The sequence below is a fragment of the Rhyacophila brunnea genome, unplaced genomic scaffold (assembly GCF_057557595.1).
Source record: "Rhyacophila brunnea isolate RB1 unplaced genomic scaffold, BYU_Rbru_1.0 scaffold_8, whole genome shotgun sequence".
Lineage (NCBI taxonomy): Eukaryota > Metazoa > Arthropoda > Insecta > Trichoptera > Rhyacophilidae > Rhyacophila > Rhyacophila brunnea.
This window is the reverse complement of record NW_028233350.1, coordinates 17,042,099-17,114,187: the sequence shown is the minus strand read 5'-3', so window position 1 is coordinate 17,114,187 and position 72,089 is coordinate 17,042,099. Positions and strand designations below refer to the sequence as shown.

The following is a 72,089-nucleotide window of genomic DNA, read 5'->3' as shown; positions in this document are numbered from 1 at the left end:
GGAGAGGGAGGGGGGTTAAATATCCAAAATCGTGTGATGTCATATCTGGACGACCCCTAATATATACCGAAATAGATAAATAGATGTAAGTAAAATTGAAAAAAATATGAATTGCTTGACTCTGTAGAGTGTAGAACCATGAATACTCACAGTGATCGAGCGGATATGTTTTGTTCTCTTGTTTCTGTAAGTTGCTCCAACATTTACAACTAATTGTATCTGGATGACTGCTTTTAGATTGTCTTTTTTTATCGTATTTTTCTTTTCTTATATTGAATGTCTTCACTACCTACACTTTTTTATGTTTTCTGAATTTTTCTATTTTTCTTACGATTACTACTTTTCAGTTTTTCTTTTTAAACATTTTCAACAACTCTCCAATATATTTTTTTGTGTCTGTATTTAAAATTTGATTTAATTTAATTTGATTTATTCTTCTATTATTCTATATTCTTTTATTCTATATCCTCATTATATTATTCTCTGTGATTGATTCTGTTCGTTGACTAAATAAATAAAATGAAGATAATAATGATAAATGAAACAATAATATCCAAAACTTATCAGTGTGGCAAGCCTGAAAGGCGTTTTTTTAATATTATTTTATTTATTCACTTTGATTGCGTTGAAATAGTGTTTAATTTTTTCAAGAGTTTGATGTGTTTAAAAATTAAACTATCTATTATGAACAAAGTAATGCTGAGAATGTACCAGAGACATTTCCTAATTTGAGCATTAAAAGTTAAATTCCTTGAAATAGTGTTCCATCTGGTAATTTTCACAATAAAATTGAATTAAAATATCAGAAGAATATTATAATATTAAGGCCACCATAAAAACTACAAATGATGTAAAAATTTAACACGCATAATGATAGTTATATGTTATATTTAGGTAAAATTTGAATTTAAATCTAGGTAGGTATACCATAACCTTAAATTTAAAAAAATATAATGTTATTTTCAATATTGTTCTACATTCAAAAATTAAAATAAATTTTAGAAAATGCATTTAATAAATTATTATACTTATATTAAAAAAAATAAGAAATCTTTGTAATCTTGATTTTAATGATAAGAATACTTATGTAGATAAATGTTATAGTTTAATATTTAACTGACTTCATAAATTCTAACAAGTAAATCAGAAACCGAAATAGATTTTTTATATTATTACATACTAAAGGTAAAATTATATTTTTTGAAAAATAAATAAGATTATCACGTAACAAAAAGTTATAGGTATTAAAAGTATATTTTTATACATTATATATCAGTCTTTAAAATATTGCCTATATTTTGGCCTCAAAATCACGCCACTAATTTTCAGATGTTCATCAAATGTCAAACTACTTTACTTATTTGAGTTACCACAAAATTGATAAAATCTGACTGATTGAAATTTTGGTTCAATGATTTTGATTCGAAAAAATATCTAGCTGTATATAAATATAAGCTTTATCTTCATATTTAATCATATTGCACGCACTTCGATTAGTAAAATTATTGATGTTATAAAAAACCATATTATGAAATGATTTTATAGAAAATTCGTTAACTTAACAAAATTTCTGATTATGAAATAAAAATGTTTATATTGGAGGGAATAAAAATCAATTCAGGAAACATGAATATTTTTCATTCTTCCTCAGTAAGAAAATGTTGTATGAAGGCACTAAAGTAATTTGATAATAACGTTATGATTGAAAAAGAAATATTACTTTTTATTATATTAAATATCATTTGAAAAAAATGTTTTATTTCAGGAAGAACTTTCTTCGACAGCGGATAAACAAACGTTCAATTTTAAGACGACAGAAGCTTTCGATTATCACAATAGCATTGTAGTCAAAACAAAACATGTTTGTTGCTCAATAGAAAGCAAAACGAATAAAAAACCTCAGGTATTTCACTATCGGCAGCCGACTTGCTTTGGCCATGGTCCAACAAGTGCAGCGTAGAGCTGATGCCCCTGATTCCTGCGGCAATAATAGCCCAGGAGTCTGGTGATTTGCCAGGTGGAACATCCAGGACAAAACAGCTGATGACCTATCATTCTTCGGCGTGACTTCTGTCCAGACCGAACAACAATTCAATTGAGAATGCGATCATCAATCAAAGTCCACGTAATTACTGTGGACAGAGGTTGGTTTTATTATTATAATAATATTATATGCTTGCTAAACTTTATCGGTAGCTGATAAACAAACAATTTTACATCACACATATCTTGTGGGTATGATTGCTATTTGCTACATAATAAATATTATGTATGTATAATTCTGGTAGGTATTAATAACGTTGTAAACTTTACTGTTAACATTCACAATTAATAACCGTAACTACCACAAACTAGTCACTACTGAATATGTTTTTTTTGTTGTTATTACCTATTATCATCAGTCGGGGTAATTCTACTGGTGGATAAAGGCCGTCCCCAGCTCCTTATATTCTTGGTCCCTAGTTCATCGCCGTCACATACATCATCCGAACTTTATGAGCTCATAGATTTAGCGGGTTTAAGGGTGTCCCTGTAGTCCATTTAGTGCCTCTCAGGTAGAACTGTGTGACGGAAGCTGTCAAGCGGCTATCCACTCACTGACCAATATGTCCAGTCCATTGCCATTTTATATACTTATCAACTATTATCATATCGCATACTCTTTTTTGTCTCCTTATCCTTTGGTTTATTTTGTGGTCTTTTCGCCTTATGCCCAAAATGTACCTTATCACTTTACTCGTAATGTTTTGATTTCACTTACATTAAGGGTCCATGTTTCACATAATATGCGAGCACTGGTAACACACATAGATTAAACATTTTTTAGAATTATTAATAACCACGTCCTTGCTTTTTCCTCCTTTGTCCTCGTACTACTGTGCGAAAACATCCTTTTGGCTACGCTTCTAGGTGCTGTTGTCTAACTGAATGGGAGGAGCTTGTTAGTTTATAATGAAAGTGCGTGAAGTTAGTTCACAGTTTTAACACGTAGCCAAGAAGATGTTTTTGCACTATAAGTGGCTGTTAGTAATTTTGAACAATCACAAATACCCAGACTTTGAGAAAAACACATAAATATTGTGTCCTCACCAGGAATTGAACCCAGAACTCTCGGGTGGAAGGCCAGCGCCTTACGCACTGTATCACGAGAGCCCTCCAGGTTAAACACTTTACGTCTAACCTTTTCACTGACAACCAAATTTTACGACAGCTATTTTTGGAATAAAATAAATATTGTCAATTGAGTCAGAATTTATATTATCCTAAATACACGAATAGACAGAAAATATAGGTACGTGATGTTGACAATGAAGTCACAAGTTATCTCGTTTGTGGCTTTACAGTGCATACAAACTTTGACAAGTTAACTTGTTCACGGCACTTTCCAGGTTGAAACGATGAAAGATCACATTTGAAAATAATGATAATAATAATATAAATATCACCTTTATATGGGTCTTTAGGCAATCATTTTCTGTTGTTTTACATACGACACGTACTTAAATTATTGAAAATTTTAATAAATTCTTTACTAGTGGCGAAAAGTGTCTGTTGGCTGAAGGGGAGTGATGGGTAACCCCAATAATCTTACACATTTGGACAGTCATACTTACTGCAGTTAAAAATATAATAATAATTATTCATATATTAGTACTGAGAATAAGAATAACCTAATGGTAACGGCAAACGAAATCGTAGATGTAGAGTGTGCAGTTTTAATGAGTGGGTATTGTAACTTTTTGATTATTATTATTAAACTGGCGCTAGGGGCCGTTCAGGTCCATGGCCGACTGCACAACGTTTCTCCAGGCATCTCTGTCCAGCGCTCTCTCTTCCCAGTTGATTATCCCCAGCCTTTCCGCATCCCTTTGAATGTTGTCCGCCCATCTCCGTCGAGGGCGGCCAAGAGGTCGAGTGCCAGCTGGTGTGCCTTTGTAAATACTATAGAGAGTTCTAGATCTTTCAGATCGTACAACGTGGCCCGCCCATCTGAGCCTTCTTGGCCTCAGAATATTAGTAATTCTAGGTTGGTATTATTCGAAGAGCTCAGCGTTTGTGCGGATGCGCCACCGGTGGTTCTCATTGACGGGTCCAAGTATTCTCCGGAGGATTCTGTTTTCAAACACTTGGAGCGCCTTTTTTTGTTTTTCCGTTAAACCCCACGTTTCACATCCATACATGACGATCGGTTTGATGACTACGTTATACACCCGGAATTTCGTTTTGATGGACAGCATTTTGGACCTGAACAGACGACTCAGTGAGAAGTACGCTGCATTTCCACTTCTCAGTCGGTCAGCGAGCTCTAGGGACATTTCATTTTTAGAGGTAATGTTGGAGCCCAAGTAATTGAAGAGAGAGGTTCTCTCGAACGAGGAGTTTCTTATTCCAATGTTTCCAGAGGGTTCAGTGCCTCTTGTCATTTTCAAATACTTGGTCTTTCCCACATTTACTCGTAGGTTCAACCTTTTCGCTGTGTCTTCCAGAGGAGTAAAAATATCTCTGACTTCTTCTTCAGATTCTCCGAGCACCACCAAATCAACCGTAGCCCAATATTTTATGGGACCCATTCAGGGTAACTCCACCTTCTGCTTTCAGAGCTTCTCTAACGGCTTTCTCTAAAGCTAAGTTGAACAGCATTGGTGATAGGGAGTCGCCTTGTTTTAGTCCTGCTGTCACCTCAAAAGATTCTGATACACTACCCTGCATATGAATTCTACTTCTGGATCCGTCCATGCATACTTTTATTATATTTATAAGTTTTGACGGTATTTCAAATTCTTTCAATATATTCCAGAGAGCTTCTCTATCAATAGAGTCATATGCAAAACCGCATATAACTTTTTGATAGAAAAAATTTAAAAGAAAATTCATATTGTTAGGTATTTACCAGTTGCGAAGGGTAGAGGCAGGCCCGCCAGCAAGATCCGCCGTAAAAAGTTCACATTAAAGTTTGTTAGTCATATGTATTTATTTGTGCTTGTCCTGATCCAGATTTCCCTCTGATTAGCGACGGACAAAACATCGAGAGCGTCGACAGCTTCAAGTACCTGGGGGTACACATCACGGGAGATGGCATTTTGCAGAAAGAGCTCGCTATCCGAATGGGAATGGCTGGAGCAACATTCAACTCGATGCGGAATGTCTGGGACTCACGATTGTACTCGGTCAAAACCAAATGCCGCCTATTCGATGCTTGCATTCTGACGGTGCTGCTTTACGGTAGCGAATCATGGCACCTTACGAAGGCTCAGAGCAACCGCATACTGAGCTTCGAAAACAGATGTTTGCGATGAATACTGGGTGTGCGGTGGTATGACTTTAGGAGCAACGAGGAGATAAGAGAACGCACCAAGCAGCCTCTCATCATGCTGAAAGTGAAGAGGCGACGTTGGACCTGGCTCGGCCACGTGCTGCGGATGCCAGATGAGAACTTCAACCTGGCTTGCCTGTTCTTCAAGCCGACCGGATTCCGGCGTCCTGGAAGGCCGCTAAATACAATCTACAGAGTGTATACGGCGGAGCTACGGGATGCTGGTTTCACCTGGAACGAAGCAAGAAGACTGGCGAGCTCCGCGTGGTGTCCATATGCTCCAGTTAAGGGGCGGATATGGCAAAAGAAGAAAGAAGAAGACGTATTTATTTTTATTCAACTAAATCTACAAACAGATGGTATTGGTTAGTTTTTAAAATTCAATTAAGCCCCACCTAAACCAAACCTTAATAGTTTAGGCGATACGCCAAATTTTGCACACTTTTTCATTCATACTTATTTGTTTTCGTTGGATTAAGAATACATATTACACATATTGTTGGTTAATTTTTTAAAATTCATTAAGGCTTTTCTAATATATGGATAATAATGTTATTCTATCTATAAAATATTCAAAGTTATGTATGATTAAATTGCATAATTTTAGATCAGATTTTTTTGACTACTATCTATTAATTATGACTTGGTTTTCGCAGGGTTTAATTGAATTTTATAAACTAACCAACACCATCTATAAATTGTAGTCTTATTTTAATGAAAACAAATACTTATGACTGACAAAGTTTACTGCCCACCATTTATGAAGGATCTAAACAGACTACCTCCACACTTCGCCACTGGTATTTACTATCGTTATTTTTAATTTTCCATGACATGCATTGCGCGTTTTAAATGTATAACTGCAAAGTCTGGCGACCCTCGTGGTGCAGTGCGTTAGGCGCTTGCCGTCCACCCAGGAGTTCTGGGTTCGATTCCCGGTCAGGACACAATATTTATGTATATTTCTCAAAGCCTGGGTGTTTGTGATTGTTCAAAATTACTAACAACCAGCAAGGACATGGTTATTAAGAATTCAAAAAAAATGTCTTGCTTAATTAAATAAAATTTAATATATATATATATAGAATAGGAATGTTTATTTGAATATTGAACTCGATAATTGATATGGATTCAAAGGCGTATAATGTTTCACGACCGTTTCTTTTAGTTTCTTGACCTGATTTATACTTGTTGGCTTTGAGTCTAACATTAGGATATTGTTTAAGAATCCGATTAAAAGCCTCATTCCAGTCACTCATTCCAGCTATATTTCAGACCGGGCCAAACGGGATTGTCGTTTCTGGAATCTGAAATAATCCGATACTCGCCGTTTGGCTACTTTATTGTATTCTTAGATGTTCGGGGAGGAGGGGAAGTCCCTCTCGCCTGGAGTCTTTTAGAGAAGAACTTTCACTAGGTTTTTGGAGACATTCTGAAAATAACTTTGCAGAATTAGGGTTACCGAACCATAAAATGAAAAACAACACACGTCTAAATCACTGTTGTCGAAGAATTTAATTTTATCTCCATTCTGTTTTTCAAATATAATAAAATCAGTTTGCATTTACCACATAATATAAATAAAATTTTACGACACGTCGTATTCATTAAATTATTTATTCAGAAATATTAATCTGGCATAACGGTTATTGGTCAATGAACTAAAATACACTGTAAAAATGCGCATGTAGATAATAATATATACTAATTTAAACAAAACAGACTAAAGCACATAATATATTTAATAAATATATAATATTAAAGAGAAAATGGGAAATGTACATGTAAAACAACAGAAAAATTGTATTAATAATTAAAATGTAGCGAGCAACAACCTCGGGCCATGTCAGCGTTATTACAACAATGCAATAGTCAGCGAGTCATTCAATTATCACACAATAACCGAATCTTCAATTAGCATATTCTACAGGCGTGACTTCGAAACGCCACGAAGTTGCAAAGATGCGACGGATGCCAGCAGATTTATACTCGAAATTTACCAAATACCTATTCATATTAGTATATAAATAGCGAGTCATAATTGATAGGTAGTCGCAGACAGAGCTCACCTCAGATCATATTAAGTCTCAGTATCACACCACACAGTACTCACTTCCACCAAGCCTCGGAACAGGGCACTCTCTCGACGCGCCTTACTCGAAAGCATTCTCTTACAGTACTTGGGACCCAAGCATCACTTCCACTGAGCCTCGGATCGCTAACATAACTCCTGTATCATTTACTCTAGTTCCAACTCTATACCGTTACGCAGTAATAAACCCTCGCTCCTACATTCATATGAGTAACCTCCAGCCAGTCTCTTTTAATCACACCTTCACCACGCCAAAAAATATAACTATATCTGATCCTCACCATAATTAAATAATTTTAGAAAAATAGATCAATTTTAGTTGTACTATCAAATATGCTAACCTCACAAAATGTAGCTTCATGAAATAATCTAATAGGATATATTATAAACTATCAGAATGATATTATAATCGTCATCATCATCAGTATGAATTAATCTACTGATGGATGACGGTTTCTCCAAGTTCAATTCGTTTCACTCATGTGTATTGGGTTGCTAAGTACATACATTTGCACAAAGTATTATATTAAGCATGCCTAAATCGTTAATACAGATGATAACCAAGTATAAACTGAATCTGCGCATTATTATAGTATACAGTTCGAACCTTATAAAGTTCTCTTGCGACTCTCCGAGTAAAACTTGAAACGAAGGATGTAAAATCGTGAAGGTGGTCAACGGAAAATCTTGACTGTATTGAAAAATATTCAGTTTGATAAAGGTAGTAAATAAAAAGTAATATTAAAATCCTTATCGGAGTGTATAGTTGTTAGCCATTCGTCTAACCCAGTGCTCCGTAACCTTTTCCCACCCACGGCACACCAAAGGTCTTCCCAGAATTCCGCGGCACACAACACGTAAAAAAATTTATACACCAAAACATGGACCCCACATCCTGAAGGGGGACCCCAAGTCAAGATCCTCTCAAGGGCCCAAGTCGGCCTGAAAATCCCGAAATCCAGAAAATAGCCAATGGAACATCGGCGAAGTTTAGTTTTAGCATCCCGTCGTTAATCAATTCAACAAATTCCTCTCGAATTTATAGGAAAAGCGCTTCTATAGAATTTTCGGCATTGGTTGCAAAAGGGTTTCGTATCCAGTCGCATTGATTGTGTGAAAGTACTGATGAAATTTCTTTTGCAGCAAAGTTAAATGTCTTTGAGACGGATCCAAAATTGATTGCTTATTTTCAATTGTGGTCTGGTAGGTCCTTTGGAACATTTGTAGAGATCCTTGTCTTAACTCCTTCTGCAAAAGTTCGAGTTTATTTTTGAATTCTTCTAATTTATCAGAGTACGTCAATATATTTTCATTCTGACCTTGCATTATATTATTAAGTTCATGCAGGTGCTCAAATATATTACCAGCCATGTACGCAAAGTTGGCTATTGCACCGCGGCACACCGGTTGCGGAGCACTGGTCTAACCTACTGGGTTCTTTTCTGGACCAAATTCATATTGAAAAATAATTTGCATTTTTTGACGAGTCACACTTTGTGCGCAAAGATACTAAGACGACTGCTCTACGTACTAGGCCAACGTGGGTTCTTTAAACACGATGATGATAATATTTAATAATAATATTATGTAGATATTACTTATAATGCGGTATACACCATAAACCTATGTAACCAATCATTTAAATACACATATTATATACCTACATATCATTTTTCTATTCAAAGTACCACAATTTCTTATAAGATCATAAGATTTAAGAAGTAGTTCGCAAAATAACTAAGAATACATAATTCCATAATAAGCAATACTACTATAACAATACAAACAAGCTCTAAGGTCGAGTCCACACCTCTGAAACTGACGAATAACTAATAACCATTCAGTAGGAAAAAGCTCAGATTTCTAACGCAAATGCCAATAATTGCCTTTCTTTACTATCATTCATTTAATTGTAAGTAGGAAACAAATTTCAGGTGAGTTTGCATAAGTCTAGAATCACCTACACATTGGTTCTAATAACTTAATAACCTTATATGGTTCACTGTACCCAATGATGTTATATTCAATGACTGTACCATAATATGATGCATTCTTATGTTCAATTGGCGAGGGGTGGAAGTAAGCTGTTAAGATTCGACATAAATAGTCCACACTAAACTTTGTCAGTCATGATTATTTGTTTTTATTGAACTAAGAATACAGTTTGTAGATGGTGCTGGTTAGTTTTTAAAATTCAATTAAACCGTGCCTAAACCAAACCATAATAGTTTAGGTATGCTATGGGCGATCCGAAAAAAAAGCGCACACCTTTTCGGTCATATTTATTTGTTTACACATTAAAACTATAATACATATAGTTTTGTTTTAAATTCATTATGCCCCTACACCAAAATATCTATAGAATGTTTTGAATTATGATTGGTTTAATGACATAATTTTAGTTATTTTATAGATAAACGAATATTTTTTGACTGCTATCTACTATGGCTTGGATTAGACAGGGTTTAATTGAATTTTGAAAACTAAAAAATACTATTGGCACACTATAGTTTTTCTTAGTTCAATACTCAAGTGGAACAGTGCAAAACTTAAATCCATTAGAATTTAAATTCAAATTCCATCAAGTACCTTCGGTCGATAGTATTACCTAACATGAAAACAAATACGTTTGACTGACAACGTTTAATGTAGGTATACTATCTATGTCGGATGTTAACAGTCTATATCCATTCTTCATACTCATAGAGTATGTTGCCTGTAAAGGAAAGACGTTTGACATGACGTAAAGGTGATCACCGACTAAATTATTATTAAAAATGACACACTGAATATCTTACATTCTGGCATCTATTACGAAGGTTCATTCAAAGAATAGTTTAGAATTTCCGATGTCAGTTGAAAACAGCATCGCGGAATTTTCCCAATATAGAATGAGTGTGAAAATGATTATTATGGAAAACCCTGGACATGTGGTTGGTATTCCTGGGCAGAAGGAATGCCGGGAAGCCGAGCGGAGCTTTCGTGAGCTTTTGAAAGCTGCGGAAAGAACCACATCACGGCGCGATGAACCCAAACGGCTATTTCGAGATTATTAAATACAAAAGGGTTCCGATACGATTGTTAATAATACGATCATAAACTTTTGGGTGGCACAATAAAGTGAAATATTGTATTCGCTTATTTAATATTTAGAATTTTAATATTTTCATAAAAAATACTGTTTTATCACTTTAAATTATAATATTCATTTAAAATTCAACGATACATCACTATTTATTTTCCTTCTGTCTTAAAATTTAAATGGTGATTTACTTCCACAGTATGTTATTATGGGTTAACACTTGGAACTATGTCCTGGATTCAAATATTCACATTCTCATTGTTCGGTAGGGGGATTACTGTATACTTCAGTGGCGAAGGGTGGAGGCAGGCTGTTAAGATCCGACATAAACAGTTCACACTAAACTTTGTTAGTCAAACATATTTGTTATCATTGAACTAAGCCTACAATTTTCAGATGGTGATAGGCAAAAACATTCGTCTATCTATAAAATATTTAAAAGTATGCCATTAAATCATACACCATTTTCGATATTTAATAGATAGAAGAATAATTTTTATCTATTATGGTTTGGTTTAGGCAGGGCTTAATGATTTTAAAAAAACTATATAAAACCACTTGTAACATGTATTCTTAATTCCACGAAAAAAATAGGTATGACTGAAAAATTGTGCAATATTTTTGTCAGATCGCCCATAGCATACTTAAACTATAATGGGCCGGATAGAGAGGGTGTAAATGAATTTTAAAAACTAACCAGCACCATCTGCAAGTTCATCTACATCTGAAAACGAATAAGTATTACTGATAATGTTTAGTGTGCACTATTTATGTCGGATCTTAACAGCCTACCTCCGCCCTTCCCCACTGGCATACTTAATGGATATACCTTCCTCGCCAGAAGATTTCTCTTAATATCTTTCTTCAAAAAATGTTCAGCTTCATATATATTTTTTAAATATATTACAAAGTTAAGTCAAATAAAACCATCAGTGTTTATAAATAAGATAAATATGTTCCAGCGTTTCTGTTTCTATCTGCCACAATATCGTGGTGCTATGCAGGTTTTGAACGATATTCTATATTTAAAGCTCCAGAAACAATAAAATGCTAATCAGAACGTTAAACTGATGGGCATCAGCAGTATAATGAAAGAATGCTTGCTACATGTAGTTAAATGAAATCATTAAAAACACATAACATTTATAGTCTTTAACTGAATAATCAATTGAGATTGTTTATTAGTCTCTTGTTAAGCTTAATTGGTAAAGAACATGACTAGTATGCGATAATTGTAGGATTGAATCCCACTTGATTTAAGTTTTAGAACTTCTTCAAGGACTTAAAAAATATGTATGTTTGGGAAGCTATTCCAGGTTATATATTATAGCTCTCATTTGTTAATAGAGTGGGACAATTTTTTGTATAATCTGTCAATATTAAAAATAATTGGATACGCATTTATTTGTAACGATAACCTAATAAATTTTAATGTTTTTTTAACGTTTCAATCAAAATTTCTAGGAAAATGAGCAAAGTTATTTGTATAAGAATTTTGGTTGGGCCAAATATGCTAGCCCCCATTTCTTTCTTCCCGCCTACTTCCAAATCTCTTATTTATTATTGTCACAAGACCAGAGGACGAGAAATTACGGGTCATCAGTCGACCGTGATTGAATAAAATGGAGTTAGCTCGAGTGACATCAAGAAAACGGTCGTGTGCGGACTTGTTATAGCTTAGCCGTCGTTAACTACCGAGTGACTCAAAACGCATATTTATTTGACCTTCGTTGCACGAAATCTGATACGGTTTGAGCGAACGTCGCGTCTATCATCTATTCTGAACTTGCCATCACCATTCATCCCAAAACAAGTGAAACCATTAGAGTGACATTCCGAACCGTCCGTTTACCAGTGCGTGAGTGCGCGAACACCGAACCGGCTTCACCGCGCGCCAGCCCTCGCAACATAAAAAGGTCAGTGTCTGGCATCCTGTGTAAGCCCCTCTAGATCTGTAACCCAACAGCATCCTTATAATTACAGTCCACTACTAAAAGCGCCACCAAATTTAATTTTAGATTTTTTTGAATTAATCAAATGTTATGTAAAATGCCTATAAACATGAGGGAAACAACGATAATAATATGCAATATTATGTTGTATCAATGCAATTCATTCAAATATAATGTACTTGTAATATTTGATTCTTTCTCATGCACAACAAGGCCAGAACACTCACGTCTTGACCCATGAGTCATGGAGTCGAATTCCACGGTTAGCAAAATTTACATGCTATTATGTTAATGACATATGAGGCATCACATAATAATATGTGTATTTAGTTTCAACAGCTGATGTATACAATATTATGTTGAGCGAATGGAAATCACCGACATCTGTAAAAAGTCTGCTCCGTCGTGGATTTAAAGGATGGGATTTTTTTAAACATACGTAACGTAATAACGATAAAGTGACCGATTATTCTTCAGTTGTATCGCGTAGGTAAGCTTTTAGCTAAACTTTACAAATTGATCGGCCAACATAAACGATTATAGATTCGGTCACGTCTTATAAGCTTTACCACTGATTTCCAGCTAGCTAATGAAATTGGTAAACAACTTAGTCTTCCAAGTAAAATAAACACATTATCGTAATAAAGGTGCAGCATTTACGAAAATGTTTGTTAACCCAAACAAACTCTTGAATAAATTTGTACTAATTATGATGATAGCGAATACATTGATTAATTCATTTAATACCTAAAAATCAGTATTGTTTTAATATCTATTTTTTACGCATTCTACATGTGTACGCAGACTATCAGGCACCATTAGCGAGGGGTGCAAGATTAGTAAATGCGCTCCCTATAGACATGGACATTTTCAGGGATGTACTTATGCATTTTGTTTTTGAAACTTTATTTTTTGTATAAAATTGTATGTTTTTTGTTTTCAAAATTTTTATTTTTGTGTATTAACTTAAGTATGTTTTGATTTTATTTTATTTTTTGTTATTATTATTATTGTTATTATATATTTTTTCTTCTATATTCTCTTCTCTCTTGTGAGGGTAATAATATTTGACTTATAATGTAAATCTCATATTGTGTACGTCTTGAATTTAGATTTGTTATGTCCACAATGTTTTGTATTCTTAAATAAATAAATGTTACGTGTTTATTTTTTCTACTTCTTTCTGTCCTGGTAGAATAGATATGATGGATAATTTCCCGAAAGCTGATCTGAAAAGCGTTATTAAACCACAGTTATACTACCCAAGGAGATGAAATACTTACATCTATTCCAAGGCATATATTATTTAAATTATACCCATTTAAATATACGCTTTCTTATTAGTAATATAATTAATTTATTTATCTGAAAAATACTATAGTGTAGATTAAAGTGTCACAAAATATGTTTTTTTATTCACGTTAGTTGATTAATAATTATGTTAGAATTAATAAGCCTTATTTGACGGTGCTGCTCAGTGACGTCCCTAGAAAAAAAGGCCGCCTCTGGACAGCGCCAAAATGCCGCCCCATTTTTGTATACAGTATTTTTTATCATTCGTGCATGTGTCGTTTCATATGAATATATGTCGGTCACCAAGGACGTCGAAGGGCAACGGAAGTAAACTAGACATCGCGAACTCGACAAAAAATTACATTCCTGTTAAACCTTTTATGTCAATTAATACACTTTGTTTCCAACCGGTGAGCTGATTTTTTTTTAATGGAAAGATATTTTCGTTATTAATAAGTTTAGGTTGCTATTTCTATATTATATACCAAACGATTCTCATCGACTTGCCGCCCTTCGAGTAACTGCCGCTCCAAGCGACGCTCAATCTGCCTACCCCCACGGGACGTCACTGGTGCTGCTTTCCAGTATCGAGTCATGGTATCTCATAAAAGCTCAAAGGCAACAGTATATTACGTATATTCAAAACTTCGATAACTTATACGAGTACTACGTGCGGTGGATACTGTATGTGTGGTATGACCTCTCACCACATATAAGGTTTTGGTGTTTGTCGGCTGATTTGGCTACTTACTACAAGATACCTCGACAGAGTGAGAGCTCAAAAATAATACGAGGGTGGGTCAATAAGTCCTTAGAAAAGCCGACAGGTGGCGCGACTAGTACTGTAAGCGGTTTGTTTTCATGCAGCGGCACTACCGATTCAGTATGCTGCGAAGTTTCAATCAGATTGGTCGGGTTGTTGTGTGTTTCTCGTACATTTAAAAAAAAAAATTGCTTGTGGAAAATGGAAAAATGGAAAATGGAGAAAATTGAGTTTAGAGCTGTTATTAAACATTTTAATATAAAAGGGTTAACAGCAAAGGAAATAAAAAATGAGTTGGATTTAGTTCACGGCATATCTGCTCCGCCACTTGCAACTATTTATAACTGGTTAAATGAATTTAAACGTGGTCGTACATCAACAAAGGATGAACCACGCTCAGGACGTCCTGTAGAGGTGACTACACCAGAAATGATCAATAAAATCCACGATATGGTGTTAAGTGACCGAAAATTAAAGTTGAGTGAGATAATTGAGGTTACAGGGATCTCAAAAGGTAGAGTCATTTCTATTTTACATGACAAATTGGGCATGAAAAAAATTTCTGCAAGATGGGTGCCGCGTTTGCTCACAGTCGACAATAAACGCAATAGGGTGGTGGCCTCTAAAGCCCTGTTGTCGCTCATGCAACGCAATCCGGATGAATTTTTTCGTTGCTTTGTGACTGTAGATGAAACATGGATACACCACTATACTCCCGAGACGAAAGAACAGTCAAAGCAGTGGATTGCGAAAGGCGAACCATGTCCAAAGAAGGCGAAAACCGTAAAATCAGCTGGTAAGGTTATGGCTACTGTATTTTGGGATGCACGTGGAATTATTTTCGTTGACTATTTGGAAAAAGGAAAAACAATAACAGGGGATTATTATGCATCTTTATTGTACCAGCTAAAAAACAAAATTGAAGAAAAACGGCCTCATTTAAACAGGAAAAAAAATCCTCTTTCATCAGGACAATGCCCGTGTTCACACATGTTTACGATCAATGGCTAAAATTGAAGAATTGAAGTTCGAATTGGTCGACCACCCACCGTATTCGCCAGATTTAGCCCCCAGTGACTTTTTCCTTTTCCCAAACTTAAAAAAATGGCTAAGTGGACAACGTTTTTTTTCAAATGAAGAAGTCATCGATCGGACAAATGCTTATTTTGAGGACCTTCCGAAAACTTATTTTTCTGACGGTTTAAAAAAAATTGAGAAACGTCTAACCAAGTGTATTGAGCTCCAAGGAGATTATGTTGAGAAATAAAAAAAAAATACAAAAATAAAAACTGTTTTAATGCTTTTTTTCTAAGGAATTATTGACCCACCCTCGTATATAAAAAATAATAACATCATAAATTATAAATCATGGCGAATACAGATGGCAAAATGTTTTAATTTAAAACATAAGTCAATTGCACACTCAAATCGAAATAATTTAAACCAAGACAAGAACATATAATATAATTTCCTACGCAATCTGACATTCTTCAGATTTACCTCCCAGCAGACCACAATATATTCTTAATTTTATACATTATCTAGGTTATACCTTTCAACACCTTTCAATCGATGTGTTTTGAATCCAATTAAAATTACCTAACATAATAATAGTTCTTAGCTTTCCATTATAAACTTACAACTCTAAAAATACAACTATTTGAAACAACCTTCAGTATACCTACACGAAATTCTCGTAAGTAACGATAATAATAAATACTTAATTTATATATTTGCCAGACATTGAATTCTCCTCCCACATTAAAAATATATAAATGATGAACTTGGGCAAAATAAATTGTCACATCAAATGAATTACTTCGTACATTATTTTTTTTAATATACGAAATTATATCAGGCGGCATCAATAACAAGAAGTTTTTGAAAGCTTCCATGAAAGCTTTGACATATCAGGGGTGAGGGCGTTCATAATTACCAGAATAAAAAAGCTAAAAATTTACGAGTAGGTGTGAAAATGCTATTACTATTTAGGCAATATTACATTGAAATGTAAATTTTTATTTACTACCATAATAATTAAAAACATATAATATTATGTACGGTAGGTATCTTACATATAAATAAAGAGAAAATGAACAATACTGATAATTGGGATACATTTACATTTATTATTAAAACGTAAAATTTTTACATTAACACTGAAACTCACTCAATTACTTAATGAATTTTAATACCATCATCATCAGAACCCGTGTACTGACGCGTGGAAATGTCCAAAGAACTTCGCTGTCATGTATTTACATCAAATATCATATGGATTACTTTGTTTTTCATATAGAAAATTTTATATCTTTTCACGTCAAGTTGTAAACATAATAATAAATTCACTAATTTACTTTTTAATAGCTAAACCGATTACATAATAATATGCAATGTGTAATATAGTTACTGTTAGACTATATGTACTAATACCTATTGTTGCAAATGTTTTAAATAAAATACCCAACGGAAAAAGGAATAGAGCTTTTTGACACGGTTTTAAATATTATGCATCATTGTTGTTTTCGAATTGTATATATTTTCACTACATTTACTGCAGTCTCTAAATTGGAGTTCATTCATCTTCCAGTCGAGTTTACTTCAGTCGGGTAGGTACTCCGCTGTAATATAGACATTTGAAAAAAAGCTCGACAACACTTCAGGATGATATTTTTCATATGATTCACCTGAGGTGGAACGAAACATTTGAGTGTCACGTAATCTATTTGTGAACGACATGTGGTTTTCTTTGTCACTGCCTACGCCCCCTTCTCCCTTTCCGATCGGGTGGTCACCGTAGTTATCACGTTGTGATATTGTAATGTTGTTATAATTTAAAATGGAAGGTTTTATTGATGACTTAGAATATCTGAAGATCTTCAATAACTTTTGATTTTTTTTGTTTTTGAATTGTCCGCAATAATTCTAAATATTTGCCTCCGTTTAAATGATATGTTAAAAATGGTCTAATATTATTGAATATACAAAAACATTTCCTTAGTTAATTATTATTGCTCCTTGCTATATAGATTAAACACATTTTTGATGATTTTTCAGGAAAATGAAAATTTTACTAATGAATGAAAATTTATTTAATTTGAGATTCGGATTCAAATTACCGTTGGGCTTCGAACTCAATAAGATTCTAACTAGGTACTGTTGATTTATTAAACGAAGCTATCTATCTACTAGTCTCAAAGTAAGTAAATCGCAAATGGAATATTTCGTTTTAAAAAAAAATATTATTATGATTATTTAAAAATGGTAATAGAAAAAATATATAGTGATCTATACTTTAAAGCACACTCTAATTGTTACATACACCATATTATTTTGCACTTGGTCAAAAAAAATATAATATTAATATCGGCTGATGTTCGCTAGGCCCTATTTTGACCCACTTTTAATCGGTAAAGGAGAAAGTAAAGTATGGTAGAAAAATACTTAATAACAAAACTGAAATAAAATTAAAGTAGAATTCATAAAAATAGCTTTGTTTTAAAACCATTATAATGGCGTGCTACTACGTAAACGCCAGTTCAATAAATAAACCAAATTTACTGAAGGTTTGAAAGGAAGGAAGGAAGCTTTGAAACAAATGCCCTCAAATATATTATATTACATAGGTACATGACTTTGCAGTAAATATGTACATTTATTACATTTATATTGCGAAGTATTGGTTTCATTTGCAGAGATTTTTTATAAAGTTATTAAAAATATTAGAATACTATAGTTTATTAAAACATGTGTTTGCCACTATATTAGTACACCATACATTAACCCTATATTATTATATGGTTCCCTATTCAGCCATAATAATATTCCTACGTTTTTAAACATAATTAATTATTAAACTATTATGAATTTGTTTACCTAAAGAGAACTTAGTTATATTTTTGTTGAATAAGCCATTAATCGCAAGAACCGCAACTCATAGGTACCAGGTGAATGTATGTAAACAATAACAAAATGTCCTATTGTTTACATTTTAACCCAAAAGACAAAAACGCTTCTATGTGAAATTCATTGTATATTTGAGAATATATTATAATAATTGTGTAGACCCTTTCATCATTGTCAATCAATATCATTAACAACTAGATTGATTAATTTATAATATACCAATGTAATGTGTAATGCAATTTCAGTTTCATTTCTTTTAAAAAATATTATCAAGAGATTGTGTAGAATAGATTCATAGATGTTTGTAATATTTTAAGATACTAGTTGGGAAATTGACTAAAGAATTATATATTTTTTATTATATTTGGTGATTATTTAAGTATTAATTACAATTATTGAGTTTCACTATCTAGTCATTGAATTCTAAGTATTTAAAAATTGAAAATAGTATATTGTTCTGTAGATTCATTTATATTTGAATTCAGTAATAAATATCTTCATAATGAATGAATAGATTTTTGTATCCGTATGTTTTATGTTGTTCTGTTTTCAAACGATATATTATATTATTTTGTTTTAGAGATGTATTTTATTCGTTGTTATGAACAGTAAGTAAACTTAATTGTAAGCTGGACAAAATGAACATGTCGTGTTAGAGGAAGTTTATGTTTCCGTGTTTTCCGAGTGTTGCCACCTAATCAACACGCCCGTCGTCCGTCCGCAGATCTTCATCCGTCCCGTCCAGGAGGATTAATCAAGTCTGGCGACGGTGTTTGCAATGTCATCGGATGGACTGCCCCTTCTTCGAATGTTCTTCCACCTGTCCGGAGTCCGGACTCTCCTCGTCCCACGGCTGCAGGCGGCACCATTTACCTGCAGCGCGGGCGGACAAGCCGCGGAGGGCGGCAAACGGAGCGGGCGGGCGGTGGGCGGGGATCCTCCCGGGCCGTGTGCATCGCGACCCATAGACTAGCCGCCGCTCGCCTTCCCGACCGCCATTCGAACTGTAGTCAGTGACGGTCGACAACCAAACAACTCACTCCAGTAACTTCTTCATCAGGAGAAATCGTCCGTACACAGCTACATACTACGACCGACCAGGTACGGCTCTACAGTGAACAGTGCTATCACAAATGTGAACGAAACTTCCAAATAAAACTAGTGCATCCATTTCGCGCTTTCGGCATCTTAAAATTCCGAACTTTTTGAATTGCAATTAATTCATTTGACAAGTGTTTTTTTTTTTTGCATATTATCTTTCGAAAGAAAGTGCGCGCTTGTATTTGAAAATTGAGTGCAACACATCCGATTTGTTTGTGGTATATAAATTTGAAATCGATATCTTTGGAACGTTATCAAAATTTTGATAAACGAATCGTTTATGTGTTTTGACAGCATAAAATGTTTAAGTGCTTGGTGTATTCATGCGGTTATCATCACTTCATCAGTGTTGTGACAAGCAAATGAAAATGGGAGGAATTGGCGTCATAGTACGGTGTGCTTTTACACTATGGGATACTTTAACATGGGTGCATTGAAAAAAATATGTCACCTATCTTTTAATTCTGCAGCGATAGAAAAAAAAATATTTCAAGACAAGAACAATTTTTTTACAATTCCAAATGGAGTTTTGTTTCTGAAATTGGATGCATTTTTTTATTGATTGTAACTACAATAATATTTATAAAACAGAATCATTGAAATAATTCCGAAGATTTTTTTTAAATATGCAAACATTTTATATTAATGCCTTTTCTACTCTTATAACTATCATTTTTTTTTAAATATTTATATTTTTTTATAAAATCTGAAAATATTAATAATATAAAATTTTATTTTTGATATTCGAATGAATACAAAAAAAATGAAAAAAAAATATAAGATGCTGAAATTTGAACCTTCTTGAATAGCGGAAAATTAAATTCATTTTACAATTTAATCTATTCAATAAAAAATATTTTTTAAAGTTTTTTTCATAAAGAAAATAATAATGTTTTTAATAATTATTATCAATAAATATAATAATAATTATTTTAGCCGATAATTTATTAAAAATATTTTTCTGAAGAGATACCTACCTATCAGGATCGCATAACAATTTCGGAAATCGCGGAGTGGGGTGGGGTGCCTTGCAAGCCGGCCTGGGGGAGGGAGGTGTCTTAAGCAACAGCTCCAAATTTGGCGCGTGCCTCGAAATAGCCGTCTGGCCTACTTATAAATACCGCGTTAAATAATATTCTCCATCGGCAAACTTCAGCTAATCAGTTACCTCCTCACATTGCTTGCACTCCTGATAAAGGTCCACTCGCAAAGCAACTTGTGATCGTGCTCCAAATCGTCAGCATATCTGCCCGGTTTGTAGTAATCGTTTTGACTTACGGACGTTTCGCGTTTTGACATCGATACGAATTATTTTTTGGCACGGGACTCGACTGAACTTTCGCTTTTTTTATAATCCCAAGTAAAACTTTTTGGCACGCTGCTAGGACAACATTGTATAACATGTTTATCATCCGCTATAACCATTCTATCGGAATTTCGTTTTATTTTATGAAATATGACACTAAGAAAAACAAACAAACATCGAACAACACCTTAAATTTATTCAATTACAATATTTTATGCCATCAAATATAAACAAAGAATCGTAGTATTTTAGATATAATTCCGGACTACTTAGAAATGGTTTCATAATAATTTCTGTTAATGTCTCTTAGACTATATTAATAATGAGATATGATCAATAAGTAATATAATGCAGCATGACACTACAAAACAATGATAACTATAATATATTGTTATTATGTCATCGGAATACACAGTTTCCATTTAATACTATAGGAACACAATAAGAAGAAAAATAAGCCCGGTTAATTACGTTCAAATAGATTTTCGAATATTTAAAAAAAATTGATCACATGTTTATATATAAGAAAATATTAGAAAGCGAAACCAGAATTAATACTAAATATTGAAAGCTTCAACTGAACCAAAACCATAAAATAAATAAACATTATTAAACAGCTTCAACTGTTACTCAAAAACTACTTACTTACTACTTACTTACTTCAAAAGTTACTTACGATAAAAAAGATGAAAGCTCATATCGTTTTTGGTAGTAAATAATTATTGTACTAATTGATTTGTTTTGTTATTTCTAGGCCAAAACAATAATCAAATATGCCTTTCAAGCCCGCTGATAACCCCAAGTGCCCCAAGTGCGGAAAGTCCGTGTACGCCGCTGAAGAGCGCGTCGCCGGAGGACTGAAATGGCACAAAATGTGCTTCAAATGCGGTAAGGACAATTCCATTATTATGTTCAACTATTTTGCGACCCTCGTGGTCCAATGTACAACCCATTAATTTCACATACAAGAGATTTCGGGTATTCCCAGTGACGTCACAAATCAGTTTCACTATAGTAATTTTACAGGACGATTTATTCTTGCATTAAAAAAATCGCCTACTTATATTATACAAGCTAACAAAATAATGACTTATGAGGTTGAAAATAAATATACTGACAAACTGCAGAATATAATATCTTCACAATACATAGAAAATTGAACATGCGTATGGATTTAATTAAAAAAAAACAATTTGAAGAAACGGATTCAGCTGTACGAAAAATATATCAATATTTTCCAATAGTACTTAGGTACCTATAGTAAATAGTTTCACTAAAAATATAATTAATATAGATATGTACCAGAACAATTAACTTGTATGGAATATGATTGTAAATAAAATCATAATTTTGTATGAAGAATTCAAAGTTATTCCGACCGTAGCAGGATGTCGTAGCAGCTCTACGCCGTAGACTTCGCTTACTAAGATATAGAATTATTACTCTACAAATTAAAATTAAGCAATAATTAATATACGAATCTTTATTAAGACTTATTACAATCATTTGAATGATGCATTATGGAGGCATTCATTGGAACTGTTGTAAGTTTGAGCATTAAAGTGCTAATGAATTAATTTTGAGAGCAATGGCACTAAAAGTGTTATTTTTTGTACTTTCAGGTCTCTGCAGCAAATTCCTCGACTCCACCAACTGCACAGAACATGAAGGAGAACTCTTCTGCAAAAATTGCCACGCACGCAAGTACGGACCTAAGGGATACGGATCCGGCGGTGGTGGAGCCCTCATCGGAGTTGAGATCGGAGCTGAAGTTGAGGGACCGTAAGTCATAACTATGTACCTTAATACTGTGTGCTGCCCCCCTTTGTCACTATACCTATTCTTACTGTAAGGGGTCGGTGGGATGCGAGAGAATCATAATGTCCCAATAAATATTATGTAACATCCAATATGGAATCAAAATCTCTTAGGATACTATATTATTAATTATTATCCCTGCCCATTTTAAACTTATTTATATTTATTACATATTAGTGGAAATTTTGAAAGATTAAAACTATTTATCCCATTTTAATACCAGACGCCCAAACCGGCTTATCTACTGGTTTTTCTATTGTATTTATTTCATAACATTTATAAATCATATTATTCAAAATGTTAAGGGTTTTTTAGATATGTAAAAAATTAACTTTTTCTTGTCACAAAAGAACAAAATTAATATTTCAAAAAGCATGATAAATTAAGAAAAATATTGTAGTATTATATCTATTAAGAAAATGCTGATTTGAAGACAGTATTTAATTTATGAAAACTATTGATACAAATTGGAATAAAATTAATTTATATTAATATTATTAATGATTATAATAAGTAAAAGCTCGCCACGCTTTCTGTAAATATTTTATCATAAATGTTTTTTTTGGGTAAATGCTTTAATCGTTCATAACAAAACTTCCTTTTATAGAGGTCTATGAGGTTTACTATTTTGTAAATATTTTTGTAAATAACAATCGAATCCCACCGCCCCGTATCGAAATATATATATTACATGAGCGAATATATATTTTCGTTTCGCGCTAGACCTTCTGGTACTTTCCTTATCTCGGTCGATCAGATTGGAGGCTAATATTATTTGTGTTTCGCAAATATCTTGACATAATATTATATGCCGCTTTGATCCATTTATGCATCGGTTTAAGATTCATCATATCGATTAAAAGCGCTATTTGATTTTAATATAGAGACACACCAACACGCGAACACTATCTTTTTTTATAAAATAATATAATTATTAGCATTAACCTTGTTTGATTAACACCCCCTGCCGAACGGGAAGTGTAAATATTTAATCGGGCTGCCGAGGAGTCGCAGTATTGATGCAGCATGACCTTTAGATTCCTTTTATCTCGCAACAGGGCACAATAAGTTGCGGCCGGCGGCCAACAACTCGGAGTGTGCGGCCCACCCTTCGACCCCACTGACGGTTTCAGGCCATTCCGCTAGCCACCAAAACCAAAAACCAATACTTGATGACTAGCTCTATCCCGCCCGAACGCGCATCGCAACCCGCGCGCAACCGACCCAATTTTTTTTTTATTATTATTATGATTAACTAATTAGTTTTTTACACAATTCTTAATTTATACATTTTTTAAACGTTATATCATTGGTAATTAAAAAAACACACCGACCTATTTTATTATAGATCAAGCCAGAATTGCTATATTTATATTTTGTTATACGATTTTTATATTTTACCATCATTTTTATTACCAAAGAAAATCTATAGACCATTTGCTATAATTATGTGAAATTTAAAATATTTAAAATAAAAACCAAAAATACCAAACAATGAGCATTATTAGTCGGACGTGAGGTGTGTGTAAAGGCGCGCGTCCACGCGCGGGCGTCGACGGGCGAGTAGCGGAGCGGAGAATCCGCGGGGGTCTTGGGCTAACGCTTTTCAGTGTCGACTTTGTGATTCTCCGCTTTGTTGTTCCCCGGGCGGCGGCGGCCGCGGACCGCGCTTTAGGGCGGGGCGAGGCCAGAGAAACGGAAACGCTCGTCCCGCCCGCTATTTTACCCCGACCCCTCCCCTTCCTCGAATGCTGCGACAGAGGCGACACCACCACAGCGGACACGGTGAGAACAATTCTTACAGCGGCTGGCATGGCTTCAGGCTTCCGGCGACTCTCGCCTCCTTCTTTGACTGTTCTAACATCACCGGCCACTCACAGCATGAATGACAACCACTTAACCCGCTTTTCACAAGGGACTCGCGTTGTTCCGTTCGCACTAATACATCTCATATCGGCGTGATGGGATAAGGAAAGTGCCCGAGGGTTAGAAGGGCGACGGGCGACGGGCGGTGGGCGGGGGACACTATCTCTCACCTTCTCCCATTACCCATTTCTCTCTATCTCTTTTTCATCGCCATTAATTTTTCTCATTTCAGTTCTGATATCTCCGTAACACAATAAAAAAAACGCCCCTTAATAAACTACATCCGCCGCTTCGCAGCTGAAAATTATATATATTGGATTTTTCACAGTAAGGTCTCGACGAGCCTAGTTCCATTGACCGGTGGAAATGAGTAAAACCTTTACATACAATTTTGCTCAATTTCTCTGCGCCAATCTTTACACCAGTCTATATATTATTTTATGTACGATGTTGTCTTGTAAAATTTGGCTAATCAAAATCCAGTAATAATTAGTAGTTTCACCACTTCTTATTTAGTGGAATTTTATTGTCGTAAACTAAAAATTTAATTCACAATATAAGATAGTGAAGAGCAGACGTTACTGTCTTTAAATGTTGCATGTTTTTAATGGATATCGCGATACTGCCCAAGCGAAAAAAAGCTTGGGGCAAAAATGTGTGGGCAGATTCGCCGAGACCGTACTGTGGTCGTATATCTATTGAGTTGACGACTCGCTTGTTTTAATAACTCTTGAGGCTATTGGGGGCTGGTTGATGGAAGGTGGCATAATATTATACATTAACTTAGAAGCTGTAACCACAGTGCTTATTAGTTGATTGCGATGTTCGGCGGTCGCGGATTATGGACTGGTGTACAGAATCGTTTGTTTCAGGCGCATGAATGGAGCGTGCTTGGAGTCAAGGTCGATTGCCCAGGCTCCTCCTGGCCAAGGGTGCCCTCGCTGCGGTGGATGCGTATACGCCGCCGAACAGATGCTGGCTAGAGGACGTGTAAGCATACACATCATATCTTATCTAACATACAATTAAAGTCTTACAGTTAGACACTACTCCATGTTCAATGTTAACATACATATTATTATGATATGATTATTAAATGATAAGTCACGAAATTCATAAGACATACAATGAAAACTTAACAAAAGCTAGCAAGATTATAACAAATACAAATCACTGGAAAGTATAACTGAAGAAAAGCAAAATGATTATTAAACTTATTCATTAATGTCATAATCATAAAATAAATCAGTCATAATTAGAATTGAATATAGCTAAACGTCAATAAGTAATTGAAGTTAAAGAATAATCTGATCACGCGAGCCTAGTGTTTTTTGGATGATTTATAATAATAAATATATATATATATATATATATTATGTTTAATTAAGAAAAGATAACAATTATCTATATTCTATAGGTTTGTGGGTCATTGTAGGTTCATGATAATATTTAAACCGCAGGGTTATCACACGCGCTGCTTCAAGTGCTTGAATTGCAACAGAACTCTAGACTCTACAATGCATTGCGATGGACCAGATTTGAATATATACTGCCGAGGTATAATACCGAATATGTAATGAGTTCTATTTGTGTTCTTGTTACCAAGAAATACCAATGTCTACTGATTAAAAAGCACGCGACCCAACATTTGTGCTCACAACAAAACATTTGTATTGTCCTTTATGTCTCCTCGTGTCATGGATTATTGTCCCGATTTAAAGACGCCTTGCTAGTAAATCAAAAAACATCTTCCATATTATGTAATTTGTATTACCACCAATTCTTTGATAATCTTAATTCGATTTGTTCTATTAATTTAAGTGTGGTGTCTTTAAATTGGGGAATTTTCTACACCATTTGCCCTGTGCACGAACGTGTTTATTTGTTATTGATAAATTTGATTAGGCAAATGAATCGATGATGTTAGAACAGTAGGATGGTTATCATGTATCGGAGGATTCAGATGGAACTGAATTTGCTTGTTAAAGGGATGGCATAAGGAGTGTTTCAAGTGCGGCGAATGTACCAAAAGTCTGGACTCGATGAACTGTTGCGAAGGACCCGACAAGAACATCTACTGCAAAGGTAGGGATTCACCTTACTCATTCGAATTTTGTCCCGATTGACCTTTTCAATTCCTTGCTGCATCACTTCTGAGGTCGATGATTGTCAATAATTATTGTTCATAATTATTTGTACCTATTACATTCTTACACATTATGAAAATAAACTTTAAATAATATATAAAATTAATAATTAGATTTTTGCAACATACTTAAATTATATTGCAAAATAAAACTATACAACATTAATATTCAAACTGGAGACATGGTAAAGGAGTAACTTGGAATAGTATTGGACATTTTTAGAATAATTTATGTTATGAAATTGTTTGGACCAAACGAGCTACAAGGAAATTATTAACTAAACCAGAACAAAAAAATCGATTATGTTAAAATAAGTTATCACATAAATATTGGAAATACATCTCAAATGATATTAAATTGAAAATGACGATTTGCTCCTTGCTGTGTCACTGGTATCACCAAGATGTGATGCAGCCCAGTAAAGCCATTTCAATCATTTGTTCGTTCTCGATTCGTCCACCTTTTCCAACCGTCCTGATGTTTTGTTTTTGGAATGCTTTCATGTTTGACCTTTGTCGTTCTTTCCCCGTAGTGTGTTACGGAAAGAAGTTCGGGCCCAGGGGTTATGGGTACGGCCAGGGCGCCGGCGCTCTGCAGAGCGACTGCTACGCCAATGGGTGAGTCCCTCTGGCCGCGCGCCTTCTGCGACTGTCACCGTTTACAAATCCATCGCAAGAACTCATCATTTATACATAATATTACGCCTTTACCAATACGTGATCATGTAATGTTCATATTGAGTACTGCTAAGAATAACATGCACAGTCAAAAATACTTATGTAATTCAGCTAAAAAAATAATATAGACACTGACAGTCTTTCAGAAATGTCTGAATTTGGATCAAAATATCAACTTTCTTTCGATAAGACGGATTTTAATAACTTCTTTACTTTTTAAAAACATTTTCTAAAACTTATTTAATGAAAACAGTTGGTGTTTTATTGTTGTTGAGGTACCTGCGTCGGGATATGTAAATGATCTGGCAGTTAGCAGAAGTCGCCGGGTTTTTTTCTTGGCTTCATTGTATATTTACGCTTATTTGCTTGGCTATGCAGGGTGCTACGCTCAGAGGTTTGGACCGCGGGGCATCGGCCATGCTGGGATATCTTCCCTCGGGCTCATGTGCGATATAAAAGATATCGAATGGCAGAGGTATAAATATTCAAATCAAACACGCATGCATCTCGATGGGATCGAGTTTGTCATCTTGTATGTGTTTGAAGTTGTCACATTGTCCAGTAGTCGATTTTCCCGGTATCATATGAATATTATAGTTACCTAATGTCCAATTAGCCTGAAAATCCAAATCCACGATAGAAATTAATCTAATTGAAGTGATCTCCACAAATAAGACATACAATAATTATTATCAATTTAGCTTTAGCACACTGTCATACAGTAATGACAAAGGATTGATAATATAATCGTAATTTTCTTCAGAACCTTTCCTACAATTTAGATACTTAAATAATTTGATGAACTAGTTAAAATCGACCTATTTAATTTTTGTTGGACCTGTATAATGTCATTGTTGAGAATGCTGGATCCTCTTGTTTGTAACGGTGGCAACCTTTGTGAAAGTCAATTTTGGAAATGATTGTTCGTTTCGTTTGTTATTTTTTTCAGTCACATTATCGTCATTAATTTTATGGGATTTACGCTATCAATTTTCTAATGTAAACTGATAGTATCAATATTAATTTATGCTATGCTTTGCGTTTCTAACTATGATTGATATAATTTATTTAGATGCAGAATGAAAGTAATAATGTTCTTAACACAAATCATGGGGGTCTCGATTCTCGGGCGTGCCCTATGAGGATCGTGGCCAAGAATTATTCTATTAAATTTAACACATTTTGTATGAGTAATGCATGCAGTAATAACAGTAAAATTTTTAGATAATAAATATTGTCATCGAAATTGAGTGCATTAAGATAAACAAGTCATTTGAATCTAAGTAATTTATGAAATTTTATTCAGTAAGTAATATTTAACTTAGTGTTGAATGTAGGTACCCATAAAACCAACAGCATGTTAAACACTAATTAATAATGTATGAAAATTACATATATGTAATGTTTTAATAGAATAGACAAAGATTTATTGACAAGCTAAATTTTCTTAAAGCTATTAAGCACTTGTATAATTTCCTAGAAACTTAAGAAAAATAAGAAAATGCTACTGGTTATTTTATTGTCTGGTCAACTTGATGTGAATTTACTGATATTATTAAATATTTTATATTGAGTTTATCTTCTATAAAAATCCAGTAGGCATAAAGTAAATTGACATCTTGATCGCAACCTATTTAAATAACCAATTATTGTTATTTAAGTATTTTTAGAAATATTGAAAGTTTCTTTAAAGTACGGATGTATACAATGGTTACTACCTTGTCAAAATAATCGACTGTCGATTCTATTTTAAGATGTCTAAAGCAATAGTTAATTAAGAAATAACACAAATGACTGATTGGTGTTTATTTGTGCAGTGACCAGGCGCCTAAGACAACGCTGATCGACACCAGGTCGATAATGGCACCCCCCGGCAAGGGCTGCCCCAGGTGCGGCGGCGTAGTATTCGCCGCCGAGCTGGTGCTGGCCAAGAGCCGCGAGTGGCATCGCAAGTGCTTCAAGTGCCACGACTGCACCAAGACCCTCGACTCCATCATCGCCTGCGATGGCCCCGACAGCGACGTCTACTGCAAGACATGCTACGGCAAGAAGTGGGGTCCTCACGGTTATGGATTCGCTTGCGGCTCTGGATTCCTCCAGACCGATGGCTTGACGTGAGTACCCACTCCCTATTCTTATCATATTTTCTTAGTTTTCATTACTTAATACTAAGAACATTTCACTTATTTATCACTCATGGTCAATTAACGTCCAAATCGAATCGGTTCATTGATCATTAGTGGGTTTCTGCATTTCATTATAATGTTCATTTAATTGTACTTTGTATTTAATTTAGAATTTCAAACAATTCCAGAAGTATGATAACTACCCACCAAAATGTGATTCAAAGAGCATACTAAACTATTTAATTATAGAAGAAACCTATTTTATTATTATCCCTTTACTCGAAAAATCGAAGTCTAAAAATTAACAATAAGTTTGTTTTATTAATTTTTCAACAGTTCTTAATATGAATAGATAGATGTAAAAGAGAGTTCAAAATTGGATATTAATGAATAATATTTTATTGGTTTCAGTGAAGATGAGATCTCTCAGAGCAGACCGTTCTACAACCCCGACACAACATCCATCAAGGCTCCGAAAGGACAAGGCTGCCCCCGTTGCGGTGGCATGGTATTCGCTGCTGAACAGCAGTTGGCCAAGGGAACGGTAAGCTGAATTCAGATAATAAAAAAATTCAGAATCTAAAATTTTACTTTTTCCAACCGTTAAAAACATTATCATTTTATTTAATAAGACAACTTTACTGTAATACCTTCAACGTACATTCTAGTCATAACATGACTCGCAAAAAATCTATCTTCTCTTTTGTGCTAATAAAGCAATACTTTTTTTGTTCCTTCTGCAATAAGGTAGGTACTAGTAAATATTATGGGATATACCTATTATCATAAATTGAGCATTGCATAATGGTTTATTCCAGATGTGGCACAAGAAGTGCTTCAACTGCGCGGAGTGCCACAGGCCCCTTGACTCCATGCTCGCCTGCGACGGTCCCGACAAGGAGGTCCATTGCCGCGCCTGCTACGGTAAACTCTTTGGACCCAAAGGATTCGGATTTGGACATGCTCCCACCCTTGTCTGCGCCGACACCGAGCCTTCCCAATCTGTGTAAGTATTTTTTTTATTCATACAAAAATAATATTAATACTGTTTGACCAATACAATAGATACCAGTACAAATCAATACTTTTGTCTTGGTAGTGCTTGAAATTGTGTTTTGATAATTTTCTTTCAAAATGGTAACGGTATCTGACTCACATCTACCAAAATTCAGGTGTTATTTTTTCAATAAGTGTTTGATCCAGAACATGAAACCAACATTGGGTCATTGGTTAAAAACAATTCTAAATTAAAAAAAAAAGGTTGAGATAACCTCCATTCTGTGGGAGCCCATTTGCTCTGCTTAGAAGCCAAAATGGCAATTAATATTTCTTAATAAGTAACCGCACGATAGACAGCATCATGTATAATCACTTATGTTTTATGTTGAAGAATTATAAAAATAACAGAAGTTCAAGAAATTTTAATACTCACTTGTTTTATGATATTTTTTTTTAACTAATCGTTTTCCGAGTATTAATACTTGAAACTATGGTATTGGAATGAGAGAATGACTTTAATTATTTCCTTTTGTCCCAAATAGTGCTGATGTATCTCCATTCTGCGGAGCCAAAGCAGCTGCCGGCACCGGATGCTTCCGTTGCGGCTACCCCGTCTACGCTGCGGAACAGATGATCTCTAAGAACAAGATCTGGCACAAACGCTGCTTCTCCTGCTCAGAATGCCACAAATCACTGGTAAGCTCATCGCATTCACTCAACATAGATTCACCAAAAAACCAATGAAATGGAATTTTTTTTGTTAACCTGTTCTATTCTGTGATGTCAAGTCACGTTACACAGATTCCTCAAGTATATAGTACAAGTCAGCTAATATGATCTTCATTTATTTCATACTTTCGATATACCAAGAATAGTCAAGAAAACAAATATCTCATATTTGCATAATACTTGAGCTGGAGAAGTTGTAAAATAAAATTGTTACGAGTGTTTTGTAAGTCTAGATTCTTACCATATCAACAAAAAATATTTTTGTCCGACGACAACAGGTGCCGCCAGTCAGTGGTCAAACTATATACATATTGCTACACCTTAATTTAATCAAAATGATGAAACATATTATTATCAAAACTATAATTTAGCACTTCTATAGCATTATTTGGTAAAACTACACCATATAGAAACAGATAATATTTGATAAGTAGGTACTTAGTGCATAAAGCAGGGGTTCATAACCCATGTTGTTATATATATTGAGTTGGTCACAAAACATTTTCAATAGCAACAATTTTCTTGAGGTACCTAATACAAATGTATAGGCATTGTTTTAAAACCTATGGATGTTTTAGAAGAAAATTTTTGAAAGGAAGAGATAAACAAGCTCTTTATTTTGATTTACATGGAGTTTATTGTTTTGTGGAACTTGGTGTAAGCCGTAAACGATGTAATTTACAATACTGAATTAATCGTCATGGAATTAGTTTTTCGATGACACCATTTCCTGAATATACAAAGGTTACATAGAGTCAACCAATCATAATCAAGAGCAGTTGTTAGGGAGATAGTTAGTAAGTAAAATAAAACAATTCATAGATTTAATAGTAGTTTGTATTATTCATATAAACCATAAAAAAGTATTTTCGCACATTAAACACATTCACACGGAAATTTCGGAAGATACTTAATATTATTGGAATGTAAGTAATAGTTTATAGTTTATTTGTTTTCAAATAATCTTCTTCTTCGTTTTCTCTGATCAAATGAGTGTTCAAAAACTCCTCCACGGTATCCGTGTTCCACTTTTCAATCGCTACTGTCTCACGAACGTTTCCATCTTTGTCTTGGAGTTTGATAATGGGATCCAAGCCCCTCACATACTTTATTTGTAGGTTAGAAAACTTCGCAGGCCTGTTACTTTTGACGAAGGCTTGTATTTGTGGATAGCTTGAAAATTTACACGTACACACTTCGAGGACTGCGCTGGCGTACCTTGTTTCCGTATTCGAGCTCTCGTCGTGTTGACAGCATTCGCGGCAATGGTCTCTCAATGATTCCAATCCGAAGTCTTTAAGCTGGTCGCACGATGAGCACAGTAAATTAGCTTTGTTGAACCCTAACGACCAGCAGTCTTCTGAGGAAAATTCTGAACATATTTGAGCGACATAAAGCGTTAAACAAATTGAAAGAAGACATATTTTAGCAAGAGACATTTTGACAGATTCGGAAACGTCAAAATAACTAACGAATCCCTGACAGCCACGGTATTTAGGGATACCAGTGCAAATATTAAAATATCTAATTTATAATATTCATATTATTTATTTTTCTTATAACAATTTAGAAAAAATAATATATACCTAGTATTTTTTAAAAGAATATTATATAAGGACGAATACAAAAAAATAATCATTATTGAGAAAATTAACGGGAGGGAAATAAATTATGGATAATGTTTCTTTTAATAATTACAAAAAAATAACATTCTAAAGATTCATAATTAATCTTTATTATAATAATATGTTGACCTATCATTAAATTGTATTATTTATTTTGAAATTTTCAGGATTCAACAAATATGTGTGATGGACCCACCGGAGAAATCTTCTGCCGCGGCTGCTATGGCAAAAACTACGGACCTAAGGGAGTAGGCTTCGGTATGGGAGCGGGCACTCTCACGATGGCTTGAATAAATTTAAATATGCTTTAAGATTTCCTTACCTTGCAACGTGGTGACTGAATGGACTATTCGAGATGAGAGACTTGATCAGCGAACTGCCCCGACAAAATTAAATCCAGTAACGTTAATTTATGATTATTTATTAAAATGATACAAAGCAACAAATTATTAATTAAATGACAAATGAAAAAGGTGCAGTTTGTGACGCGAGATCTTTTCATTGACAATGAATAAGGTGAATCTGTGCCCAATAATAATATACATACGAAAATACTTTCTATGTGTTATTAAAGTATTGAATATGTGATGCGAACTATAACAATAATAATTTTCAGTCATCTAGTTAAATAATTTAATTTTAAACTTGACTTAATGTACAGATAATTTATAATATATATATTTCACACGTCAACAATGCGCTTTGACATTTCACCTGCATTTTAATTTCAGCTATTGCAGCTTTCGTGCAAAACATTTTTGGATAATTTGGTACCTATTTTTTATACTTTATTTATGTGTTTATGCGTATCCGGGTTGACTGACTGATTATGAATGCTTCGTTGGAAATTTGACAACACTAAAAGGTAGCATTAACCTTATCCGTTGGTGAAAAGTGGAAGGCCTGTGTAATAATTATTATTCCAATTATGATATTTTAACAATATTATATATCTATCTATAAATCATTGATGATTAGCTAATCTTCGAATCGACCAGGTTCACCATACCTGACGACATATACTATTAAATCTTTTATTTTTCTATGCCAGTGATATACATTTTTTCATATTACCGAAGCTGTGCTAAAATAAATGGAGGTATTTACAATAATTCCGAGAACAATGTTTTAAGATATAAGCAGCAAATCGACATCTGCTGGATGCTTGCAAGCCTTACAATTATTAGTTATTCTAAACTCACTTCACCTTGATCGCTTATAGGACAGCTTAAAGTTAGCAAAATATATTAAATAAGTAAAATTATGTATATGTAACTTTTCTTTAATAAAATAAATTAAAACAAATTTGACTTATTACTTTATCTACTATAACAGGAAATAAAAGCCCAAAGAAGCAGTGCAAACAGCAAACAGCTAAAGGTGAGTGTTGGTAAATCACATAGTAGCCAAATAGTTCAATTATTAGGAAGCTGGCATGGGGTTATAGAATAAAAAGATAATAAAGATCAGGATGTAAAAAATATTTAATGAGACTTTTAACATAAGATATTTATTATTGATATTTTCAAGACAATATTTTTAAATAAATACAAGATAAAAAGAACTTTTTATATACCACGTTTTTAAATTTTCTGTTGAATCCGACGACGCACTCAATACAGTAGCTAGCAAATAAATTCGCGCATTCGCATGTATAGGTAGGCGTCATGCAATTTCCATTATGCGATATCACGCATCAGGAATTTATAGCAATATGACATTTATTGTAATGGCGTTAGAGCAGTGTTTCTAATGTCAATGTTCATTTGAGCGAACCCGTTCGAACCGAACCATTCGGCAGACCCAACAAAAAGCATCAGGAATTTATAGCAATATCACCTTTATTGTAATGGCGTTAGAACAGATTATGCCATTCGGCAGACCCGACAATAAAGTGAGGGTCATTTTCTTTTCCACATGATTCGTCCATATTAAATGTCATTGGTTGAATCATATAAACTTGACAATCCTATGTATTAATAATTTAGGACAAATAAGGCAATTGTCAACAAATCATTTTTTTGCTATTTTGCAACAAACAAATATAGAATACTGAAATGTCATTTTAATTTTCCATAGTAACGCACATATATATTAATAATTTAGTTGCTAGGACCACCTCCTTAGCAATAAATAATAGTGGATTGGATTACGGATTTCTTCCAAAATAACTTTTCATACAAAACAGAATTAACTGAAAATGAATTCAATTCTACTTAAAGATAGATAGAATACTATAAAAATATTAAAAGAATGCATTGGCATCGTGTTCTGATATATTCTAAAAGTTTCAAATGTCTAGCTAGTCGGGAAGTTAGTTAAAAATCGATTGCAAGATTTGTACTGGATAAACAACCACCGGACAAACAAGAATACCAGCTAAGAAAAACGTGGTAAAATAAGTTCTAAAATAAATCAAAAAATTGAATACCTAGGTATCCATTTCACAATCATAATAAATTAAGATATCATTCATAAAAATTACAACAATAATAATGTAACAAAATGAGAGAGTATTATTTTAATTTCTAATTTAATAACAAATAATGAGAAACACAAAAGATAATCAAAAATATAAGCAAAATTATTACAGATTAGATGATATTATCATTATTATTGAAACAGGAACTATATTATTTGAATAGTCATATTAGACAGCAGCGATTTCCAAACTGGGAGACGCGCCCCCCTAGAGAGGCGCGGAGTGTTGCAAATGTAGGCGCAAAAAGTTAAACACAATTAATGTCACAGGTTTGCAAATGCATAGTTTATAAAACGGCCGCTAGTTATAAACAACAAAAAAAAACAGTTCTATAAAAGATTGTTTGCAAACCCGTTTGAAAATATAGAGACTAATTTTATAATACCTCACTTCTATACTATTGTGAAGCGCGCTGGCTATCTCGTGAAAAATGAAATAAAAGGGTCAAATTTGTTTAGGAAAGATAATTTTGTTGGTAAACTTGTCTATTTGGTGGAAATTTAAAAAAAATAAGGACCATTAATGCATTCACTGATTTAAAAAGACAAAGTGAAGGCATTCATAAAAAAATGGAGCTTTGGAAATCAAAATTACAAAAAAATGACTTCGCCATGTTCCTACTTCAATTTCTGCGCTAGATAATAATATATTGAAGCAAACAAAAACCTTCTTCGTTAGTTTGCTAATGCACTTTTCACATTATTTTATTAATAGTAAAAAAGTCGCCTGCTGCGCTGCTTTGTTTCAGGGTTTTTTAAATATGTGGTTGTGCATTGCAATTTGATGTGATACCTACCTTTTCCATTTTTGTATTAGTATATTGTTGACTATTTAAAAATGTGTCTGTATTATTATAATGAAATAAAGGGGGAGGCGCCAAGATTAGATTTTTTTTAAAGGGAGGCGTCGTAACATAAAGTTTGGAAACCACTGTTATACTGTATGCAATACAATAAGAAAAATTTCTTTTTCTTATAAATGTAGTATTACATAATATTTAAAAATTGGTACTATTATTTTATGTTGAAATGATTGTGTTGAAATGATGATATGATTGAAATAGTGACAAGAGGAAAAAATATAATAACTCCAACAATACATTATTATACACTAACAAGTAAATAAACAAAACTTATTTTAGTTGGGTCAACCAATAATATTTTAATCAACAGAGAACAACTTTACTGATATAAAAAAGAGTAAATTCACACACCAATTTATCACAGCATTCTTATACTAGATATTCATTAGATGACATTATAACAATATAGGATTACAAAATAGATTAGAAAAATTATAATATTTTACAGCATTATTAGTTATGTAATACTTATTTTTATCAATAATTTTTGTGTTTGTAAATATTTCATCCAGTTCCAAAATCAAATCAATGACAGACAATAAATAGTAGATGTGTCGATTAATACAAATATTCATCAAGAGTGTTTGACAAACAGAGAAGAGGTGAAGATTAGGCGTACGATGTTTATGTACAACTGGTTAAAACTGTATGAGATAGACGCTGCCCATTAATCAGTCGTACATCATCTTCTATGCGCATGCATCATGACTGAAGAGCTACATTTTCATCTAGCGGACGTGATTCATGAACGCTTTTAAAACAGGAGCACGTCAGAGCATTCGAGGAGAAATTTTGTTGCTTGTGACTCGAAAATGACCTAATCAATCAGAACGAGACATAAAATGTAATTGAGGCGAAGACTTACGTTTATATTATACAAGAGCGACACGACAATGATGAAGACTGGAGTGTTGCCGCAGAGGGTGGGGCCGGCTGACGGTATAGTTGGTGGAAGAGGCCAAGCTCGAATTGAGCTGTAGCACCATCAAAAGAAGATTGATGTGCATAAGTATCTGTTGAATATTATTGTTTCGAATTTTATGACAGGTTTAAAGGGCAATGTGTGAAATTTATTCTATGGAATAGGCAGCCATTGAGTGTAATGAATACAAAAATAGAATTGATGATTTATACACGTAAAATCCTCCGATTATGAAAAATGTACTCTTTTATGATTTTGAAACATTCTGATGAAGCGATTGCCTTCTGCGCTTCTACATACACATACATTTAAAGTTGGCCAATAAATAAATAACAAATAGAAAAATAGCTCAAATAAAGACACAAGAGCATAAACAATTTATGATAAAATATAGAATAATACTGGTATGGGTAGACATAACTCAAGCTGATATGGAGGCAATGATTCGGGTGCATTACGGGTAAAACATTTCTTGTCCTCATGGAGGAAAGTGATTTGTAGCACTACGATGAATCTGTTGTACAATGCGGTACAATACCTCAAATTTGAGGAACACACAGTGGAGCTGTAACTTGTACATAGTTGTCTTTGAGAACATCGATTAATTTAAATGTGTCCCAACACTGGGGAGAATGGTAGATCTTTATAAAACCATAAAGAATTGGAGGCAGGGCATAAGCAACAATTATGACAGCAAATCGCAAAGCCTCGGTAAAGTTATATAAAAAAAAATATTCATCGTTGAGGTAGATATATTAGAATGTGAACATTTGAACGTTGCATCTTTTGTGGTTGAAAAAGTGTCAGTACTCTCTATGACCCATAAGTGATACATAAGTAAGCATATTCTGTTGATCAGTGGGTTGCAGATATGAATTTTGAAGTTCACAAGTAATTCACATAAGTAGTACACTATCAATCAATAATGGGTGTTGCGACTCCAGGGTATGGATCCAACGAGTTGAATGAATGGCTGTTACGTAATAGTTTGATGAGATACATTTATGCTACAGAAGTGGACAATATTCTCTTTGCCAGGTATTTTTTTTCGCAAGAATTTGCAATATACGTGGGGCACTTTCAAAAAGGTTACCTATCATGTATTATCACAAAAAATGCACTGTATTAAAATGACAGCTATATTCTCATTTTATTATTTAAATATTATAATATAACATTCATCACTATAAATACATTATTGCTAGGTAGGTAGGTACACCGGTAGTGTGAATTAGATAATTAGGCTTACTGAATTATCGATAACTGGGGACGTAAAAATGTACGTATGTGCATCTTTTACAAAAACTGTCTGAACAGTTACACAATATAATAAAAGAAAAACAGATTACAAATACATACATAGCCAGTGGCGGCTGGTCAACATCATGCATGTGCACTGCACCGCTTATATTTTTTTGAAACATCGCTTATCAACATGTATATCATAGGTTTTCAATAATATAACTCATATATTGCAGTGCGAACCATAAACTCGCCAATAGCTACAGCCACTATGCAGTTGTCATCTGTGCAGAAAACGATTGCGTGTTTACAAAATATTTAATTTAGGTAAAATTAACATGAAGCCATTATAAAGCATCGGAAACCGTGCAAATTTTTTACATCATGACTAAGCTGCTAAATATTGTGCACCGACCAAACTATGATTTATGAATTTTTAACAATATAGAGTACAGAGCAATTGCAATATGAATTATAGCTTAAATTCTAAAAACTAAAAACGATTGGTAATTTTGTTAATTTTGGAAAGAAATAAAATAAAATGTCGGTGTGTAGGTATGTTGAAATATTTTGAGATATGTTTATTCCAATTTAAATCAGTATACTCTTCAATCTGGCGAAAAGAAGACAGTATAGAAGTAAAAATAATTCTGTACTGCATTATTTCTCGAAAATTAATATTTCATTATTATGTGTTAATTAAAGTGGAGCTGCTAGTAATAAGTTAATAATGTTATTGTTATTTTACAAAGTGCAGTTTTATAATAATAGTGACAATTAAGATGATTTCCGTCAAAATTGAGAGGCGTTTGTTTACTAAAAAAAATAGAAATCGTTTTTTAAAAACAAAATAAATCAAGGAAAAAATGAATTAATTATTAAATATAAAATATATTATATAAAGACATCTCCAATAGTCAATAAGACTAAGATAAGTTAAGTTTAAAAAGTTATATCCAATCAAAAACAACACGAAATAAATCTCATTTATCTATAAGGTAAGTTTTTCAGCGCACCCTCAAAAATTGCAATTTATCATAGGCTGCCACTGTACATAGCTACATAAGAGTAATGTTATTGATTCTGCAATACCTATTATGAGCGTATTTTGGTGGTTTTGAAGTTTCTGACATTGACAGATAGGTTTTTTGTTTATAAAACCTGACATGTGGTTGGAATCACCAAATTAATAAAAATAATATCTGCCGTTTGTCAGTAATGCTCAAAATCTTTTATGTGATTTACGAAGACAAAACAAAATTAATTTCTTGATTTCATTTTTTCCAATTCAATTAAACTTCATAGTTCACCTAACTTATGAGTTTAACTAACGGTAACATTACACTTTATCTGCCTCTTGAACATTATAATATAAAATCCACAAGATAATAATTAAAAAACTACTGTACAGAACATAAATTAAAATATTTACACAATCAATTAAAATTTGTACTGATATAGTAGGGCTCGATTAATGTTAATAATCATAACATGAGAATCAGACCTGTACCAAAATTAGGAAGGTTTTGTTAAAAAAATGTTAACAATATAAAATTGCTTCATTATCATGATTAAATTGCATATCTTCCCAACAATAGAGTACATACTTGCTATTTTGTTTATACATCTACTTCTGATGTAATGAACTTTCTGGAAAGAAAATATGTGTACTCTTATCAAACAAAATAGAGAAATAATAATTTTTAGTTGCATGTATTATGTAATACGATATTTCTCCCAGAATTTTACTGTCTTGAAATTAAAATCGTCAAAGTTTTGTTGTAGATACATCAATATTCAGTACACATTACAACAAAAACTCTTTTTAAAGAATTATAAAGATAGGTGTTAAAAGTTTACAAGATGCTGCTTTGAACTAATCGAACTGAAGTTTGTTTTAATGAAAATGTTCCTAACGAAAATACTATGAGCAGACTGATGCCAGGTTGATTCCCATAATTATTGAAATATATATAGCTTAATTAGAATCCTATTCAGAAGTTGACTTCCGTTTCTTAGTAGAACTGTGAGGACCTTTCGATCTCTTCTTGGAGTTCGACCCGCTAACTTGTGGCTTCTCGGCTTCTGTTTGAAATTCATATTTTGCTTGAAGTCTTGCTTTGATGAATAGTCCACGAATCAACCGTTTCCAGTTGCCGTAGACTCTTTTCTCGACTTTCTCAATGGCGCGTTTCCCTGCTTCCTCTTGTTCCTGCAAAAGTATGATAAAATGAGATACATGGAATATGCGTAATAGGGCATGGTCAATAACTGAGAAAAGATTTAAGTTAGTTGTAATTGTTACAAAAAGAGCTATGTTTTAACAGTACCTACCTTGGCTGTGTTAAATTTTACAGCGAGATAGACAGTTTTGACTATTTAGACGGCTAACTTATTGTAATTATTGTTACATAAGTGCTAATAGTTAGATACAAAAAATGAAAAACTACCCTCGATACTGCAGATAGCGACCTATAACAGTCTTGTGTATAGGAAAGATGCGCTGATAGTGGTATGCAGTGAAAACAATAATATAGATTTAGTAATAAACTGAATAATAATACTACCACGAGCGAAAACAAACTAATTAAGCATTATAGTCGATGCGCTTGCTTTCGGTAATCCTGCTTTGGAAAAAGAATCAAGTTTTGTTTAATCTCCCTGTTTTTTTATATTCATCTCTCTAAAATTACGAAAATGCGTGTCTTTTTCTTTTGACCATGTCCGATCCTAATAGGATCATATGGGCCTCCACGGAGTGGAGGTTTGTATTAACAGATTTTATTTTTACGAGAAATGGATGTCAGCCATTTGCTCAACCTATTAGGTTCATACTCTGACTCATACACAAATTGAAAAACAATATGTGTACTTTTGCCAGACCCAGGATTCGAACCTGGGACCCTCGACACTATAATGCGTGTAATAAATGTTAACAGATTGTTGAGATGTGATCTTATCACTGATAACTTTGTTTTTGGGCGTGTTATTTCTTCTTCCACGCTATTTTCACTTCCATCCTTATATTCCAAAATCATAACTTCATCTGCTATTTCACTCATGGTGTGATACACAGGATCAACTTCACCTACTTCTAACCGTTGTAAATGTATTGAATGGAGTAACAAATGCATCCATTCACTTTAAGTAAAGAAATTATGCTGCTGTGCAGCTGTGTGAATTAGCGACCAACATTGCAAATGTCAGTGCTATGTTCAGTCTACAAGAAGGACGGCATTATGACTTTAATTCGAGTGCGAGAGGTATGACATGATTATCATGTTCAGAACATTGTTTACAAGCTGTGACACTTGGATTTAAACATGTATAACATTAACGGGAGGTTATATCGTTATATCGAGGTTTTACTGTATTGCCAGTGTACTACAAACTCTTAGTTTTTCTAACCACCGCACCTGTTATACTTGTCTACTATACTAATGAAAAAACCATAAAGTAAACCAGTATTCCACTTCAACTCGGAAAGAGATAGATTGTGCAAGCTTCTCATATTAATTTATATTGTAAAATAATAAAAATTGTTTATAAACCTCTTCCCAGGCCTTGATGATTTGTTCCTCAAATTCTTCACATACAACGAAACCATCATAGACGGGATGTGACCAACCCGAGTGGTAATCGAACCCGGTCATCGCTGATGCACAGTCAATGCCAAGTTTCCGCGCCACTTTATTAAGTCCTGGTACTGAAATTCAATAAATATAACAACATCATCGTAAATTTCAATAACATTGAATGTAATACATAATAGATATGCCACAATTAACTAGACTTTGTATGGAATTGAATATTACAAAGTATGGAAATAATTACATTGAAGATGGACTGTTCCCTTTGGCAACATGCAAGCTTTGAAGAGTTCCACATTTCCATACGGATTCCTCGGAACGATTCCGTTCTCAGCTTGCGGAGGCACATACTCGTCACACTGCCATGGACCAAATATTTCAAGAGGAATATCCGTTATCATTTTTCCCGATGACTGTAATACAAATAAGAGATTATACAATATTATTTAATCAGTATGAATAGTTTAGATTCATTAAAAAAATCTTTGGTATGCAGCTACATATTATATCAAGTCCATCGAGTGATACTTCCAAGGTCTCAGGGCCCCACGCGGCCGTTTAGTCCGCTTACCGCTAGACCCGCCCCTGATACGTAAGACTGACGAAGTTTACTATGCACTATTTATGTCGGATCCAGCCTACCTTCACCCATCGCCACTGTACTTTAGGCAGTTAATTGGTATCAGTCTGCTAATATTAAACACATGACCATTAAACTTATTCTAGGAATTTGTAATTACTCCATATATTTGGCCGCCAAACACTGGTTCTAGACTCCGATTCTATAAGCTGGCGTACACGTCATCGCGTCGCTAGCATCGCATTGACAATGGAGTTGGCGGGGGGCGGACGTAATGCAGTGTTAAAGTGCTGAAGCGGGGGGAATTTAAGAATTTACTTCCACTAGTCCATAAAAGAACCATGATGACGTGTACGCCAGCTTATAGAAATCGGACTCTAGCTTGTTTTTGGAGGGTGCCCAAAATGTCAATGAATCATGAAAATCAATGAGTTGTAGTTGATTTGGTATATTTCATTCATTTTAGAATTTTTTAGACAGCACTATTCCTTTTGCACACTGATGTGAAAAGAATGTTTTCTACAGCCATTTCTTCAAACCATTGCACCGCACCTTTGGTTTGGATTACACAAATTGAATAATCTTCAATCTTGGATTTTTACACATGTACATATTACATAATTATTCTAATAGCCCTCTGAAAGAAAAAACTTTCATCGGGCTATGGCTACATTATTGATTATGAAAGTAAATGATTACATAATAATAAAATTTACCAACCCGATCGTATTTAGGTCTTGCCTTGACAATTTTGTACGGTTGCTCTCCGGGTTTGACAACTTTGGCTTCTTTGACCCAAGTTTCTCTCGATCGGCAGGTGTGGACGCATTCACGAGCATAAACCGGTTCATTTCTCACAAATCCAAGAGTCACAGCATCCGGAGGGTAGATTACTTCAAACTTGAGAAGATGTCGCTTCAACGCATATAATGGATGATTTTTGTATCTGTCAATATGAACACATTAATATTCTTGATTTTACTCAGATTTATGATTATTTTTGATCACCTGTCTTATATGCCTAATAGTGCCTGTAGTCGTGCATGGATTTACTTGCATCAATAATGTGTATTTTAATCTATCACGATATACACGTAAAATGCTGACTGTCTCACCAATCTCATTGTACAAGAGTAAGCGAGACGCGATGTTACCATTATTTGGCACTATTTGATAGGTCGTGAAAATTGGTTCACCTCAAAATGAGTCTGCGCTGTGTAGTTCGTTTTTTTACATGCAGGTTCGCTACTATTGTTCAGATATTGCACAGTCCAATTGTCGCGTGAAAAATTCAGAAACTTGTGAACTTGTAATTGAATCTTGCAATTTGTATGATAATACGTGTCTACACGCGCATTTTTTGTTATGGCCACGATAATACGTGCTGTCAGTAGTAAATCCATGCACGTGCTAATGCGGTATAAGATTACACGTGTTCGCTATCATATTCCTCTCAATCCATTTGATATCTCAAACATTAAAATATTATGTGAGTTACTAAGCAGCAAACAGATTGACAGAGATCATTAGAAGACAGTCAAAGTTTCGATTTGAGCTAAACTAGTATTGAGGTATAAATATTTGTACTTACTCTCCGACAATATTAGGGAGTGGTGCATCCATCAACATCTGATCAAGTTGCTTATCCTCTTGAACATCTCTCATGTTGCTTGGAGCAAGGAAAGGTTTCAGTGTGATGTAGTACCAATCAGGATCGGTGCGCAATCGGCGTGTGGTGGTATTCCAATGTGGAACGTAGCGACGAGTCACGTCTTTCACGTGACCTGCTGCATCCCAGGATACTATGTACGTTACAGGATGGCTAGCCCGGGACTGTAACATTATAATGCAGGACTATATTTCGGTATTTCTTTAGATAGGAAAAAATTTGTCGGCCTGAATGAAGGAATTAATGAATGAAGGTGTCATGTAACATAATTGTAACATACAGTTTTTTAAATGAATGAAGATGTTATGTGATATTCTATCATATCACCTTCAATCTTTGTTCTGTCATGAACAACAGTAAACAAATAATACGGAAAAGAATCCAAGAAGAATAACTTTAAACTCAATATACTCCAAACTCAGTATTTTTAACATAGCCCCTTCATTCTCTAATCCAATCTTATTTAAATAAGTCGGCCTAATCACTAGCCAGCAATTTTTCAGGTTTGTTGGCAAGTCAGCGCTTATCTAAGGTGATATTTTGTGTAGATATTAATATTGATTAATAGCAGACATTCTTACATAAATTTCACGAGCACAATGGACTTGTGATTTGATGACATCCACAGCAATCCACTGCTCCTCTTCTTCTATGTAAACCTCACACCAAACGTCCACTCCTCGTTTCTTTGTTTCATCAACAGAGTGTTCATCATCTGTGGACAAGACTCGCCTGTCTCTCTTTCCGGCCATTTGTGAAGACTGCCTCTTCTTAGACGGTTTGAAATCAGCCTCACTCGCATTAGAATCTTTCCGAATTCTTGTGCTTTCTACATCATTTACTGGTTCATAATCCCTATCACGATTGGCAGATGGATTTTTAGCTGTAAATAAGATTTATGATATTTCTTTACAGAACCATTTCAATAAAGGACATGAATACCTAGCAGTGGCGAAGACGCAAAGCTATTATTTGACCTTAGCCTTACTCGTATTTAAATATTGCAATACCGAATGAATATATCAATCCCGGTATTTATTATTGAAAAAAAGAAGTACCTATCGAACAATATAACTATTAAAATCTATTTAAAACACTATTTTATAGCAACCCAAAGTACCTACTAACATTTATTATGTTAACCTTTATAAATATGTATGTATAGATCATAACATTATTTTAGAACTGGTAATTTTTACAAATACTATAAGTCTGGGTATAGGAGAATCTCTCTCAAATTCAATGTTTTTAGGATGTACATACTATTAACGTTGGATCAATAGTTATAAAATAATTGGAAATATTTGCCACGTATGTTTTCTATTTCGAAATGTGTCAATTCATCGCGACAATTCTATATATTTGAGGGATTTTGTTTTAATATTATTTAACTTTTGGTTTCAGTCAATATATTTGCGTTTTGGCAGCATAGAACTTGTACACTAAATTTTAATATACAATATACTCGTAGTTTGAATGGAAAAATGACATTAAATTCATTTTCGAAAAACATAAACGTGTATGCTTTCTTTATACCGAAAATACTGGTATTTTTGATTTTTGAAACCGGTATTTTGGTATCGATTAATAATTGAATACCGGTATTGCAATCCTTACTCGTATTTTAGTGTCAAGCGGTTGAGGTAGGCTGTTAAGGTTCGACATAAATAGTGTACACAAAATTTTGTCAGTCAAACTTATTTGTTTTTTTATTGAACTAAGAATACAATTTGCAGATGGTGCTGGTTATTTATTTTTAAATTCAGTTTAACCCTGCCTAACCAAACCACAATAGTGGAGGTATGCTATGGGAATTGCAATAAAATAGTGCACACTTTTTTAGTCATACTTATTTGTTTACGTTGAATTAAGAATACATAATATTACAGATGGTGTGGGGTTAGTTTTTTAAAATTCATTAAACCCTGCCTAGACCTAACCATAATTGATAAAAAATAATCTTCTATCAATAAAATAAGTATCTAAAATTATGTACGGTTTAATGGCATAACTTAAGATATTTTATAGATTAACGAACATTTTTTTGAGTATTATCTACAATGGCTTTGATTAGGCAGGGTTTAATTGAATTTTATAAACTAACAAATACTATCTACGCATTGTAGTTCAATGAAAACAAATACGTTTGACCAACAAAGTTTAGTATGCGCTATTTATGTCGGATCTTAATAGCCTACCTCCACCCTTTGCCACTGTCGTAAAAATAATATAAACATGCGAATTTTCATAGCATAATACAGTAAAACCTCGTTAGTAAGAACACTGATAATTCAAAATTCGCCGTAATTCGAAATTTTCTTGAAAAAAAAGTCCCTTGAACATTATTTTCATATAAAACTATACCTTTAATTCAAATTTCGTTATTCAAATGATTTCAAGAGTCCTGGCATATAAGAATATTCAATAAATCGTAATAAAGTACACTATTTCATGAACCAATCATTGAAAATTGTGACAAACTTTTCTTAAAACATCAAAATTTACTTATTTTGTAAAGTTAATAAAAATAATCCTGATGTTTTATGACCCATTTCGGCAGGCGGAAACGAAATTAATGAAAATCAAAATTTTTTTTTTTTCAAAATTTTAATATTTTCCCACCATACATTTCGTAATTCGTAATTCGAATTTTTTTTCGATTTTCGGTCCCATGGAATTCGTATTAACGAGGTTTTACTGTACCAACAAGGTAATTTGCTACCATGTCTAAATAATGAAATTACATTATGGGAAACAGTAACACATGAATGAAGGCTCAAAGATCGGAAATACGTACGAATTAGCATTTGGACAGCATACGTGATAAAACAATATTTATTATGATTGTCATATACATACGCACCTTTCAAATTTGTCTTCTTTGCAGCACTTTCTTTACCTTTGGTCAGTGCAACTATTTCTTTCACAATATTCCTTGTGACTCCTTCAGACGAAGAAGGCTTGTCTTGCACTGATTTATTTGCCAAGTCTTTGTGACTTATTCTTCCACTTCTGGCCTGCCGTTGGTTACTAGTTTTCAGACTATCATCAGATTTGAAGTATTGACTGGTTTCTGAAGGAGCTAAACTTTTAGTTTTTCTTTGAGCTGTTTTTTTACTTTCAGATTCATCGGTTGTCGAAACCTTGGTTGGTTTAGCTTTAGGTTTAACAACCTTCTCCTTTTCTGAAACGGTGGACTTACTTTTCTCATCAAGCGATTTTCTCATTGATTTTTTGGCAACTTTACTGGATTGCCTTTCATCTTCCTTTATATCAGGCGTACGACATATTCTGGTATTTCCTAATGATACAACAGTACCAGCACTAGATACTGAACTAGACCTAGTAAATCTTTTGGGTGCATCTGTATTGTCTATACTTTTTTTAGACCCATGGACAGTTGACTTTCTATTTGCTTCATTCTTCTTGAGCCCAGCTGTAGATTTAGTAGCAGAAGGTTCATCAGCTTTATCTTTTGACAAATTACCATTAATTGAAGTCTTTTTGGCAGTAATTGTTTTCTGGTTTGATTTACTTTCTTTCATGTCTATATCAGGCGTAAGACATATTCTGGTATTTCCTAATGACACGACAGTACCAGCACTAGATACTGAACTAGACCTAGTAAATCTTTTGGGCGCATCTGTTTTGTCTATACTTTTTTTAGACCCGTGGGCAGTTGATTTTCTATTTCCTTCATTCTTCTTGAGCCCAGCTGTAGATTTAGTAGCAGAAGGTTCATCAGCTTTATCTTTTGACAAATTACCATTAATTGAAGTCTTTTTGGCAGTAATTGTTTTCTGGTTTGATTTACTTTCTTTCATGTTAGTAATTTTTTCGTTATCTCTAGATCTTTTATTGGGTATATTGGCATCATTTTTTTCAGTAGATTTTGATCTATGGGTTTTGCCAGAATTCTTCAATTCTTGGGATTGCTCTGTTGATGATGGTCGATTTCTCTTCGGTGTTAAATTTATACTAGATTCACTCACAACTAGAGAATCTAATAAATATCGATTGGGACTTAACGTCTCTTCTTTGATTGTTGTCGAATGATCTAATAATAGTGTCGATTCAGAATGAAAACTTCTTTGAGAAGCCTTAGATATTAGCCGTGTTTTAGAATTTTCACTCAGAGAAACAGTTGATTCGTCAAAAAATCTACTAGACCTAACTGACTCTGGTGTTGTCAACTCTTTTTTGACTGTCACTTTAGGACTTCCTCCTGTCTTTAAATCACGGTGACTTGTTCTTTTACTACCTTCGTGTTCATCAGTTAATAAACCTTTAGTGATTTGATCCCAATAAGATAAAGTAACAGTCGATGAACCGGGAGTAGTTGATGACGGCTCAGTTGATATAGAACGCTTTGGAAATTGTTCAACAGAATTACTCTTATTGAGAGATAAACTTTTTTTTCCGGTTTGACTACTTTTTACTGTTTTTCTTTTACGGTCTATATTTCTATCATCTGCACCATCCAATTGAGAAATTTTATCATCAGGACCTAACGATTTTTTAGTTTTAGTTGATATCTTTTTACCTTCTACAATGTTACTTTTTGATTGTTTATTGGAATTATCAGAAGTAGACGCTTTGAAGTGTTTAGATTCAATTTTGGTGCCTGTTTTGGGTGTTTCAGCCTTTTTTGTAGACAAAGAACATAATTCAGCCGGCCGTAATGGTAAAACTTTAAAAGAAAAAATTAAACGAGTCTTAATTCCTAACGCTCTCAGCATACTTATAAAAATTAGAACTTTATTTTTTTTACTCGGAACTATTTTCTTATCAATTTGTTGCAAGAGAGCTAAATTAAGTTGCTGTTTATTCGGCTTAAACTTCAGTTCAGATTTGTCTTCTTTGACCGTCACTTCTTCGCAATACCATTTTGTGATTTGTTCAATATATTTAATATCGATTCTACCGCTTGGGTAGCAATGTCCAGACGGTATGAGAGATAGAGCAGCCGCCATAACATTCTCATCATTGAGTATTTTGTTCACGTGATTTCCGTGTCCGAACCAGCAGAGGACGTGAACTTTGTGAATGTACACTTGATATTCTTTTTTAATTCTGTTCAGGCGCCGTTTTAATATCATCTCTAAATCTAATGGTTTTTTAGATTTGGGCAGATCCGTTGGTAAATCTAACACCAGCTGTAGTCCGCCTTTAGGAAGAGTTGCTTGAGATTTAGCTTCCGCTGAAAATGCAGTACAATTATTTAAATTTTTGTGTAAACCTATGATCACTCAAAAGAATTATTATTGCAAACAACAGTATTACATAATATATTATAATCAAATGTAAGCATAAGACTCTGTCTTGTTTATAGTCACCCCTCGCCCCTTTACTAGATAATTTATTATTCTACAAGGTATTGTAATAATAAAATTTCGTACTTAATACGAATCATTTAAACCAGGGGTACACAAACTTTTTAAAAAACTTTTCCTTTGTAAATATTTTCTGTTTTTAACCGGCCGGCTGCCAATGACGTTTTAAGACGCGAACTTTTCATACAAAAATGAAGTCTTTGGACGTTCCGCTTTAAACGGAATTTTACTAATGTAAATCAATTATTTTAACGTTTTTTTTTTAATTTTTTTATGTTGAACACACAACGACATATATTAGGAATATCGCCATATACTCAGAATTGAAACCGAATTCTTTTTTACCACTTGAAACGTAAATTGATTTATATTTTTTATTTTTGCAATAAAATTCGCGGCGTGCAAGGCACCGCTATACATACACCTACCGGCAGTAAAAAGGTTAAAAAAACATAAAGCAAAAATATAAAAAAATATTTCATTGTATAAACTTATATTTTTAACTAAATATACATTATTATTACTCTTATTAATATACTAAATGTCTGACCATTCAGTCTTGCCAGAGGATATTTAAATATAAATTTAATTTTTAATATTCAGTATGAAGACTAAAAAATAATACGGATTTAACATAAATCTCGTGGGACACATCAAAAGGTCACGGGGGACATAATTTGCCCGCAGGACACACTTTCTGAACCCCTGAATAAACAAACAAAATTTGTGAATTTGACCAAATTGTGAGAGTCAAATCCATGATTTATCAATCAATGCAAAGTGAGCCGATCTGTGCTCTCAATACGCATTGAAGTTTATAATGATAACATTATTGGAATATATGCAGAAAAACGAATAAGAATTAATCACTTCTGATTAACCCACCTATGGGTCTATCCTAACAGTCACATTTTCTATTCAAGCTGAATTTAGCACAATATGTGCATGCCATGGTAATAAATAGTGACACAACTGCTAGAATGGACTACAAGCCAATGTGTCACTGGCTTCTCATCCAGGGGTTGCGGATTCGATACAAGGTAAGGTCACAATTCATTTAGCGTGTTTCTATGATTGTTTTACTACTACACTACTATATTTGGATATCATTGTTAAAAGAAAGAGTGAACATAACAAAAGTTGAATGATGTAACGCAATGAAGGAAAATGTTTCATAGTTTTCTACAATGTATATAGACAATGTAATGACTTAATTGAACAAGAACTCTAGGCAACCAGTGGCGATTTTCTTTTACAGAGATGATGCAATCGAATCGTTAGAATATTTAAAATGGGGCCTGGAAACAGTTCAAACCGGACATCAATATTTAAAAAATCTGTCAGCCCGTCGGGCCTCTAAGTGCTCAAACCCGCCACTGAAGATAACATACCAACACCCAGTATGTTTTTAAGTTTCAGTAGGAAGATGTAGGTATACCTAGGTTTCCCAAACTGTGTTCTGCGAAATGTGAATAAGTGTTCCGCGAATTTATTAGAATAGTGCCAAAGTGTGACAAACCAGAGTTTTATTACCTTTAACTTCTTCAAAATCTTCCATGTCTGAGTCACTCTGATTTCCACGTTTTCTGGAAGCGATTTTCGTTTTGAGGCTTGGTTTATCTTCCTTTGTTTCCCCCATAGCAAGCAGAGAAGTGACATCGACCGCATCTGTCTTTTTAGATGAATATTTTTTATTGTATAATTCTAAACTTTTCTTCGCCTCTTCCAGTCTTTTAGAATGGTCTTGCAGGTGATTAAAATTTATCTCTTTTGGCGTTGCTTTCTTGAGGTCTTCATTGGAAGAGTTTTTCTAAACAAAACAAAATATAAGTATCATATTAGATACAAGATTTTACTACTAATTAACTAATAAATTAATACTATTGACTGAGGATACTCATTTGATAAAATTTGAATATACTTAATATATTTTAATTGATTTAAGTTTTTTACTGACCTGTGTTTCTTTACATATTTAATATGGATCATATTATCAGATTATGTAGGTATTCATTTGGTTCGTATTTGGCATAATATAATTACTTTTACTGATATGTCTTATCACCTAGATCTACTACTTATGAATAATGGAATTTTAATAGGCTTGTCAAATCTATTAGTAATTAATAGGTATCTATGTAAATTCCAACTACTTAAAAACTATCAAAACTTTAGATTTCAACTAACTTTTTCAATGTTTCTGTGATATTTTAATACTTATAGTAATTTGGTACATAATCGAGAACCAACTAATATACTCTTCGTCAGTGTGCATTAGCTAAATATTAGTAAAGGAGCATGCACAACAGCGGTGAAGACTCCATACTAGGCGATTATTTAAAGCCAAAATAATTTTTAATTGTATATCGAAGTATTTAAATAGTCACTTATATTCAATAAAAAATAAATTAATTTGCCAATGACATCTGTCATATTATGTTATATAGGAATGTATTATAAATAGATACAGATTACAGCACCATCCATTAAAGGTTTAAAAAAACAGATGCCACAGCGCGCCATTTATTTTTAATGTATTCATCGGATTATTCGCTGAGAATGTTGATGTTTTTTTTGTATGGACTTTATGTCACGTAATCTCAGCATGTCTATCGCAATGTATGCAAAACGATAGGCTCTTATGCGTTAGCCTAAAATCTTTACGTATAATATAATTGTCTATGACTGCAGCTTTGTTTGAAATAATCAATAATTATATAATTTAAAAAATAATTTCTATGGCATTTGATCACATATATTTTTTTAAATAAAAAATAATTTTATCTAATGATTTTTGTTGTGTACGTTTACGAAAATACATCATTTTTTAAACTCATCACTCAATTTTATGCCGTCAGTCAGCTATTGCAATTTCATCGAATTAGTGTATACCTATTTATCAGTAGTAATATAGTATTATCTTCTTATTTTCCGTAAGTATACAAGTCAACAGCCTACCCCTATCTAAAAGTCACCCTTCGCCACTGATGCATAGTGCCTGAATATACCGAAAGGTGAAACCCGGGTCGTGAAAAATTACTCAAATGGATTAGTACAAAAATTAAATGAATTAGAACACAAACTAATAAGGTTAATTAATAAAAATATCATTAATTAGTAACTACAGCATTTTTACGGTATTTGGTTATTAGTCATTTGAGTTGTTGAGTTCCAAAATCAGGGCCCAAGTGTGTGAACTTTCATGGTTGGATTTAAAGGTAATTCAATATCCAACTAAGACTATTTCCTTCGTTTGAACGATCAACAAAAATATGAGGGAAAGCAATTTCTTTCGTCACTATTTATAATACGTATATTTTTAATTCGATTGGCATATTAGTAACTCGTAAGTCATTGTTGTTACCATTGGTTCCGAAACATCATCCATATCCGAGTCAGAGTCACTGAGCCGACCCACGTGTGCTGAGAATAGTTTGATTTTATTGCCATCATCCTTTTCATCCATCTGAGAACCAACGTTTTTGCTAACAAACGAGTTGAAGTCCATCGGCTCATCAGAGAGATGTGATTGTCTTCTTTTTTCTTTATCGTCATCATTGTCGCTGGAATCTGAAATATTAAAGAAATCAAAATGTGTACAAAATATATCATTATTAAATGCTGACGTAATTTACAGTTTAATATATATATATATATTTTTTTGAGGATATCCAATCCTGATAGGATCATAATATAGGCCTCCGCAGAGTGGAAGTTTGTATTAACAGATTTTTTTTACGAGAATTGGACATTAGCCACTTGCTCATCCTATTAGCTCCATACTCTGACTCCAAATAGAAATTGAAAAACAATATGATTCGAATCCGGGACATATGACATTATAAGCTGAGGCGTAAGCCGTTTGGCCATCGTGGTGTAAGAGTAATATAGATAGATGATTTATGATTAATGGTAGCAACCACAAATTTATATGGTACAAGTCTGTTTACTGGAAGCCAGGCAGGAACAGCGGCAATTTTCATAGCCGATTTCGGCAAAATTCATGAATTCAAGAATGATAACTAACCTAATATCTCTCCCACAAATTTGACCATTTGGGGGAGGTCTCCTCTGGATACCTGTAGAGGTCGGAACCATTTTCGGGCGGACTCATAGTAGTATGAACACGGTCGATTATGAAAGGATCAATTTCTAGCACTAATATGATTTTATAGCCACCCTTTCAATCAAACTGTTAGCACGGTCCGTCCTTTGCACATTTTTATATATAATTATTTTATTAAAAATGTAACCCTAATGATACGTTTACATCTGACACATATACTGTTATACTTATTTTATGTGTCTGACATAAAATTTCACTTACTGTTTACACCTGCATGGATCTGACATAAAATTCTCGTATACTTCTCGTTGAAATAAAGTCTCTACACTTTATTCAATAGCAACATTTGGAATAAATATATGCGGTGGTTACATATGGTATTGTAATTTATTCGGACACTTATTTCGTATACTTCTCAAAAACGTTATGTCAGTTGTCAATATGGGAATGTTAAAAAAGAAAGGAGCGAGTGTTATTATTTTAAGTCTTTTGGCAACAAGGAGGAAAAAATGGTTTAGACGGGTGCGGGAATGGATTCAGCGACGAGAAGAACTAGGTGCCTTCCGTTTAATGTCAAGAGTTTAAAATCGAAGATCCAACTCAATTTGTGAACATTAGTTTGCAAGATTGGACCTTTTGCCAAAAAACAAGACACACAATTCAGAAATGCCATAAGTGTAGAAGAACGATTAACAGTAACATTGGGATATCTAGCACTTGATCGTCATTGCATATTCAATAATCAAATCAAATCAAATCAAATCAAATCAAATTTATTTATTTTACATATAATGAACATGACAAATTATAAATTCAAAGCGTTCACGACATGACATAAAATAAGTGTTAATAATAAAAAAATAAATAAAAATACAGAGAAAAAGTAATAAAATAAGAAAATAAATTAAATAAGTAACAAAATAAAAGTAGATGGAAGCACACAGAGTGAACTTTGATAAACCCTATCTTAAAAACTTATAAAACAACGTCCACCTAAATTAGGTAATACCATTTGATGGGCATTTTTTCTTCACAGAGTGCATCAGAATTAATCGTATGTGCCAAGAACAAGCGATATTTTATTTTCGAACAAAATCCATAGAACACGGCACATCCGATTTATTTCTCACTGTCTATGATTTTTGACAGATCGCTACAGTACATTTATTAACGTAAACGTTGGGGATACATTCATGGTGTACCTATGATAATTGATTGTCCGTTGTTTTAGAAATATACCTATGCAATTCACTACCTGTCAAACTACGAATAATGTGTCTTGACATAAAAGTAGACGGTGGTCCAACTTCGGTGATATATCGCTGCAAGTTCGGAATTGTGGAATACGCGGTGTTTACATTTACGTATATAAGTAGATTGAATAAGTGACAGGTGAGTGTCGACACACGCAAAATAAGTGGCTGGTACAAATATAATTACTGTTTATACTTAGTGAATATGGTGTCATACATAAATATGACAATATAAGTGTCAAATGTAAACGTACCGTTATAAGTATTGTATTCAGCAATAAACCTCACCGTTTTCTTCAAACCATTATCCGTGTTTTTTTATCGCTCCGAAGACTACCAAGCCACAGACGATGTCTACGGGTGCCTAAACAATCGTGAGGGCGTACCTACACATTTCTCCCTATTACATTCGACCGGAAGTGATACTAACTAACAAATAATCCAGTATATATTATTTTTTAAATTTGTTGGTCGCTGGCTTCCGTTAAACAGACAAGAACAATGTATACTTTGTATATTTACATATTACTTATGCACAAATTTTATTTATAATGGTGTTTAGTGGCCATACTAAGTTTCATTCAAACATGGTAGGTAAATAGGTATACAGTTTTTGTAGCTAATGTCATTTGAGAGACTTAATTAAACAAAAACCCTAGACAACCAGCGGTGATTTTCTTTAACACATGTGAGGAAATCGAATCATTAGAATATTTAAAATGGGGCATCGAAACAGTTCAAACCGGACATTAATATTTAGTTAGTGCGTCAGGCCTCTAAATGCTCAAACCCACCACTGAAGAGATAATCTACCAACCCCAGTAGGTTTTTAAGTTTCAGAACTGTAGGTATAATAAGATGTATTCAATCAAACTATGAAAAAACTGGTCAACCTCTAGTGGTGTGTTATTGAACATAGAAATTGTGTAATTTGTTGTCATACCTTAATAAAAAAATAATTGTACAAACCACTCTCGGAAAGGTTTAGGAACGATGGCAACATCTTTTCTTGATCGGTCAGATCCTTGACAGAAAATGGTATTTCTGATTCTGCATTGTTGAAATCTTCCTGAATGGTATCCATTCTTGCCTTGAGCGATTGAAAGTTAATTTGCGAGGATCTTTTGGGGATGGCAGTCGACGATTTGGAAGTAGAGGGAATGCTTCTTCTTTGAGTAAGTTTTTTAGCGGAGCGTTTCTTTGCAGGCTCGCTTTCAAAATCGTCTCCTGAGCTTGCAACGGATTCTTCATCCTCGTCAGTCCCATCAGGAATTGACGCTTCTGATCCTGAATCTGAAAAGTCTCCATCGTCCGCAGATTCACCACTGTCTTTGTATTTCGGAGCTTGTTTTTGAGGTCTTTTCCCGCGAGCCGGCATGTTGATGGTGTATTATTTACAAATCTATTGACGATGATTCCCGGTAGTAGTGACGAAATATGTCTTACAATGGTCAGGGTGATATAGGTTGAGCATTTATTTTCACATGTAATAATTTAAAGAATTAGAAGCATATAAATTTATTAAGAAAACGCGCGCGGCGATCTGTCAAAAGTATTGCGCGAAACATATATTATGATTATTATGTTGCCATGTTTTTGTCACCGATTCAGTGTTGCCATATTTTAAAAGTGGAATTATAGTACAGAGCCTCCAAAATTATAGTATTTGGAGATAAAATATAGTACGCGTTGTCATTCATCTGTTGAAAATAAAAATTTTCCCAATTTTTCATAGTCGGCTCGTTTTTTTTAGGAAAAATATTTCGTCGCGGGCCGCAGGTTCCCAATTTTTCGTGGTCGGCTTGTTTTTTTTTGGGAAAAATATTTCGCCGCGGGCCGCAGATTTCCAAATTTTCGAAGACCACTCGATTGCGAAATGGCAAATGCAAAATTATAGTACTTTTATATAAAATTATAGTACGATTTTCAAAATTATAGTATTTTGGGCGTACTATACCTATTTTATATCGTACATAGTACGCGGACCAAAATTATAGTACAAATACTATAATTATAGTACGGTTGGCAACACTGCACCGATTCCAAGTTTAGTATGTAAGCAAAAATTATAGTACCCACACGTTGTCATCTGTTGAAAATGTGTAGTTATTTTGGTTTCTCACAAAAAATATCTGTGAATTTGAGAAATTCAGCGGTCCTTTTATATTATATACGTACCTTTTCCGACCAAAGATGGTTACCGGAGAATTCAAGAAATTCCGTTTTATTAATCAATGTTAGGGGCTTTTTTTTTACGTCTTTCTGGCAGCCCTTATGCCAGCGCTCCATTGGCGAGCCAAAAGTCCGAGGACAATAAATCGTCTGATTTGTCTATGCTCTGCTACTGATCAACGAACGAATAAAAAAGTCGAGCTGTCAAAAGTCAAAAGTTGCGATTATCGTAATGTCTTCCGATAATCCTATAATTTTGTGTTATTTATATGTAGACTTGCATAAAATAATACAGCAGTGAAAACAACACACGTTTTACGTTTTATTTTATGAATTTCATAAATACAAATAAAAAATAATTGGTAAATCTCTCATTTTCTAATGTGTACATTAACAAATTAATCAATGAAAATGTTTAAAACAATTACAGTTTTTTTTGCGGTCCGAATAATTGCGTATTAATGTTAAAACGAATTTGCATAGCGATCGACGGACGAAGTCTGGCAACTCGGAGGGTAAAATATCAAACATGTTTGAAATCCAACGAGCCTGGTCTGCGGATTAAAAAGTCCGCAGACCTGGGGTGCTCCACGCGAAAAAAAAGTCCGAAGACTGTAAATCGTCTGACTTGCGTGCCAATGGAGCGCCGGCATTAGACTATAGATACATCTAGACGCCACCCGTTGCATTGCTAAATGAAGCCGCGTGCCTTGCGTTTGGTTTGTTAGCGAGCGAACGCATTCGTCCACAAATGTTCGAGACCATAGACCATTTCGCTAGTGCTCGCCCAAAGTGCTCACACTAGACGCTCAGAATTAAAATATAATTTTCTATTTTTTTTACGTTATATAGTATTTTTAAGCGGTCAAAATGCAACCATTAGATAAAGATATCCATAATTTAAGTTATTTTAAAGAAACACTTGGTCACTGATATTAAAATATATAATAAAATACAAATAAATTATCACGAACATGTATCAACTTACTTATGAAACGTAATACCATCTTCTTGCTTATCAGTACGGCTACCACATTTTAAGACAACACACAGAACCATCTTTTCTACTTAATTAACCAAAAATATTTACCACTGACTATGTTTAACACAAAAAATATCAATTATAGCAACACGAGCTAGCAAGTTATCGACGCTATGTGAAGCGTTTCGCCCCGATTTGATGGCGATATTTTTGGAAACAGGCTTGTAGCTAGTAGACCTTTTATCTTACTCTAGCGCGTGTCGCAAAGATTGTAAGGGTGCCGAATACTTTCTCACTCGCACTCATGCATCGTTTTTGTTCAGGCCTTGTAGCAGCCTTTTTTTTCTCAATTTTGTTACTTTGCAACAAAAATATAGAGTAGGTAGGTACGTAAATATCGAAATTTTAGTAGGTTTGGCGTATTTTTTAAATGTTGAAATTACTTATTTTGGGCGTACTATGTAACTTTTATCGTACTGCGCGGACAAAAATTACAGTCTATAACTATGGAACGGTTGGCAACACCAATGCGTCAGTAAGGCAGCCATAGACTATATAATTTTATTTCCGCGCTAGATTTAAAATAATATTATATTTTACGCCAAAATATTCTATATTTTTTATGAATTAAATATGAAAAATGTATATACACTATAGCGTTTTAGAAATACTATAGCTTTTATCCACTTCACGTAAAATGGGTACATGATAACAAAGCCAATAATAATTATTCGATGTGATAAACCACTTCAGTAGCGCACCCAGGGGGGGGGGGGCAGGGGGCCTTGGCCCCCCCCAAAATATGAAAATCATCAGAATGATTTTACACATTGAAATCGAAAGCCAATAAAGTATACCTTGGGCTTAGACAAACAACACGGCAAAAATGATTTGTAATTCTCCAGCACCCTTTTTAGTAAAATTTCTTAGATTTTAATTTCTAACACAAAAATTTCACAAATTTCGTTTTTTTTTTAGAAACCCGTTCCCTAATGAAATTCTCGGTGTCCACCCGAATTCTGGAGTGGTATAGGTCATGGCTGGGGAGGGTTGACAGGGCTCTAACCTGGGGACCCGGGCTGTGGGGGGCCTGGCGTGTCGGGTTGACCAGATAAGTGAGATAAACACACATCATAAATTAGCTTTAATAGTAAAAAAAGTCGCCTGCGGTGCGATTATACTTCATGACTATGAACATTTAAATTTATATAATTGTCCAATATATTTTCTTATTATTATGTGTCGATACTCGACAGCTTTATTATTAAAGTAGATGTATTGAAAATCGCCAATAATTCACTGTATAAGTACCCTCAATTTGAACTAAAACACAATTTGAAAAACCTTAATGTAGTATTTCACACTGCCTTTAATCTAAGCGGTGGATAGGGGACCGTGAAATATCCAAGCCCAGTGGTCGGCAAACTCATTAGTCAATAGAGCCAAATATCAACAGTACAACGATTGAGATTTCTTTTGAGAGCCAAATTCCTTAAACTTACATTATATACGTAGGTAGTAAGTAGGTACACTGCTAATTTACTTAATAAACTTTAGTTAAAGTTTTAAGTCCTAATTAAGTTATACGTAAGTACACTGAATAAAACTGAATATCATACGTAATAATGATCTTATTTATTAATAAAAATTAAATTGTAAGTCAGGTATCCATAAAATTGAATCATGACAATGACTGACAAACTCAATGTGAATAATGGCCTTGCATCTCCTTGTAAAGTTTGGGTAAGTCAGGTTCGTATGTTGTTGATTTAATTTTAAGCACGATTCCAGGTTCTCATCAATAAATCAATTTCTTAATTTACCCTTGATTTCCTCTCTTGGTAATCTTTTTACTAACCACAAAACTTGCAATATTAACATTGTTGACATATTTTATTCAGTACCTAATTAAATACAGAACTTTATTTTTATTGAGTCTTCTCCTCAGCTGCTTTCTTCTTTGCATCATCGACAGAATATTTAGCTCAAAATTACGAGTTTTTAGTTGTATCTTTCTAAATTTCAATGCGCCAATTTTTCCCGACACATAAATACAGGTCGGTAAGCCATTTAAGTTTTGAATAAACGCGAAGTCTCGGTCTATTCAACATTACATTTACGGTTATCCTCTTCCATTTTCTTTGCTTCTTCTTTGTAGCCATGTCAAATATGGCAGAGAGCATCTGTGGCAGAGCCGCACTCAAGGTGCCAAAGGCCAAAGGCGACCACTGCCCTAGCCTGAGGGCCCGTTTCAGTATGTGGGGGCCATGGTGTAGGTACACCGAGTGCAATAGACAAAAGACCGATAAACGAGATATTAGGCTGTGTTGTATTAAGTAGGTTGTGTATAATTTAAATGCAATAATACTTTTTTGTCCATTTTCGATTAATATGTTGGAAATATTAATATTGAAAAACCAAAAATCTACGATAAACATTCGGCGAAAAGAACGAATACACCCCACTACGGTGGTGGTATAAATCAAAAGAACATTTTTTTCGGTGGAATTCGGCATAAATATTGTAGCTCTCTAGACCAGTGTTCCCCAAACTTTCGACATCTGTGTACCCCTTCTATAATTTTCGTAACACTGAGTACTCCTCCTCAAAGAAAAATGCATATAAGTACTTTAATAACAATCAAAATATATTTATATATTCCTTTTGTAGTAGGTACATAAACAAAATAATAATAAACGAAAAATAAAATTCATTCATAATAAAATATACTTAAATAAAAGTTATATTATAAAAAATAACATTCATTGGTTATTAATTTTAGTCTGAGGTGCGGTTCCACACCCAAAAGGATGTGCCTTTTTTTTACGTAATGTCTACAAATGCTGAAAAAGCAACTTCACATAGATATGAAGTTGGAAAAGTGTTATGTTCAAATAACACAACCAACGAGTAAACATAATGATATCTGTCGATGCGATGGCAACACCATTTCGCCCGGCGACCTGTAAAAAACATTGCGAGAAGACAGCCTTTGTTGTTCCTCGCCGAGGATTGTTTGAGTTCAAGGTCATGGCCTTCGGCTTGCGCAATGCGCCAAATGAGCTGCAACGATTGTCTGATAGTCTTTTTGGGCCAGAATTCGAAGCCAGGGTTTTTTGCTACTTAGATGATGTCATTATCGTCTCGGAGGATTTCGATAGCCACTTAGTTTTACTATCTAGAGTCTTTGATAAATTTAAAACCTCAGGATTAACCATCAATTATAAGAAATCAGAATTTTGCAAATCAGAATTAAAGTATTTAGGTTATATTGTCAATGAGAAAGGCTTACATTGTGACCCCGTAAAATTAGATTGTGTTAAAAATTTTCCTACTCCAAAAAATATTAAAGATGTAAAATCATTTATCGGCCTTTGCTCATATTATCGTAGATTCATTAATAATTTCTCTACCTTTGCAGCACCTTTAACAAATCTTACTTGTAAAACTAAGAGTCCCTCGAATTTCATATGGTCCTCCGAGGCTGAAAGCGCTTTCGTCACACTTAAAAATGCCCTTATCACGGCTCCAGTTTTAGCTTGCCCCGACTTCTCATTAAAATTTTCTGTGCATTCAGACGCATCGGCCTTCGGCATAGGTGCGGTCTTAATGCAAACTTTCCCTGATGGCGACCACCCGATCGCATATTTCTCTCGTGCATTAACTAAATGTCAGAAAAACTATAGCACTACATAACGAGAACTGTTAAGTTTAGTCGAGTCTATTTATTACTTTAGGCAGTATTTGGAAGGAAGTCATTTCACCGTAGTTACCGATCACTCTAGCTTAAAATGGCTTAAGACGTTAGATAACCCGTCTGGAAGGTTGGCCCGATGGTCCACTAGGCTTGCGCAACATAATTTTGACATTGTACATCGCCCAGGCAGATTGCATACTGTCCCGGACGTTTTATCCCGAATAAATTTAGCTTCAGTAAATGTAACCCCTGTTTCTCAGGATGATTGGTTTGATTCTACTTTTGCAGGCTGTCAAAATCATCCGACAAAATTTCCAAGATTTAAAATTATTAACGATAAACTTTACAGATTTAAAGCAGGAGAACTTCCTTTTGATGATTCTCATTGGAAGGAGTGTGTCAAGCCTCAAGACAGGCTTGCTCGTATTAAAGAATTCCACGACTCCGTTAACTCTGTACATTTAGGTATTTTTAAAACTTTCAAACGCATAGCGTATTTCTATTATTGGCCTAACCTCTTCAAGGATGTTGCTAAGTATATAAATTCTTGTAAAATTTGTAAAGCCTATAAACATTCTACTAGTAACCTCCCCGGATTTATGATTACTCCTAAAGTAGTCGACCGGCCTATGCAAACCCTTTCCATCGACTTAATCGGACCTCTTCCTAAATCAAATGCAGGCTTCTTGTTCGTTCTCTCTGTTGTTGACATTTTTAGTAAATATGTTTGGCTACATCCCTTGAAACGTGCCACAACTCTTCCCATTATAAATTTTTTAGAAAAAGAAATATTTTTGAAACATGGCGTACCGCACTGTATTTTGGCTGACAACGGTCGTCAATTTATCTCCAAAGAATTTAAAAATTTTCTCTCCTCTTATAGTATCCCAAAATTATTTTTGAACGCTTTTTATACACCCCAGAGTAACACCGTGGAAAGGTATAACCAAACGATTGGTACCATCCTTGGCGATTCTAGTCGGAAAGGATCATCGATCTTGGTCTGCGCATTTACCCCATGTACAGGTAGCTTTAAACTCCACCGTTAATCTTGCAACAAAATTTACACCTTTTTTTCTTATGCACGGGAGAGAGATGATATTGGATGGGCGTTACCATTTCCCTCGCGATTGTCCGGCTGATGTAGATCTAGTCCCCCCAGACGCTGCAAACCGTTCTGTTTTCCCTGACCAGCTGTTGAATCTCCCGGAAATTTTCGAGATGGTACAAGACCAGCTTCTTGAAAATTTCCATTCCAGCGCTCAGCGTTACAATTTACGCAGAAAACGGGTTCAGTTTGACCCTGGTGATACTGTCTGGAGGAGAAATTTTGTTTTATCTAAAGCGGCCTCATATTTTTCACACAAATTGGCTCCGAGGTTCGTTCAAAAACATTGTTTTGCAGAAAATTTCTCCTACTGTGTATTTACTAGGTGATCTCAATGGTAGATCTGTTGGCCGATTTCACGTTAAAGATATTTTGAAACAGTAATTTTCCTTTTCCTTCAGAAAATTAAGTTCAATTTTAGTAATCTTTCATAAGTTGTGTACACTTTCACCTTCAGTTTATTATCCTAGTACGTTCCGACTAATTTTTTTGTGCAAAACTAAAGTTTATTATTAAATCAAATTATTAGAATCTTTTGTTCGGAACTTGACATCAATAACAATAGTATATTGTCATCTTTTTCTAATTTTTCTGAACTATTAAACAATTATACCTATTAAATATTTCAAAATTCCAGTAAAACGTTATTAAATTCAGTTTTGGTTAAACTTACAGTGACACTAACTAAAGTTTGTTATTCTATCCTTTTGATTCTAATTATTAAGATGAAATTTTTGCCATTTTATTTTTCAACTTAACTTCCTTTTGCTTTATTGCCTGTTTGTGGGTTCGAGTTTTTTTTTTCTTTCTTTTTAAAGTCAGCGGGGTACTCATTGCGGTTGCAATTTCAACTATAGATCTATTTTTTTTTTGATCTTCTACGACAATCCGTCTGCGGTTGGACATTGTTTAGTGTTTTGTATATTGTTATATTTTTGTAACTATTTTTTTTAAATTAATTGCAAGCCAACTTATACAATATAATGGCTACTTGCTATTTACTGTGATTCAACAATGACACAGAATCAATATTGTAATTTTCTATTTATTTTGTACAATTACAATTTTCAAGCATTTCAAAATGAATTTAATATTTTTAATTGTTATTACTATCTTATTGTTTAAAAAGGAATCAGTGTTTTAATTTTATATGTATTAAATTGTGATATCTACCCCAGGTTAATTAATCTTGCCTCTTTACAGCATTATTACTTAACAATTCAAAGTCTTGTGATATTTAGAAGTCTAAAGTTCTCATAGCAGCAGTAATTTTACCTTTTATATATGTTATGGCTATTGTACGCTATTTTACATCATACTATAGATCTTATTTTATGGGTTTCAGATGTTCGTCTGCAGTGGTTCTTGTTCGTGGATCTTCAACTACCAAATCCAGCCCGGATGAAGACCCTGTCTTGCAGTTTCCCGGAGCGGAGAAGTACCCTATACCGTTTATCAAGCAATTTATTATCAAGATTTCAAGTTAATCAAGAAAAATCAATCGACGCTTAAAACAAGCTTTAGGGCTCTCACTTCGGGAGGCGGCATTTCATTCTTGGGCGGAGGAGTTGTCGATCTTCGGCGGGAATCTACTGTTAGATACTACTGCCCAAATGTTGACTTTTTACAGATATTTTTACTCAGGCCTTTACTGCTCTGTTTGTTTGAAAGGTTTGCTATTGTACTTGTTTTGGCGTGTGTTCTTTTTTGATTTTATTGTAATGATTTTTATATTTAACTAAGATGTATCCTAGCTTAGTCGCGCTCAATTCAATCCAGGATGGTGGGAGATTTTTTTATTTTATTTGAAGGATGGAAGAGTCGAAGATGATAAGTTTCTAATTTAACTGCTAGCCTGCGTTCTGTACGTCCATTGGAATGGATCGAAATCCAATGGCGTCTTTTTTTTTCTCAAAGACCTTGGGTGCGGAAGATGGTTCCCAAGGCAGGTGGTTTTATTTTTCTAGCAGTTGAATCGTGTCCTAAAGGGAGGGCGCTTGGCTTGCCCTTTTGCACACGTGCGACTGGTTTCCGTGCTTGACGTGTGGAAACCAGTGCGCTCTGATGATTGAAGGTTATTTTGGCGTTGCCTGGATTGAATCGATAAGGAACCAATCTTTAGTGTAAATTCTCTTGGCCGTTAGTTATACGGAACCTGATGCTCATTAGTTTTTTTGTTTTGTTAGCCCTCACTTGAATGTGAGTTGCGCTACGACCCATAGTGGTTTAGTAATTACATTTAACTTCGGACGTGTTACTGGTGTCTTTTCCAGTTGTCTGTTTTCCGCGTAGCTTTTCCGTTTGCTTTATTTCTTTATTCACTTTCACGTCCGCGCCTTTTGATGGGTCCCAGCCTAGAGTTTGAGGAAGCTTTGTGGGGGGATTTTCCTTCCGGATGGAGACGCGGGTCGTGGTTGAGGGTAGTCTCTTGTGTTGCGGGATCGAGTTCATTTTAGCATTCACGGTGTGGTAACTATATTTTAGGTTAAGTTAGTTAAGATAGAGTAACCTCGAAGATTGAACCGTGTTTGTTGAAGTCTACGACAGTCTCGTACCGCAATCGTAGACCTTTAACGTAGTTTATTTAAAATTTAGTTATCGCGGAGCTTCACTCGTTTTGTTTTTTTTTTCTCTTCGTTCGCTTGTTTTGGTAATTAATAGGTAATCTGCGCGTAATTCAGTACACGGATTAGCTCATCAGTTCACGTTACTTTTATATATTTTTTGCATTCAGGACATCCAAGATGCCGCGATCGGTTGTTAACTCCGCTGGTATATTAGTCAGATTTGGTAGTCTGTACTCTTTTCTCGTAATTGAATTTCGCTAAATTTATTAAATGTACGGATTGACGTTTGTCGTCGATACATTATACCGTCAGCCTCATACGCACGCCAACTCAAACGTAGCCTTTGTATACCTTTAGTTGTAAGTTATATTTGTATCCTATAATTCACAATTTGTAATCAATCCTATTGGTGGTTATTTTCTTTGTCACACTACAGCTGTACTTTTACAATACTGCGCGATCACCCCATCGGCAGTAAATTCTATTACCACCATACTGGGTTCTTTTTCTCTCAACTCATTTTAAATTTTTCTATCAGCCTTTAGCTGTCAGTACTTTTGTGCTGTTTTATTGAAATATTTTTATTTAAACTTTTTAAAGAGATTTTAAAGCATCTTGATTTATAAATCCATACACTTGAAATAACTATTAAATGATGCTGTCAAATTTTAACCTGGGGTTGTATCTGTTGAATTTTGTTTATTTTTGATAATATTTGAAGTAAAATTTGGAAATACAATTCACCATTGTGAATTACGGGTCACATCCTGATTAATGTGCTGTGTGACCATTTAAGGTTATAATTATGTTAAAAGCTTACTAAAATTTCTCTCTTTTATACTTGCTTGATTGGAACGTTATGGTTTTTGTATTAGTCAGATAAATTTGCATTTAGTATAGATACGTGGTGAACTGTGGTTAGGTAGGGAAGCCCTGCGATGACATCTAGAACTTCACTTCCCCTCAGGACTCTGCTCGTTTCTGGTTTCTCCACGTTTCTTCAAAATTTTCACTTATCATCCATTGACGGAACCAAATTTTTTGCCGTTGTTACTACACATCCGCTTCGAGGCCAGCCATACCATTCTACGGAGATGCCGAGATTTCCGACCCGCACTCTATGTACGAGCCCTAGGAAGAACGTCTACTACTGAAGACACTCCAGTACGCCTCTAGTCGAAGACCGCTCGTCGGGTTGGTCTTCTCTCTCCAAGGACCGGGATATTGTTATGTTCAAATAACACAACCAACGAGTAAACATAATGATATCTGTCGATGCGATGGCAACACCATTTCGCCCGGCGACCTGTAAAAAACATAGCGAGACGGCAGCCAAAACGTCAACACTGAAGTTGTTTTTCTGACAGGTTCCGCCGATTAAGGAAGATATAAAAAGATAATCCGGCGTGATTACAGCGCTTTTTTTTACCCAGCCGTCGTCGAGTCGAGTGTTAGCGTAAGCCCCCCGGTGAACTTAGTAACCGGTGGGCTTACTTTAAATTCAGTGCACCTTTTGAACCTGAAAGAACAATGTCAAAGAACTGTCATCCATCGAGTTGAACCGCAAGTATAAATCTGTATCGTTTCACGTGGTCTTTTGGTATTTAGCATCCGGACATCGTGGCTAGTATTATGTTTCTATAGTTAGATCACCATAGCTCCGTTCCAATCTATTTAAATTCAATTAATTCTGGTGTTCGTAGTTTTACCATGTCAGATGTATTCACCATTGTCTTTTGAGAAAATATATTTATTTATTTATTATAACTACCGCCGCCTTTTATTTAACTGAGCTTATATTTTTGTTACATCTGACATTTTCCCCTCCGGGGGTGGCGTCCATTAAGTATTTTATTATTTCAGAATCTTCTCGGCCATAAGTTAAACCGTAAGTTATATTGTTGGATGGCACGTGAGCGGCGTAGGTACGGAGATCGAGACCCACTTCCTGAAACTAACTTTTCCTCGCTCTACCTGAATTCCCTTTTCCCGTATTCTATACTTCCAATTGCCCCTTATATATTTATATATGATACCCCCTTGTAGATCCTATTTAGGTACCCTTAACCTCACATCATATTAAAAGGCAAGATGTATTTCAGAAATGTCTCTGTTAAAACTGGATACACATGTTGCATTTGCAACCTAAATGATGTTTAAATACACTCCTTATATTTTTTTGCAAGAATCCGTCTGAAGCTAATAATTCCAACAATTGCTCTTCTTCCGCATGCGATAAACCTTCTAGCATGGATATTGTATTAATGCTTGTTGCACCAGGCGTAGCCATAACCCAGTGCAGCTCATACCCCCACCAAACTCTTCCCGTACTCCAGGGGGTACGCGTACCACACTTTGGGAAACACTGCTCTAGACCAAGCGGGTAGCACAGCCGATATTATTTAAGTAATCTTTTAGCATACTAGGTACACAAGTCCAGCATGGTCGCTGTTCACTTCCAATCCGCCAGTCGCTGATGACACGCTCAACGGTTACCGCCACTATGCCTCCAATTTAATAAAAACTAGGAGAAACTGTACAAATATATCACCGTGTATTGTGAAAATATGTAAAAATATTTATATAAAGAAGAAAAAGAGCCTATGGGACTAATTTACATTCTCCTCCTTGCCCCCCCCCCCCAATAATAAATCCTGGGTGCGCCACTGAACCACTTGAAGTTTGTTCAAATCCACCTAAAAAATGGCACAGGTGGAGAAAACATACAATACCGTGGCGTATGATCCGTATAAGGATTCCAACGTAATTTAATCAATCAAGATTAGGACTGTGCCGATGATGTTGTGCACCATGAACCAGCGAAGAGTGACAAAGGGCATATAATAGGCAGCAGTGGCGCACCCAGGATTTAATATTGGGGGGGGGGGGCCCAAGGAGGAGAATGTAAATTATTCCCATAGGCTCTTTTCTTCTTCACAGCCTAATTTCTCGTTGTCTATTGCACTCGGTGTACCTACACCATGGTCCCCACATCCTGAAACGGGCCCTCAGGCTAGAATATTTTGCGGGCCCCCTACCTACTGCTAAGATTAAAGGCAGTGTGAAACACTACATTAACGTTTTTCAAATTGTGTTTTAGTTCAAATTAAGGGTACTTATACAGTGAATTATTGGCGACTTTCAATACATCCACTTTAATAATGGAGCTGTCGAGTATCGACACATAATAATCAAAAAAATATTGCACAATTATATAAGTTATTGAAAATGTTCATGGCCATGAAGTATGCAGGCGACTTTTTTTAATATTAAAGCTAATTTATGATGTGTGTCTATCTCACTTATATCGTCATCCCCGACACGCCGGGCCCCCCACAGCCCGGGCCCCCAGGCTAGAGCCCTGTCAGCCCTCCCCAGCCATGACCTACACCACTCCGGAATTCGGGTGGACACCGAGAATTTTTTGATAGTTCCATTAGGGATTGGGTTTCTAAAAAAAACCTGACATTAGTGTTTCGAAATTTTTGTGTTAGAAATTAAAATCTAAGAAATTGTTCTAAAAAGGGTGCTGGAGAATTACAAATCTTTTTTTTGCCAGTGTTTTTATTTGTCTAAGCCCAAAGGTTTATTGGCTTTCAATTTCAATGGTTAAAATCATTCTGATAATTTTCATGTTTGGGGGGTGTCGGGGCCCCTTGCCCCCCCATTGGTCTAGTACAGGTTTTAGCACTGCGGTAATATTTTCGAAACTATAGATTCCCCGTGTAAATAAAACAGTGCGTAGATATAATGTTAGGGTTTCTTGTCTTTGCGAGGTAACAAATCCTTTAAATGAGCCTAACATTGACGGAGCACCATCCATACAAATTCCTCCATGATATATTTTTAGATTGTTCTAAATATGAAGAAATAGAATCAAAAACATCTTGTCATGTCGTACGCTCGGTGAGTTCTTTACAGCATAAATATTGATCCACTATTTTGTTTTCATTTATGAAACGAAAACCTGTGAGGCCAACGGTAGACGCGTGCGATCGATTCGGCAACATCGAAATCACATTAGATCTTTCATCGGCTTTCATAATTTCACGAAGGACTTTTTCGGTTTTCGCTATTTCGCTATTTCGCGGATTTTTCTGCTTTTATCATTATTTTCGCGGTGCACTTGCAACAAGCCAGCGGTGCGCCGGTTAAGAACCACTGGTCTAGAGCCACAATATTTATGCTGTATTCCACCGATAAAAATGTTTTTTTTTTTTAATTTACACCACCACCGACTGTGGTGGGCATGGCCCCCACATCATGAATGTTTGGCGGCCCCCCTTACCTATCACCAAGGTTAAGGGGAATGTGATGTTCTACAGTAGTGTTCCCAAATGGTATTCCGTGGATTTATCTATATTGTTAAATAATTCCCTTGAATTCTTGATTTGTCGGACCACATATCATATTATCGATCGTTATCATACTATGAACCACTATTCGCGACCCCCTCTTGTGGTAGCCAAGTAGCATTCGACCCTTCGATATTGGATAAATAACCATTTTTATTTTTCTAGAAACACTAAAAATAATTGTAATATAAAATGATACACGTGAATTATTATCATGTAGTTACGTATATCATATTTTCATCATACTTCATATTTTTTATGTTAATTTTGATGAAGTAGTATAGCTCCACATGCGATTTTTTTTTATAATATAACAAATTTCCCTCAAAAAGCCCTCTTAAGCCCGGGCCCCCAAGCTGTAGCCCTGTCAGCCCATAGTGGTGGGTGTAGTCGTACTTTTCGCCGAATTTTTATCGTCGATTTTGGGTTTTTTTAGTGAAGTTCCAAAATATTAATTGAAAATGGAAAAAAAAGTATTATTGCATTTAACTTATAGGTACACAAACCTACCCAACAGAACACAGCCTAATTTCTCGTTTATCGGACTTTTGTCTATTGCACTCGGTGTAGGTACACCACTCCGGAATTCGGGTGGACACCGAGAATTTTTTGACATTTCCATTAGAGATTGAGTTTCTAAAAAAACCCGACATTAGTGTTTCGAAATTTTTGTGTTAGAAATTAAAATCTAAGAAATTTTTCTAGAGGGTGCTGGAGAATTTCAAATCATTTTTTGCCAGTGTTTTTATTTGTCTAATCTATTGGGTTTCAATTTCAATGTTTTTGGGGGGCGGCAAGGCCCCTTGCCCCCCCCCTGGGTGCGCCACTGATAGGCAGCAGTGTTGCCAACCGTACTATAATTATAGTATTTGTACTATAATTTTGGTCCGCGTACTATGTACGATATAAAATAGGTATAGTACGCCCAAAATACTATAATTTTGAAAATCGTACTATAATTTTATATAAAAGTACTATAATTCTGCATTTGCCATTTCGCAATCGAGTGGTCTTCGAAAATTTGGAAATCTGCGGCCCGCGGCGAAATATTTTTCCCAAAAAAAACAAGCCGACCACGAAAAATCGCGAACCTACGGCCCGCGACGAAATATTTTTCCTAATAAAAACGAGCCGACTATGAAAAATTGGGAAAATTTTCATTTTCAACAGATGACAACGCGTACTATATTTTATCTCCAAATACTATAATTTTGGAGGCTCTGTACTATAATTCCACTTTTAAAATATGGCAACACTGATAGTCAGGTAACCTGTTCACTCGAGTTTTGAGTGCCTGCCTACCAGATTGATGAGTGTCCAATTTGTATGACAGGTGGAGATTGTTGGATGAAAGACGGTAACGTGTAAAGTCTGTAAGTAGATAATTTAATATCAATTTATAGTTTGTGCATTCATTGCGATTTTATGATAAATTACATATTGTTTTTATAACTTTATTAAAAAATGGTATGTAATCCAACATTTTTTACATTGTTGAAATGATTTGAATAGATATAGACATCTGTTAACCAATTCTCAAAATAGTTTACTATTTAGTAACAACACTTTTTCAGATCTAAACCATAAATTTAGAATATAAACTTAGTTTAAATTCAACAGATGGTACAGTAAAAAATAATGTGTTTTACGAATGAAAATGTTTAATAATATTATATTATTATGTTATGATGTATTATCAATTATAAAATAATTATATTAGAATTTAAATATAGTCTGCAAAATATTATTATAATTAATAAGCAATTATTACCAAGTTGTCAAGTAGCTTGGAACAATTTGGATTAATTGTTTGCAAGACCATAATATTTTTTATAAACATTATAAGATCATCAAAGGTAATATGTCCAGCTTCTTCGAATATTGGATCAGGTCCATTTACCTGGATCACTTTTTGTCATCGCTATTTTTGGGTGTTTTTTTTTGTGCACGATTATTTTTTGTTTGTGCACTTATATTAACCGAAAAATAATTCCAATTTCAAATTGAGTGATCCAGCTAATGCTAAACGTTAGATCACCCAACTTCAAATTATCAATTTTTTTGAGTGCGTTCGTTTGTGCATCGTTAGTGTATATGTTTGTGCATGCACATTGGGAGTTATTTGAATTTCAATTTCGGTAATCTAGCTAAATGATACTTGAAACACTAAAATTGAATTGTTCAAAATTTTAAAATTTCAAACACTCGTGCATCGGCAGTGATTGTTAGTGCATGATTTTTTTTTCGATTCGAGGGTATTTCGTTAATTCCAAGCTGAGTTGGGGACCACCATTACTAACTAAAGAATTTGAGTTAAAACTAAAAATAAGGAAGATATCGACCCAAACATTGAACGTCTTTTACAGAATAACATTATATATACTTTTTTTTTTGTTTGTTTGTTTGTTTGTTT

General features: G+C 34.3%; 3 protein-coding genes across 4 annotated transcripts; 1 reads left to right on the top strand and 2 right to left on the bottom strand.

Annotated features, from left to right (window-relative positions):
• Positions 1 to 19,399: 19,399 nt before the first annotated feature.
• Mlp84B (Muscle LIM protein at 84B) lies at positions 19,400 to 34,101 on the top strand. Of its 2 annotated transcripts, none has more exons than XM_085958991.1 (11): positions 19,400 to 19,503; positions 21,564 to 21,697; positions 22,432 to 22,591; positions 25,366 to 25,483; positions 26,482 to 26,578; positions 27,173 to 27,257; positions 29,135 to 29,431; positions 29,855 to 29,987; positions 30,262 to 30,449; positions 30,985 to 31,138; positions 32,964 to 34,101. In XM_085958991.1, the coding sequence occupies exons 2-11, from the start codon at positions 21,583 to 21,585 to the stop codon at positions 33,084 to 33,086; spliced, it is 1,470 nt and encodes a 489-aa protein (XP_085815117.1). In that variant the 5' UTR covers positions 19,400 to 19,503; positions 21,564 to 21,582; the 3' UTR covers positions 33,087 to 34,101. The 2 variants fall into 2 exon arrangements, with proteins under 2 accessions (XP_085815117.1, XP_085815119.1); XM_085958993.1 differs by lacking the exon at positions 19,400 to 19,503 and adding an exon at positions 20,666 to 20,756.
• Positions 31,991 to 32,714, bottom strand: LOC147063981 (selenoprotein F). The gene has a single exon (XM_085958994.1). It carries the CDS (start codon positions 32,608 to 32,610, stop codon positions 32,110 to 32,112), a length of 501 nt encoding a protein of 166 aa, XP_085815120.1. The 5' UTR covers positions 32,611 to 32,714; the 3' UTR covers positions 31,991 to 32,109.
• A 5,939-nt stretch (positions 34,102 to 40,040) lies between the features above and the next one.
• Positions 40,041 to 56,379, bottom strand: Xpc (DNA repair protein complementing XP-C cells homolog). Its single transcript, XM_085958990.1, has 10 exons — positions 55,765 to 56,379; positions 52,841 to 53,046; positions 51,010 to 51,286; positions 47,007 to 49,343; positions 44,725 to 45,026; positions 44,066 to 44,307; positions 43,195 to 43,420; positions 42,139 to 42,307; positions 41,856 to 42,010; positions 40,041 to 40,516 (listed from the first exon to the last, which is right to left on the bottom strand). Exons 1-10 carry the CDS (start codon positions 56,171 to 56,173, stop codon positions 40,295 to 40,297), a joined length of 4,545 nt encoding a protein of 1,514 aa, XP_085815116.1. The 5' UTR covers positions 56,174 to 56,379; the 3' UTR covers positions 40,041 to 40,294.
• Between the last annotated feature and the right edge of the window lie 15,710 nt (positions 56,380 to 72,089).

What these genes read in the sequence shown, in the direction of transcription:
- Mlp84B (XM_085958991.1), top strand. Translation starts at nt 21,583, where the DNA reads ATGCCTTTCAAGCCCGCTGATAACCCCAAGTGCCCCAAGTGCGGAAAG. An exon ending in CTCCAGACCGATGGCTTGAC is followed by an intron (nt 29,432 to 29,854) that starts GTGAGTACCCAC and finishes TATTGGTTTCAG; the next exon opens with TGAAGATGAGATCTCTCAGA. An exon ending in CAGAATGCCACAAATCACTG is followed by an intron (nt 31,139 to 32,963) that starts GTAAGCTCATCG and finishes TGAAATTTTCAG; the next exon opens with GATTCAACAAATATGTGTGA.
- LOC147063981 (XM_085958994.1), bottom strand. Translation starts at nt 32,610, where the DNA reads ATGTCTCTTGCTAAAATATGTCTTCTTTCAATTTGTTTAACGCTTTAT.
- Xpc (XM_085958990.1), bottom strand. Translation starts at nt 56,173, where the DNA reads ATGCCGGCTCGCGGGAAAAGACCTCAAAAACAAGCTCCGAAATACAAA. An exon ending in CCTAAACCTTTCCGAGAGTG is followed by an intron (nt 53,047 to 55,764) that starts GTTTGTACAATT and finishes TTAATATTTCAG; the next exon opens with ATTCCAGCGACAATGATGAC. An exon ending in TCATCAAGGCCTGGGAAGAG is followed by an intron (nt 40,517 to 41,855) that starts GTTTATAAACAA and finishes ATACTTTTGCAG; the next exon opens with GAACAAGAGGAAGCAGGGAA.